General features: G+C 48.4%; 4 protein-coding genes and 2 non-coding genes across 6 annotated transcripts; 3 read left to right on the top strand and 3 right to left on the bottom strand.

Annotated features, from left to right (window-relative positions):
• Window positions 1–546: 546 nt before the first annotated feature.
• LOC135825081 (uncharacterized) lies at window positions 547–2,004 on the top strand. Its single transcript, XM_065337819.1, has one exon. The coding sequence runs from the start codon at window positions 547–549 to the stop codon at window positions 2,002–2,004; it is 1,458 nt and encodes a 485-aa protein (XP_065193891.1).
• Window positions 2,005–21,828: 19,824 nt separating this feature from the next.
• LOC135825403 (ataxin-8-like) lies at window positions 21,829–22,182 on the bottom strand (the record flags this gene model as incomplete). The annotated part of the gene is made up of 1 exon (XM_065338142.1): window positions 21,829–22,182. A coding segment is annotated over one exon (354 nt), but the record flags the coding sequence as incomplete, so codon positions are not given.
• Window positions 22,183–30,540: 8,358 nt separating this feature from the next.
• On the top strand, window positions 30,541–39,599 carry LOC135824434 (uncharacterized). The gene is made up of 2 exons (XM_065337172.1): window positions 30,541–32,688; window positions 35,581–39,599. The coding sequence occupies exons 1-2, from the start codon at window positions 32,226–32,228 to the stop codon at window positions 39,135–39,137; spliced, it is 4,020 nt and encodes a 1,339-aa protein (XP_065193244.1). The 5' UTR covers window positions 30,541–32,225; the 3' UTR covers window positions 39,138–39,599.
• A 504-nt stretch (window positions 39,600–40,103) lies between these two features.
• Window positions 40,104–61,917, bottom strand: LOC135824435 (protein kinase C alpha type-like). The gene is made up of 17 exons (XM_065337174.1): window positions 61,389–61,917; window positions 56,032–56,140; window positions 55,206–55,317; window positions 54,140–54,283; window positions 53,277–53,433; window positions 52,960–53,065; window positions 52,028–52,189; window positions 51,652–51,783; window positions 50,762–50,935; window positions 49,626–49,717; window positions 48,933–48,995; window positions 48,026–48,164; window positions 47,636–47,716; window positions 43,815–43,922; window positions 42,492–42,632; window positions 41,901–42,011; window positions 40,104–41,155 (listed from the first exon to the last, which is right to left on the bottom strand). The coding sequence occupies exons 1-17, from the start codon at window positions 61,571–61,573 to the stop codon at window positions 41,114–41,116; spliced, it is 2,058 nt and encodes a 685-aa protein (XP_065193246.1). The 5' UTR covers window positions 61,574–61,917; the 3' UTR covers window positions 40,104–41,113.
• Window positions 46,187–46,268, bottom strand: Trnas-uga (transfer RNA serine (anticodon UGA)). Its single transcript has one exon. It is a non-coding gene; the product is annotated as a tRNA-Ser (tRNA).
• On the top strand, window positions 46,856–46,928 carry Trnar-ucg (transfer RNA arginine (anticodon UCG)). Its single transcript has one exon. It is a non-coding gene; the product is annotated as a tRNA-Arg (tRNA).
• Window positions 61,918–72,089: the final 10,172 nt, after the last annotated feature.

Genomic DNA, 72,089 nt, shown 5'->3' with positions numbered 1-72,089 from the left:
CGTCGTTATGGTCTGGTGCGCATATACATGTACGTCCGTACTAGTACTGAGTACTCTTAGTCCCGCTGATGACAACATAGGACCTCACCGTATAGCCAGTGCTATTGCTGTTGCACTGAACAATACATTAGCAGCGTAACTGCTTCTCAGCTGGCATTGTCGTTCGCTATTGCATTATAACCCGCGCTGATGTTTACTTCATGTTTTTAGCTAAGCTTACAATAGGAGGTGTTCGTAGCCGCTAGGGTCACTTCTCGTTTCTCCCTCTTCTTGTCCGGGGCAATAAACGTCCTTTAGGTTACGGTGACCTTGTTGTGTGAGTGGTTGGGCAGTAGCCGTATAGAGGTTATGCGAATGACGTCACGAGGAGCGCCAAGGCGGCTGCGAGTGGCAGGGGTGGCAAAATGAAGTCGTTTCTGCTTGAACTATTTTTTACTAGTCTTTGAGAGGAAAAGTAAAATTTGTTGTTGGTTGTCGACATATCGTTCCTCACTTTTATTTTGATTTCCGCTGGTGTCTCGCTTGCTGAAGTTTTTAGCCTTCAACATGCCGAAGAGTTGTGCAGCCGTCGGATGTAGCAATCGTGCCGATCCTGGAACGGCTGTGAAGTTTTACAAGTTTCCTGTAGCGGACGAGCGGCGCAAACTATGGGTTGCGGCTATGAGACGAGAGAATTGGAAGCCAACTGACAGTAGCAGGATCTGTTCAGACCATTTCGTAGGCGCAGAGAAGAGCAACGATCCACTATCTCCCGCTTACGTTCCGAAACTTTTTGAACATGTCAGGACTCCTGTAAAGCGTAAAGCGGAGAGGGATTTGGTGGCATATGAACGCCGAGCGAAGCGGAAGCTGACGTTCGAGGAGAGCAAGACGCAGACACCAGTGAAAGTGGACGCCTCCGGGAATGACTTCACAGAGGCAATGGCAGATTTGCCTGGTGCCTATGGTGCAGAGGTAGAGTCTGATCCTGTAGCAGTCTCCAGTGTCTCATCGCAGACTGACATGGATATGGAGCACTTGACGCGGCTGGAGGAGACAAACAACTGTTTGGTCCTGGAAAGCAAACGGATGCCACACGCTCCAGGACAAGGTGACACCTTGTCAATCGAGTCGTTTGAGAAAGACAACGCGAAGGTGCTCTTCTACACTGGTTTGCAGTCTTTTGGGACCATGATGGGCATATTTGAACACGTGAGGAAGAGAGTTCCACAGCACCACCGCCACACGCTCTCTCTCTTCCAGCAGTTCTTGATTGTTCTCATGAAGCTTCGGCTGAATTGTCGGGACCAAGACTTGGCGTACAGATTCGGCATTCACCAGTCGACCGTGTGCCGGATTTTCCAGCGCTGGATCCGGGTGATGCATGTGATGCTGGGACCACTTGTCAAATGGCCGGAAAGAGACGAACTACGCAAAACTCTGCCACTTGAATTTCGTAAGCATTTCCCGGGCTGTGCTGTCATTATTGACTGCTTTGAAGTTTTTTGTGAACGACCTTCTGATCTGATGGCAAGAGCTCAAACGTACTCTCACTATAAAAGCCATAACACTGCAAAGTTTTTGATTGGCGTAGCGCCACAAGGTGTCATTACATTTATTTCGCATGCATGGGGCGGGAGAGCCTCAGACAAGTTCATCACAGAGCACTGCGGTCTGCTTAGTCACCTAAATCCGGGTGACCAGGTGCTGGCTGACCGTGGTTTCACTGTTGAAGACAGCGTTGGCATGTTCTGCGCAGAGTTGGTGATGCCCCCATTTACGAAGGGGAAGAAGCAACTCTCCAGGCTGAAATTGGACAGTGCTCGACAAGTGTCACGCGTCCGTATCCATGTGGAGCGAGTGATTGGAATGCTTCGCCAGAAATACACGATCCTCTCTGGCACTTTGCCCATTGCTTTCCTCATGCATGACGATAAAGCTACATCATGTGCATTCATTGACAAGGTTGTCACCGTCTGCTGTGCTCTGTGCAACTGTTGTGAGTCCGTCGTACCTTTCGAGTAAATTACATCATGCCGCTTTGTCAGCTGTAATGATTGCTATATTATTAACCCCTTGTGCTTTTTGGACTGTCTGGATATACCGGCAATTATATTTCTGTTTTACCTATTCTGCAGTTGCATGCGCATGTGTTCACCTCATTGACCTCGCTTGTTTCTAGTTTCTTTTGTCTGGCTAGCCAAGCTTGCTTGGTCATGGCAACACCAACAGACTTACAATAATAGTAATAATAATGGCTTCTATCATCACTCACGACATGCCTGCGTTTCTTGTTGCATCAATATAATGACTCGTGGTCCAAATAGGGACAACACAATATAATATGAATAGCCCTGAAACCCAACTTAGGGTGCTGGGTAGTGTGCGATGTACCATCAGATGTAGTATGCCCAGCACCAAAGAACAACTCAACTTATGCCAACATCACCCGGAAGAGACGTAAAGAGCGAAGTGTTTGATGTGTAATGATGGAGTTCCTCTGCTCACATGCATAAGCAGTGAGTGGTCTTCACGCATGTCCTGGGACCCACAAATACGAATCAGCATTATGGTCCTTCAGAGATACATGCAAGCAAAGAAATACAAGAAAGGTAACGGAAATCGTTGTGAAAGCCCAGCCACCGATTGTATGCACACACGTGGCAAGTGCAACAGCAAGTACCGTGGAAGGCACAGCAGAACAAGTTGAAAATGCAACTCTAGAAATACCAGAATAGCAGGCTCCATGAATATAATCACTTCTCAAATGCTTGAGACTTGGATTTACAAATGCTACGACAAAAATGACTATGTACATGGAAAGTTGGTTGCACCCCATACTAGAGGTCGAGCTTTCCTGCCGCCTTGACTGGACATTTGACTGACTCACGACTGCCATTTAGAAACTTGACAAACTCACGACTTCCATCCAGACACTTGACTGACTCACAACTGCCATCTAGAGCAGAGAAGAAGTCCCTCGAGCCCTCCTTCCGGCAAACCTGCAAGAAAGCACCACTCCCTGCTCAATACACAGTGTTTCGGGGAATTCACCCCTCATGCAGTTGAGCTTGAGTAGGCTGACGAACATTGTGCTTAGCGACCAACATTCCTATAAACTTGTCGCCGAAGTCGCTACCACTGTAATTGTACATGCATATCATTATTTAGTGGCAGATTTAATCTTGCGACACTCCGGGCAGGTCCAGTTCTTGCGCTTTGGCTTACTCTTCAGCTGCAAACAAGCCATGTGGAACAAACGAATACTGCAATCGTTGTTGGAACATCGCAGTACCTCGCCAGCCTTCACAGACTTGCAGTAGCAAAACTCCGGAGGGCGTTCTTGATCCGCAGTAGATGTTGTACTGGCAGCACCAAGTGGTTCCGAGGCTGATGTAGCCGCTGAAGACGCATCGGCAGGAAGAGTGGAGAACGTCTTAGTGAACCATTTCCCAACAAGCTCTGGGAGAACAGCACACTGGAAGAATTTCTTGGCACCTGCTACCGCTTCACGGATGAAATCTGTGTCTGCACAGATACGCTCCACAAACAGCTGACCTTCATTCCACACAACAAAGTCACAGTACTGCACCTTACACACCAGCATCTGTAGCTGTACTTGGTAGTAGTACATGTGGTCTTGCTTAAGATGGAGTGCTCCGCCGGACTTTACTAGACAGAACTTCCCTGAATCGGCAGCATCATGCAGGCTACTGTCTCGGCACCCGTACGGGCACTTCACTTCCACCACGCCGTTGCCACAGCAGGAGCACTGCACAAGGGAGTCGGGAGTAGCGCCAAGATATGGATAGTCCGGATGAATTACAAAGCCACTGGGCAGTACTTCAACCTTCTGATGTGTTGCACTGGCATGTTCACTATAGTTGTCAATTGCCTTCTGCTCGTGATCACATCCCCATTGTGTGGCTTTGCTACGAAACTTGTGTGCCTCAGGGTAACACACAGAGCGGACTAAGGACGCAGAGGGCTGGCTAATATCCGTGCGAACAGCAGACTTCAACTTTGAAGCTGTGATCCGGCCGGCGCGAAATTCAAACCAGGCCTTGGAATCTGCCTGGTTCCGCGTAGCCTGTTCCACAGCGCGTGCTTCCTCCTCTGAAACACAGACCGCTGGAAATACTGCCTCGCAACGAACGAGCAGGTCCCCAAAACTAGCATCCAGCATGTCTGGTTCGTACAATAAATCCAAAATGGGTGGATATCCCTCGGGCTTGGAAGGTACGTACCTATCGCAGAACCCGGGAACAAGGGAGAGTAATGACGGTTTACCGGCTTGACATAAATTTCCATATAGTTCACCCAGCTCAGCACTGGAGGGTTGCTTAATATCAGCAGGGACCTTCTCCTCCGACCTACGGCGCTTGCTCCCATGCTGTTTAGTGTCGGGTGCAGTGAAGTTTATGTCACGAATCCTGGCATACTCCACCTCCTTCATTGAAGGAGTTGACCATTGGCACGGCAATGAAGTGCTTCCTGTGTTCTGAATCAGCTGCGTTCTAGAATACAGGCTGAACAACAGTGCAGCAACGTGAGAACAAGACTCACCAAGACCAGCCATGCAGGTGCAGTGTGCACAAATCACGCTACCGTCGTTTTGCGCAGCAATCCAGGGTTGCAGATGGGTGCCGGAAACTGACTGGGAATGGCGGACTTTGGCGATGACAAACTTGCTGTCACATGTGTCAGATTCAGACGCTGGAAACGCACGAACATCGCCGACCCAGCCACTGACAAGGTATTTGTAGCCTTCCAAGCTCTTGTAGGCCTTGAGCTGCTCCTTGGTGTAGGGGCTGGGCGCGTTGACCAAGAAATTGTAAATATCGGGATAGTCCACAAGTGGAAATTTATCTTCCCCTAAAAAAATACTTCTGGGCAGGTAAGGATCACTCGAGTCTGGTGCAACGCGCTCGAGCTTTTCACGGTACCGGCATTTGCTGGAGTCATCTAACTCGTCATACACTTTTGAAAACTTGGGAGAAGTCATGGCCACTGATTCAGCGTTCGTACAATAGTCCTTTGTAAAGAACAGAAGAGGAACGTAACAGCGATACAGGAAATTTCCTTCGTGAAATTATTCCAGGCACATGTACTTCTTTTGAACTTTTCATCTCTTTTGCCACCCCTGCGGAGCGCGGCCGCTTTGGCCGCCTACACGCCGCCTGCACGTGATCCTTTCGCATAACCTCTATATTGCGGCTGAACGCTACTACTAGCGGGATACCCGGTTACGACATTTGGCGCTGCGAGCAGGGTCTGCCCACCACTCTACAAAGGATGGCGGAAACTAGCAATTGCCAGGCAGAAGAGGTCCGGAGGGCGCTCCGCGACGGAGCGGCGGCCTTGGAGGCAACCGGGCGCGAACGGCCTGCCACGCTGCTGCGGAGGCTGCGTGGCGAGCTGGTTCGGTTGCAGCGGTCATCGGAGGGCTTCTTCTCCTCCTTCGTCGGTGCGGATGCCGGCAGGAGTGAGGATTCCCCTCCGGTACCAAGGCGGAACGGTTCCCTACCCCAGAAGCGGCGACGAGAAAGCGAGGAGTCTGCCAACGTCGCACCAGGAAAGAGGTCCTGTTCTGACCGACGGCGGGTGAAGCGGGAGGAGCGGTGGCAGGCGCATTTGGCCAAGCGAGGTTGGCCTGCGGAGAAGCCTCGCGGTGAGGCGGCGGCAACAGTTGCCGCGACTACTGCTGCAGCTGCCGTGGTGGCAGCGGGAAGTGTGGCGGGAGTTGTCAATGCTGCACCTCCCAAGAAGCCCTCCTATGCTGACGCGGTCCGCGGCGGGCCAGAAGGTCAAGGTGACCAGGTCGCGATGGACCTGGACACCGATCTCGATTACGGAGGCACGGAAGACGAGGAAGAGGTCAGCGCAACCTACACCGGTCGGCTACGGTCGGTGGTCGTTAAACCAGTCCGGCCACCACCGCCACCACCGCCGGCACCGTCAGCGGAACCCCATTGAGCGCCTGCTCACGCGGACATCATATACTGACTTGTATGTATTGCTAACGCATGATCTACATGTGTATGTATGTCTACCTGTCCTTCAATGAACCAATGCTTGCATATGAACTACATGTAGTCTGCACCCATGCAGTGACATCCACCATCTGTTGCACTTGGTCTGGTGTGGTCTGCGGCATGCTGTTGTGCTGTGTGCGTCACCTGCTTGCGGTTAGCAGTCACGTGCTCGCATGGGTTCAGTTACGGGTCGTGACCGAAACCCTGGCTAGGCTTTAGACTAGGTGTGGAACTGCGGTTAGTTCCAAATCATGTATCAGCATTGACTGTGGTTCTGATCAGTCTGAGTGGGTGTCATGGTTGGTTGCGTTGTCTGTACGTCTAGAAGCTTGTTGTTACCCTGAGGGCATTGGTGGTTTGTTCGGAACAGCGCTCTGAAAAGGGTCTAGTGGTTGTGATTCGGTGTGATCCAAAGGAGTTGATGTATCCTGGGAGCCTGTGGTTAGGTCAGGTTACAGTGGACGAGGATAATTTAAGAGTCTGGTGGCGCCACCAGGGATAACGATGTACTAGGGTACTGTGTGTGTGTGTGTGTGCGTGTGGACCGAATGCACAGAGGTCAGGGTGTCGGGACGGCTAAGGGAACAATGGGCAGCTCTTGATGAGCTGGTCGTGGGCGATCGGGAGTATCGCGCGAAGACCTGGGTCTTCGGTGGGCCGCTAGGAAGCGCTAGCGGGCCCAGTGATAGTATAAAGCAACGTGTTCGTCCCTGGGGAGTCAGTTGGTGGTTGTTGTACCTTGTTTCCTGACGGATTGTGCCTGGGTCCTGTCGTCCCGCGTTTTCTTTTTTTTGTGTTCTTAATTTGTTGTGTGCGTGAGAGGTGCGATGGCTCAACGAGGGCAAAACCAGGGTGCTGCCGGTGCAGCGCCCGTAGGTGGTGGTGCCGCTGCTGCTGTGGGGGCAGCTGCGCTTGGAGGTGTTCCTGCTGCAGGAGCCGCTCCAGCGAGAGCAGGCGGCGCGGTTGCTCGGCCTGCTGTTATGCCAGAGACCTTTGATGGAGAAGGAGATTGGCAGGAATACTTGGCCTATTTCATACAGTGTGCGGAAGTCAACGGATGGCAGGATCCGCAGAGGGCCCAGTTCCTTGGGGTGAGGCTGCGCGATGCGGCTCGCCGGTTCTTCACTACCTTGCCTGCTGCTCGACGAGTGAATTGGCAACATCTCTGCGCTGATATGGGCAATCGGTTTGCCCCTGCTGCGGTTGCAAACCAGTACAAGGCCCAATTCCGTACGCGGCGACGGAAGGCGGGTGAGGACCTACTGCGGGTCGCTGATGACCTTCGTCGCTTAGTCGTCCGGGCTTACCCTATGATGCCAGATGCGGTTCGCGATGATTTGGTGCGAGACCAATTTATCGAATCTCTTACACCAGTGGCTCTGAGGGTGCGTTTACAGGAGAACCCACCGGCAACCGTCCAAGCGGCGGTCGAAACGGCATTGCACCTGGAAAAGGTATGGTCGGAGGTAGAGCTTCCACCAGATGCATCGACCAAGTTAGTGGGCCCTTATGTTGGGGCGGGTTTGGGCGCGGTCGCCCAGCCATTGCTTCAGACTGTGATGGCCACATCTGGCGTGTGCGAGTCACCCCGTTACGGGCCAGCGTCCATGGTCGCCCCAGTTAGCCAAGACGAGCGACTCGCCACTCTCGCGACATCCCTGTCGCAGCTGACTGAGAAACTGGACCAGGTTCTTCATCAAGAGTCCACTTGCCATGCGCCTGGTATCTTCCAGTCCCCACGGCGGGGATGGCGTCCGCCAAACTCACGTGGCGGTGGGTCACCCCTCCTCTGCTGGCACTGTAATAGACCAGGGCATACCCGGGCTCAGTGCCCCGAATTGGCTTCCCGTGACAGCGGTCGAAACGGCTGGAATGGATCTGAGGGGCGTGGGCGGCCTCAACACCAGTCGGGAAACGAGTACTGACCGGAGCGGCGGATCACGTCTCCGGTCTAGCGTCGGTAGGTTCTACAACGACTTCCCTGATCCCCGCTCCCCATTCTACTAAGAATGTCCGCGGGTTCGAGGTCCAAGGCTGTGTAAACGGGGTGAGTGCTGTTGTACTGATTGACACAGGGTCCGCAGTAACCTTGATTTCCGAGACACTGGCTGGCAGGGTGGGTGTTGGGCCTGATGACATTGAAGGTTACGAGGGAGGTGGCCTATGTAGCGCTAATGGCAGCCCGCTGTGGGTGGTTGGTGAAACTGTTGTGCAACTTACGTTGGACCAGGGTGAATGCTTGCATACAGTGTGTGTGGTGCGCGGTCTGCACCATTCGTGCATCGTTGGATGTGACGTCCTAGCTTTGCTACCCTGTTCCATTACTTCTGATCCCCGCGCCCAAGACTTGCACTTTAGATCGGCCCCTGTACGCCTATCTACCATTGATCCTGCCGCGTCTAGTGTTGTGAAATTACGGCGGCGTGTATGTATTCCAGCTCGCCATGAGCTGTGTGTCTCTGGTGCAGTGCGGGCGAGGCCGCAACCCGACGTACAGTGCGATGCTGTTTTCACACCTGATGCAGGGCCGATGTTTAGGTATGGTTATGTTGCAGCGCACGCGGTGGTGCGGTGTGGCGTACAGGGCGATGTGCCAGTGCGTCTGCTGAATACCTCGGACAGGGATGTGGTTGTTCCTCGAGGTACGCGCCTTGGGTCGCTGAGTCCCACGGCGCTTGACTGCGATGCTGCGGAAGTATGCGCAGTGGGGTCTACGGAGGAGCCCCGGGGAGAAAATAGTTGGGACGAGCTCGGTAGCGAGTCTGACCTGTATGATGTGCTGCACATTGACGAGTCGCGATTGACTGCAGACCAACGGCAACAGGTACGGGGCCTGTTACACCGTCACCGTCACGTCTTTGCGATGTCCAGCGCTGAGCTGGGTCGCACATCGCTCATGGAACATCAAATTGACACTGGCGATGCCACTCCAATCTTCCAGCCACCACGTCGTCTTCCGTGGCATCAACGACAGGAAGCCCGTACGATTGTGGACAAGATGTTACAACAAGGCGTCGTGTCCGAGTCCACGAGCCCATGGTCGGCACCGATTGTGCTCGTGGGCAAGAAAGATGGCTCTACTCGTTTCTGTGTTGATTATCGTCGGCTCAACCATGTCACTGTCAAAGATCCGTATCCCCTCCCGCGAATTGACGACACTCTGGATGCCCTCGGCGAGGCGTCCTTCTTCTCCACTCTCGACCTTTGCTCTGGATACCACCAATTACCAGTTGCCGATGAAGCTCGACCGAAGACGGCATTCTCAACCCCAGATGGTCATTATGAGTTCAATGTTTTGCCGTTTGGGGTGTGCAACGGACCCAGTGCTTTCCAACGCCTGATGACCGTCGTGCTCAGCGGGCTCCAGTGGCACACTTGCCTTGTGTATATTGACGACATCATCGTCTTTGGCCGTACGTTCGCTGAGCAGCTTACCCGGCTGGAAGAGGTGTTCGCCAGGCTGGCGACAGCTGGACTCCGTCTCAAACCTAGTAAGTGTCACCTCTTTAAAGATGAGGTTGAATTCCTAGGCCATGTTGTAACGCGGGAGGGAGTTAAGACTGACCCCGCCAAGGTACACCAACTCGTCCACTGGGCCCGTCCTGCTACAGTTTCAGATGTCCGTGCTTTCCTAGGCTTCGCTGGGTATTATCGTCGTTTTGTTCGTGATTTTGCAACTCTTTGTCGGCCCCTCCATGCACTAACTCAGCAGGGACGCTCGTTTGAGTGGACAGACGAATGCGAGCACGTATTTTGTACATTGAAGGACAAGTTGTCCCGTGCCCCAGTGTTGATGTACCCTCGTTATGGGTGCGATGCCCCACGTTTTGTTCTAGATGTGGATGCTAGTGGGGTGGGGTTGGGCGCGGTGCTCTCCCAAGCTGATTCTGAGGGCTGCGAACGGCCCGTGGCTTTTGCCAGTAGATCTCTTACCGACACGGAGCAGCGGTATGCGTCCACGAAGAGCGAGTTGCTCGGCATTGTTTGGGCCTTCCGGCACTTCAGGTGCTATTTGCTGGGTAGGCCATTTCTGGTGCGCACGGACCATCGCGCGTTGGAGCACTTGTCTCGGTTTAAGGATCCCCCTGCGATTATCGCGCGTTGGTTAGAGTTCCTCAGTGAGTTTGATTATGTTGTGCAGTACCGTGCGGGGCGGTCCCATGCCAACGCCGATGGCCTATCCCGACTTCCTGGGAAGGCGTCTGCGGTGGCTTCTGTCTCTGCTAATACGGTGGCAGAGCATGTAGTACCCTCACCTTTGGTGCAGCGTCGCGGTTGGACGTTGCAGGACTGGCGCGACTGCCAGAGCAGAGACACGGATTTGTCTCAGTTAGCTACGTTGCTCAGCGGTGATGAATCTGCTGAGGTCGCGGACTTGACAGGTGTCAGTCCTGCTTTCCGGTCTTACTGGCGAGGACGCCAGCGCATGTTCGTTCGGGAGGGGGTGGTGTGCAGAAAGTGGGAAGATCCATGCGTCTCTGTGCCACCCAGGACCCAGGTACTGGTTCCGGTGAACCAGAGGACTGCGGTTTTGTCTGAGTACCATGACCACGGGGGTCATTGGGGAGTACAACGCACGTACGCGCAGTTGTCGCTAAGGTTTCACTGGTATGGAATGAAACGGGACGTCGAAGACTGGGTCGCAAGCTGTGAATCGTGTAGCCAGAGACGTAAGCCAGCGCAGAGAGGGCGAGGCGCCCCTCTGCAAGTAACATGGTGTGGCTACCCTTTCGAAAGGATTGCTATGGATCTTATTCCTAACCTGCCTGAAACTGTGAGAGGCAACAAACACATCTTAGTTATCGCAGATTATTTTACTAAATGGGTAGAGGCCTACCCACTACAGAGGATGGACGCCGAAACCATTGCCTCAGCATTTGCTAGCGAGTTTGTTGCACGCTATGGTGCGCCGGAAAGTATACATACAGATCAAGGCCGGAATTTTGACTCTGCTCTGTTCAAACACGTGTGTAGCCTGTTGGGTATTAGAAAAACACGCACCACAGCGTATCATCCAGCCAGCGATGGTCTCGTGGAGCGTTTCAATCAGACGCTCGAGAAGGTCTTGTCACACTATGTGGCGGATCACCAGCGGGATTGGGACACACACTTGCCCGCCATGTTGTTGGCGTACAGGGCCACGCCACAAACCAGTACAGGGTATACCCCGGCTTACCTGTTGTTTGGTAGAGAACTCTGTCTGCCACAGGATGTCGCATACGGTTTACCCCCGGCCACGACGGCTCGGGCCGAGACAACTGCAGGATACGTCAAGGAGTTGCGACTTTCCCTGCAAGAAACACATGCGTTTGTGCGGGACAAACTGCGGGCGGTACATCGCCATCAAGCACATCTCCATGACGCGGGCGCAGTGCTCGTGTCGTTCGAAGTCGGCGATTTGGTGTGGATGCTGGTGCCCGCCATCCCAGTTGGAACTTCAGCCAAATTTGCCAAACTTTGGCGCGGTCCGTTCGAAGTTATGACCAAGCTGTCGTCGGTCCTGTACAGGGTGCGGGACCCTGTCGGGAAACGTGGAGTCATGATAGTCCATGTAAACCGGCTGAAGAAGTGTCTAGTGCGTCCGCAACACCTGCAACCAGTACCGGAGGAGGTCGAGCCCGTGGGTGATTCCGGATGCAACCCCGCTAAAGTTCGACAACCTGAAGCGTACCAACCCGATGCCACAGACCTTCTGTACCGGGACGAGTGCGATAATGGCGAAACTTATGGTGGTGAGCCTGCCGTTATGGCACAAGCGCATGCTCCCATTCCTCAGCTGCCACCAGTAGTTCAGCTGCCACAAACGCCTTATGCCATGGCGCGGCCGCAAAGGAATCGTAGACCGCCGGCACGGTTCTGATATTTCATGTTCTTAGAGAAGGTGCTGTGAACTATTATAATAATCATGTGGCATTAGCAATACCATAATTACCGTTCCTAAAACGAAAGTGTTAGTGAAATACGTTGGGTAGGTTTAAATTCCCTTCTTTCCCCTCCATTCATTGCTTGCGCTACGCGGACTCTCTGTACAGTCTTTTCCATTTGTTAGTTATTCCACCTTTGCAAAACACGAGGACGTGTCTTTTGCGAAGCCGGGGGAGATGTCATATCCGGCAATGCTACAACTGTGACTTTTCCTACTCATGACTAGATGTATGTTATTATTATTGTTGGCCGCGAGCATCATGCATGCAGAGCTGTCCTACCGTATCCCCTTACCTCTACATCTGTGTACTTGTTGTAATGTACTAGTAGTAGTATTGATCCACGCCGCCATCATCTTGCCTCTAGCTCTCCCCTGACAAATCAGTTGGTGACAGTGCGACATATTCATACCTGTCACCGTCGTTATGGTCTGGTGCGCATATACATGTACGTCCGTACTAGTACTGAGTACTCTTAGTCCCGCTGATGACAACATAGGACCTCACCGTATAGCCAGTGCTATTGCTGTTGCACTGAACAATACATTAGCAGCGTAACTGCTTCTCAGCTGGCATTGTCGTTCGCTATTGCATTATAACCCGCGCTGATGTTTACTTCATGTTTTTAGCTAAGCTTACAATAGGAGGTGTTCGTAGCCGCTAGGGTCACTTCTCGTTTCTCCCTCTTCTTGTCCGGGGCAATAAACGTCCTTTAGGTTACGGTGACCTTGTTGTGTGAGTGGTTGGGCAGTAGCCGTATATTGCGGCTGAACGCTACTACTAGCGGGATACCCGGTTACGACAATAATAATAAGTTGGTACAGGCAGCGTCAGTGTCACTGACCGCCATGCTGGCACGGTATCTAGGGTAACCATGGGTCAAACAGTCGAGTGCAGCCGTATCAGTCATATCCGTATTATAATATGAGTCACATGACGAAGATGAGTGGAATTCAATCATTGGGAATGGGTTTTTATTAATCGTTTGGAACAGTGCAATCCTACTGCGATCACAACTCCTACTGCCCCATGCCCATTCTAGAATAGTGTAGAAGAGAATTCTTTAGACTCCTACGAGTACACCTGACATGCATTGACAGACACAGTAGACTAATATTATAATGTATGTGTGTGTGTGTGTGTGTGTGTGTGTGTGTGTGTGTGTGTGTGTGTGTGTGTGTTTGTGTGTGTGTGTGTGTGTGTGTGTGCGTGTGCATGCGTGTGTGTGTGTGTGTGTGTGTGTATGTGTGTGGTTGAAGAGGTCCACAGGTGTGTGTGTGGGGGGGGGGGGGTCGTCCGGAGATTGAGCAACATGGCAAAAGGATGCCTGCATGGTCATACCCTCGGGGAACACCGGGCTGTGTACCACCTAGAGACCCTGACTTGCTAGCAAGCACAGGCAGGGACTGAGGGCGTGATAAATGCACTCAGCGAGAAACCTGGAGGCATCGCCAGAGAAGAGGTTGTGTGGTCTGAGGCATTGACGGTTGAGTAATGAGTGTTACACTGTTCAGCACAAGGAATCACGCAACGTTACGTACATGTATACATGTACATGTACGTACATGTGATTGGAAGCCTGGGAAGGGAAAGGAGATGGAACGAGAAGCAGAGAGCCTATACAATAGAGCACAGTGTGTATGAATCATACGGTTGCCATAATTATTCTATTGTGCTTTACCGTGTGAAGATGAATTCCTGTGAAGTGCAATACTCACTGTACCCATAAACGCCATACTTCGTACACTTTGTGTCACATTCCACTGAATCCACTGCACGTTTGTTATCACCTGGCAATGGTCCGTATTATCTTCTCCTCCAGCAATCACACCTTTTCGTAAGCCGCTGTGCTTCACGCATGCAGCCAACAAACTAACAAGTTGTTACGAACAAACAAACGGCAAACGGCTTCGCGATTTTTTGAAGTATTCATGTACATGTAGTTCTCAACGTGTCCCGTGACATGGTCAATTGGCTATTGTGATGTAACACATTCCAACACGACATTCGCTACACAACAGCAGACATGTACAATGTGTACGCCACAGTGAACACTTACAGAGCTTCCTCGCGCAGGACTTCTCCCTCATTCCTAGATCCTGTATGTACACGTACTTGTACATGACATGTACGTGTGACGGTGCTCATGGTAGGCATTATGCGGATAATGTCGGCAGAACAATTGGCAGAATTCGGTACTTTTTCTGGTAAGTTTCATGCATGTTTGGTATGTGGATGAAGAAATGGAGCAGAATTCGAGGAATTGTCCGCCATAAGGTTTGTATGGTTCTGCCAATCTTTTCGAGCAGAATCTGCCACCTTTTCGAGCATTATCCGCCAATGCCTAGCTCATAGCAACTATTCTAGCGCGTCACGTCTTTTACATCCGCTCAACATCCAAGTTCTAAGTTTTACAATAATTGGACTCTTTCTCCGAACGGCCAGGTCAGCTGTTTCGACTTTGTCGGCGGAGCTCAGGAGGATTGGCCTAACCGATCACAATGAAAATCTAACGAACACCAAAGCACTTTTAACGCCTTTTTTATAAGTCAGAGTGCGCTAAATGCAAAAAATCACAGCGAGCTTTGCGCAAGAGCAGATAACTTTGACCGTTGCAAGAAATAGTACTCGACCAAATCGATCCTAGGGAGCGTATGTTTAAAATACTCAATCTCCGGACAGCTACATGTACATGTACATTTACATTTACATGTACATTTACATGTACATTTACATGTACATGTACATAATCATTATAGCTGTTTCAAACTATGTGTAACCAACTTGTAAGGTCTGTTCAGCGGAACGCTGGTCTGGCCGAACCAATCGCAATGACGTGGGCATCAACGTCAGAGTGGACCGAGAGTCACGCAGTGACCTTTGCAATAGGGCAGATCGCTTCGATATACTAGTAATATTATGTGAATTATTCAGCTCTTGCGCTGTTATCGGACGGCACAATTTTATATACTGAAGTAGACATTGTATCCGTACATCCAAAGAATGTTATTTTAGCTACAGGGAAACAGAAGACCACCGATAAGACAAACGTTCACTTTAGAGGAGCTATATGTATAAAGTATTATACAATACCAGACTCCATAGGATACATCACTGGGTATTTACTGGGTATTTACTGGGTATTTACTGGGTATTTACTGGGTATTTACTGGGTATTTACTGGGTATTTACTGGGTATTTACTGGGTATTTACTGGGTATTTACTGGGTATTTACTGGGTATTTACTGGGTATTTACTGGGTATTTACTGGGTATTTACTGGGTATTTACTGGGTATTTACTGGGTATTTACTGGGTATTTACTGGGTATTTACTGGGTATTTACTGGGTATTTACTGGGTATTTACTGGGTATTTACTGGGTATTTACTGGGTATTTACTGGGTATTTACTGGGTATTTACTGGGTATTTACTGGGTATTTACTGGGTATTTACTGGGTATTTACTGGGTATTTACTGGGTATTTACTGGGTATTTACTGGGTATGATTGAAAACAATGTATGGATAAGAAGAAGTCCCGACAACATCGCGGCTTGGTGTTCGTCCTATTAAAAGAGGTTTAGCTGCTAGGACACGTGCCCACGAGTACAGTAGGTGTCGGATTACAAACTGAGGCTTCCGCAGCAGGCGACCAAGTGCTGAAGACGACTGAAATATGTCGTGCCTCTAGCTCAGACTCTTGTCTCCTCCTCGAACACCGTGACTTCTACACTTTGTCGCAAGCCTCACGCAGATGTGCCACTGGAGCTACCCTCAAGTTCCGTGTCAAACTCGTTGCAGTTCTCCACGGGGGGCTTCTAAAAAATGGTAATATCCATTACCCCCAGTTTAGTGGTGCCATGCAACGCGGAGAGGGAGTTTTACATGTATAGTTGTAAAGCTCGATTTTGCTATTTAAAGCAGCAATAACAAACACTTTGCCGACGGCTGTTGCAGTGCAAAGTCATCGGCCGATGGTAACCTTAAAGCCACGTCTGGGTAGCCCCTAATGCCAGCAGTAATGGCGGATTCACCGTCACAGAGTGGCAAGATCCTAGGGAAGCATCGCATGATCCAGGCGATCACTTTTGAACGGGTTCCAGGGTACTACACAGCCCTGGCCCCAAGGAGATTATTAGCACAGAGTTGCCAGAGGAGTATGGGTGAAGTCCGGATTACTTCAACCTGACAATCTGCCAATCACAAACCCCAGTCAGTTTAGCTCAGCCTGTGGCAAGTGGAACAGTGGGAATGATGATTGAGCTGAGGTGTGATTCGGTAGGGTGATGTTACATCGACCTACGTAATGTGAATATCAATGCACTGTAGAGTTAGAGACTAAGAGCCCTTAGCACGTGTTTGCACCCAGGGCCAGAGGGTAACACACAGCAGGTACGTGTACAATCATGTACCTCCTAGCTTTAGCACGAACAACGCACATGGGCATGATCGAGGTTGAGCTGATAATATAATTCGAGCAGTTGCATATCTATCTACATGTATCACATGACCAGACAGGGCAGCCATGTTGGTTCCAACTAACTCCACTCCGCTCAACTCGCCCCTCTGGAGATTATCCACACCTGTTGGCTGGTGTCATGAAGTTATGCAAGCACGAACACTAGTGCCGCAACAGGCACTAACATGACAGTCTAACCTCTCTAGGACGAACACCATGGGACCAATGGAATTTGTTCGTGATAAAGGGAGTTCTTCTTATCCATATACATGTACAGTGAAACCTCGTTAAGAAGAACACGGATAAGACAAACTTTCGTTTTCTAAGCACAAGTGTTCGTAACCGTAATGGATAGAACACCGTGTAGTCACTGGGTATGACATAATGGACAAGAAGAACTCCCGTTATTGCAAACAAATACCACCGATCCCTTGGTGTTCGTCCTAAAGAGGTTTGACTGTACATTGTACATGATTGTATTCTACGCAGTGAACACACTGTGATCTATCCAAAACAGTTATGAATACCACAACAATGTAGTTCTTCTAAAGCGAAAGTTTGTCTTATCAGGGATTGCAATAAACAGAACCAGCTGAAGCGTCATTTCACGAAGTTTTTATTGAGATAAAAAAAAATAAAAAATTTCACGGTTCGCGTGAGACTCGGCTGGAAGCCGAGTTTTCCGCATCCGCCGTGGGAACGCCACCACCCTCTAGGATCAAAGGCGCAGATGCAGCGCCTAAACGGTGGGAGGTGAGTAGATCAGACCCACCACCAAGTGGTCAAAGACCGAAGTCCCTTTAGCTGCATCCATGTTACCCTCGTGCCAGGCCACGAGTTCCCAATTAACTGTGGGTCGCAGCACGGCTGGAAAAATTCCTTCCGCTTCCAAGCAGGACTTGAACCTGGTACCCTCTGTTTCTCAATCATGGTCTTAGACCATCCCACTATGCCTGCCTGGCTGAGATGTCGCGAGCAAATTCTAGAGAAAGTGGTGATGGACAAAGAACAGTCTAAGATGGAAATGTAATGTGAAGAACAATAATACCAGGAACTATGAACAAAGTAATATAAAATGATGCATCGAACTAGCTTTCGCACAACGCTCATCAGTGTTTACCTGTGTCATGTACACCAGAAATGAGCACAGCAGAATATACAATCATGTAACTGATGTAATGATTTGTAGCACTTGCGGGCACGTAAGCAGGCACAGGTGCGATGGTAACACAACGCACAGGTGATGCCTGTGCTGACAAAGCAGCACCTGAGAGAGAGAGGGAGAGAGAGAGAGAGAATGAGAGATTGGAGAGAAAGAGAGAGAGAGAGAGAGAGAGAGAGAGAGAGAGAGAGAAAGAGAGAGAGAGAGAGAGAGAGAGAGAGAGAGAGAGAGAGAGAGAGAGAGAGAGAGAGAGAGAAAGAAAGAGAGAGAAGAGAGAGAGAGAGAGAGAGAGAGAGAGAGAGAGAGATAGAGAGAAAGAGAGAGAGAGAGAGAGAGAGAAAGAGAGAGAGAGAGAGAGAGAGAGAGAGAGAGAGAGAGAAAAGAGAGAGAGAGAGAGAGAGAGAGAGAAAAGAGAGAGAGAGAGAGAGAGAGAGAGAGAGAGAGAGAGAGAGAGAGAGAGAGAGAGAGAGAGATAGAGAGAAAGAGAGAGAGAGAGAGAGAGAGAGAGAGAGAGAGAGAGAGAGAGAGAGAGAGAGAGAGAGAGAGAAGAGAGAGAGGAGAGAGAGAGAGAGAGAGAGAGAGAAAGAGAGAGAGAGAGAGAGAGAGAGAGAGAGAGAGAGAGAGAGAGAGAGAGAGAGAGAGAGAGAGAGAGAGAGAGGAGAGAGAGAGAGAGAGAGAGAGAGAGAGAGAGAGAGAGAGAGAGAGAGAGAGAGAGAGAAAGAGAGAGAGAGAGAGGGAGAGAGAGAGAGAGAGAGAGAGAGAGAGAGAGAGAGAGAGAGAGAGAGAAAGAGAGAGAGAGAGAGAGAGAGAGAGAGAGAGAGAAGAAGAGAGAAAGAGAGAGAGAGAGAGAGAGAGAGAGAGAGAGAGAGAGAGAGAGGGAGAGAGAGAGAGGAAGAGAGAGAGAGAGAGAGAGAGAGAGAGGATGAACACAACAACGTTACAATGGTGTGCATGCACCTGCCCAGCCGTCAATCAACTCTGGACAATCCTGCGTAGAAGAAAATATTGCACTAGCTATATTAATTAGTCTCTGTCAACCTAGTGATTCCGTACGTACATTGTAGTTTGACTTGTTTTATTCAAAGACCAACATTAAGTGAATAATAGCAAGAAGGTACAAGAGAGGAGCTAGAGAGAAAAAGGAGACCAAGGAGGAGACCAGGTGGAAAAGGAAAGTAAGTTAGGAACATTGAAAGGATCGGTCACGCAACACGACTAACAAGTTAGTACATGTACTAGTAACAACAGTTACCGGTGCTGGGAGGTGTGAGGTGGCTAGATGAGATCAGCTTTGGTTGCATAGGCTGATGGTTGCCACTGGCCTACAGTACATTTTTGTCATAGTGAACAGCTGAGCAGTGAAAACAATCAGTGACTGTTACTTGACCTTGGACTACAATACTCTAAGTAGAGGGAGGATAATGGCCAAGTCTCACTGAACACAACATTTTTCAACTTGCAAGTCGCGGCCTGATGATTGCATTGTGCAAGAAGGGCGAAGAAACTACTCTGAGTGGCGACGAATTCTGTAAACCTTCTTCACTGTGCCATTTTGTGTGTAATGGTGCTCCACGTTATTGTGTTGAGCCCTCTCCGCTGGCATTTCCTCTCTGTAAGCAGAGGCTGATTATTAGTAGGGCTGTGGTTGCTATTAAAAAAAGAAACAAAAAGAAAAAAGGGAGAGACGTCTAAGCGTATCTGTGCATTATCTGCTACATACGGGCAGAGTGAAGTCTCGAAGAACACCGATCAGCAACCTTTCGCTTTAGAAGAACTCGCATTCATACATGTACTTCCTTTGGATACAATAACCATAACTGTGTATTTACTGGGTATGTTTCTCTGTGCTGCGCTGATGAGTCCACAAAGGACGAAACAGTTCTGTCCGCAGATTGAGCATTTCGCTCCTGCTCTTGTAAGTTGTAGCAGTTGAGTACTCTTTTGTGGGGTAAGAGGCTGATAAGAAAAACTCTTTTGTGGGGTAGTGCCTTTGCTGTTTGCGTTATGCAGAGCTCACTGATTTGTCAGTTTCAGCACTCTGGCAAGGTACATGTGCGTTCGGGCCTGGTTTAAAATTAATATGGCTTTGGAAAATTTATTTTTCATTGCTATTAGGTTCGACCTCATTGTCTCTGTGCTGCGCTGATGAGTCCACAAAGAACGAAACAGTTCTGTCCGGAGATTGAGTATTCACTGGGTATAAACTTCGGAGAACGCGCGTTATTGAATCGGTCCCTTGACGTTCGTCTTGGACAATGTTTACATGTACATGCACATTGTAGACTGCGAAATTGTGTAGTCGGTTGATCAACAATGACGTACACATGTATGGAACTATTGGAACAGGAAGGCTTTTGCTCGGTACGGTCCGAGCGACCAGATCAATTATGCTATCATCTGGAAATCAATCAGGGTCGAGACACCTGGTGTCATGGGTACAGATGGTGTTCTGCTGCTAGACAAGAATGTGTGTGATGTGATCGTCTGCATGAGGAATGTTGTGTGTCCCGGTGCCTAATATTAAAGAGCATGCTACTAACGTCACACGTGCATAATGATGCATGCTAGGCACTTGCTGAATTTGAGTCGAAAGTTCATATCTTGAAGTACATGTACATGTACATGTAGCAGCCATCTGATATTGTTCATTTCGAACGTTCCTACAATCGCTGTAAATTGAGTTAGATTATACATGTACATGAACTTGTAAAGGCATGTCAGAATGGACTCGGATGGAGAGCCAAGGATAAATTTATAGGAAATATAAGGACCATTTATGGACCAAGGAGCTCACTAAAGGATATGTTGGTCTCGTCGTCATTCAGCAAGCCACAATGCCCCAGGACGGTACAGCAGCAGAGGGAGAAGAGGGGGCGGTGTCGGCCGGCTGAATGTCGTGCATGCGATGGTGGTCTGAAGCGTGATGCTTGTATGTCCCAAGATGTGGTGTACTCTATGACATGTACCATCTGTCAAGAAGAATACGTCGGGGAAACAGAAAGGACAACACGCAAGAGGACTGAGGAGCACTACAAACAAGCCAAGAACGCGACATTGGTAAAGCCATGGGGAGACCATTATCGACAAAAGCAGCGCATCTTCCCATCGTCACCGCAGTTTTCACCATTCGCCCATCTGCAAGTTCTCGCCAGCAGGCAACGGTCATACGTTGACCACAGAATCATGGAGGCTATTCATGAGGAAGAGGAAGCCGGCAGTGAACAGTGACCATGGTTGGCGACTGTTGGGTGATGTGTAAATATATCTGTCAAATACCATAATTTGTGCAAGAATGTGTGCACTGTGTGTGTGTGTGTGTGTGTGTGTGTGTGTGTGTGTGTGTATGTGTGTGAGTGTTGCTAGAAGTGTGTATTTTTCTACTTTGTACATGTACTCACACTAGTAATCCTGCACTATCACTGCACTATTTTCACTTCATACATATCACACAGAATTATAATCTCGCTTCCTGTGGTATTGCAACATTTTACGCTATACCATCACACCTTTGGCCACTAGTACTTGTCACATATATATAAACCCCTGTTTTGTCTACAGTAGACTTATTCCTGATGATGGGCCTTGCCCGACAATTTCATCTAATGTATATCAATTGCAGTGTAGCCTAGAGACCGTTAGAGAGAGTGTGTACAAGGTGTGTGTACAGGATGTATGGAAGGAACTACAAGTTACGCTATAATGTCCACTAACACCACCAGTTACTCAACAATGAGCTCATGCGATAACATTGCACGACATTGTCTTGGTTCCTTTTTCTTTTCTCTACATGTAAAGTCATGTTACTGCAGTATTAGTTGAATGGAATATGAGCCAGGTGCAGGCTCAGTGGGGTCACCACCATCTTGCCGACTGAGCAGCGCAGATACACGTTCATTGTACATGTACAATGAAGACTAGCTTCATTCACCACCCTCAAGGCCTCAACGTCACGGTTGCCCTGAAAAACGACCCAAATCAGGTGTTTATTCCCAGATTGATGGGTCTCCTAGCCGATCGGGTCCTCCAGACTCCTCGTTCAGTTCTAGCCAGCCATCATCTCATGAGATCCATGGTGTCCTTTGTTCGCAGCGGGAATTGTTTAACTTCGGCCAGTATGCCTATAATTATCATTGTACCACTGTATTCACGTCGTCTTGGGGTGAGACATGGGAAAGTTGCCTTACCGGGGAGTGGGGTATGAGCCCAACGTGGTCGTCACTTCGCAGTGGCCTACTTCTTTGATAGGATCATTGCCAGCCACTGGCTATTCAGCTCTGTTGTTGCTGTTGTTGCTGTTGTTGTTGTTGTTGTTGTTGTTGTTGTTGTTGTTGTTGTTGTTGTTGTTGTTGTTGTTGTTGTTGTTGTTGTTGTTGTTGTTGTTGTTGTTGTTGTTGTTGTTGTTGTTGTTGTTGTTGTTGTTGTTGTTGTTGTTGTTGTTGTTGTTGTTGTTGTTGTTGTTGTTGTTGTTGTTGTTGTTGTTGTTGTTGTTGTTGTTGTTGTTGTTGTTGTTGTTGTTGTTGTTGTTGTTGTTGTTGTTGTTGTTGTTGTTGTTGTTGTTGTTGTTGTTGTTGTTGTTGTTGTTGTTGTTGTTGTTGTTGTTGTTGTTGTTGTTGTTGTTGTTGTTGTTGTTGTTGTTGTTGTTGTTGTTGTTGTTGTTGTTGTTGTTGTTGTTGTTGTTGTTGTTGTTGTTGTTGTTGTTGTTGTTGTTGTTGTTGTTGTTGTTGTTGTTGTTGTTGTTGTTGTTGTTGTTGTTGTTGTTGTTGTTGTTGTTGTTGTTGTTGTTGTTGTTGTTGTTGTTGTTGTTGTTGTTGTTGTTGTTGTTGTTGTTGTTGTTGTTGTTGTTGTTGTTGTTGTTGTTGTTGTTGTTGTTGTTGTTGTTGTTGTTGTTGTTGTTGTTGTTGTTGTTGTTGTTGTTGTTGTTGTTGTTGTTGTTGTTGTTGTTGTTGTTGTTGTTGTTGTTGTTGTTGTTGTTGTTGTTGTTGTTGTTGTTGTTGTTGTTGTTGTTGTTGTTGTTGCCGTGTTGTATACGGGCGGAGCACAACGACATGGGCCAGTTGCCATACCGGGGAGTGGGGTATGAGCCCGCCTCTGGGTACCGGACATACAGCTCGCTCGACTCGTCTCCCACCGAGTGAAGACGAGTCCTGGACCCACACATTGATCTGGTGATCATCGCAGGGCCCAAACAAAACAAAACGCTCTATTCCTTCCCTGTCTTTGATGACTATTGGATGCATGGCGTCTCCCCGCATTTCTGCGGCGTGAAGTACATGTACATGTACACAAGAGAGATACTCTCAGCTAGTAGGGCTGTGTCAATATTAAAAAATTAAAAAATTGGAAGCTGTGTCGCCACTCTGAGTTTCACGTATTGCTACGATCATCAGGCAACATGTACATGTACATGTACATGTTGCCTGATCATGTACAGTGCATGTGGGTACACTGAGGATGCGTGCTACCACTAGCCTCGACCCTGTGTGGCGTCACAGGAAGAGTGAACCTCGAAGTCTGAAGAAAATGTTGAACGGTCTCTGATTGAATGACAGCTGCATTATGGCTCAGTGGTTAGAGTTTATTGGCCTCAAGCAAATGTTCCTGGTTTGAGTCCTGCTTGGTGGTGACAGGCGGTGCTTTCATCAGACGTTTTCCCTTTTCAATCCCGCAAACCTATGACTATTCTGTCCACCGTACGCGGATGAGCCCCACGCACAGTAGAAGGAGCGCGTTGTAATTTGTAGTTTTTTATTGTTTTAAAGGATTCCCCAAAGGTTTTCGCCTATCGAGGGGGTTTCCAAACTTTCCATAATACCAAATCTGTAAAAGAAGTGATGCGCAATAGGTGAGCAAAGAAAGAGATAAAGGTATGTAGTCTAGGGCAGAGCTCTGCGCTGGAACATAATGATTGTAAGCGATAGTACTGTATTCTCACCGGTAAGACGTCTAGGTACAGAACCCTTCAGTCTTCTTCACACATGGAGAACTACATGTACATATACATGTACGTGTACACAATAGCGAGGATTCTCCTGCCTTTCCTTCTTTTCATCCCTCATGTAAATTGACACCATCCGTCACACTTTACTTGCCTGCTTGTGAGTTTGTAGCTACATTGTACATGTACATGTAGATGTTGTACAGATTATCAGGTGTTCCAGGATTACATGTACCTTCGCCTTGCTGCATGAAACGCAGCGTTACAAGAATGATCTAGCCGGTTGTCTCTGTTCTCTTCTGCTTTTGCAGAACTACTTGTATGTGTACATGATTGTAGTGCATGGTTGTCAAAACCGGTCAAGTTATTCCACCACTACGACATGGAAAGAAGGAAGATACAAGGGATGAAACTCGATGATGATATCAAAACGAAAATTTGAAATAGTCTTTGTAGTCCAAAGAAACTCAAGCCAAGGCAGATGTAACAAGGTTGTGCATGTACTGGTGGTACATTACAGTACTTGTTACTATGCCCTTCCAATCGAAGGTCCGTCCAAAAAGTGTCAACGACATGTTGAAATGTGTGACCTGCACTCTGCAGACACTGAGACAAGTCTGAAACGTACTATCCCAGAGCCGCAAACGTGTCGTGGTGTCTTACAGTGGGCGTGCAAAACTCTAAAAAGTACTTTGTATCTCTCAGCTAAGTGATAAGTAGCGAGCAGTTGCGAGGAGATGCTTGAAACCGGTATGTGCACAAGAGATGCAATGCTTCAACTTCAAGTACTGATGCGGCGTGTAGTACTGAAACGATCATGTCCACTTGCAAGAAGAAATTGCACTGGCCGGCAGGACCCCACACTCCACACGCATGCACATGCATAGTTCATAGTAAAATGATTGTGTCGCTCTGCATACGATGTGTTCCTGCATGTGTGCTGCATTGTCTTTGAGTATTGTGTCACTCAATGTCTTGATGCAGTCGTGTACCACTTTGGCCGCACTATTATAGTATTATGCTACATGTGTAGTGTACTGTATAGCAGCATGGTGCACAATCGAATTATGACCAGGTGGACCGCAACTTTACTTGATCGCAAAGCGGATCGAAATCAATGATGCCCGACCACACGAACCATGTACCAGGACGCAGTAGTGCAGTGGGATGCATGGACACGGACTGTATTCTGTACACGATTTTTTAGTACGTGCCCCAGACGCAGAATGATGGAATCACATTTTAGTAGGTACATGACTGTACATGATTGTACACTGTATTTAAAAAAACGCTGGTAACCTTGGTAACCTATGGTGAAACACTGATACCACTGTGAAATATCACGCGTACACGTCGAAACAGTACAGGACGATGTGAAGCGTTCCTTTTCAAACTCCTTTGTGGTTAAAAAAAAAAAGAGAGAGTAAAGTCTGCACGTCCGCGTTACCACCGGCTATACAATTGCGTTGAGAAACACAACCAGCTTAGGAAGTTTCGCATGTGGTTTAGGAGATTAAAAAGCATTCCCTTCAGCTTCACTGACGACGGTGTTGTGCAAATCGCATGTACACGTCGCACAAGTAGGAGACTGCAATCTTTTCACAACTGCCAGAATTGGCATAGTCACACAGTCTTGAATGACTGCGCGCGATCGTCTGGCTTGCCTCTACGGGCGATCAACGCTGAAGATGTGTGCGTTTTCCCTGCTGCTCCTCGCCGCCCGCTGCCCCGTGGCCATTGTGGTCTTACGTCCAGAGGCCATATGGACGTAGTGACATTGCCTGGCTGCAAGGCAGGATGAAATCTGGACCCAAGGTCTGCCTTCATGGCTCATCTACCAATCCAGCGATGACCGAAGTACCACGCACACACAGTCTTTGCAGTGCAGTGTACCAAATGTACTGCATTGCATTGTACGTGTCTGATTATTAATTTTCTAAAGGACTCCTCCAAGGCATCTCGCCTGTCGAGGGGTCTCCATAATCGGAAGTGTTAATATTGCAGATGGGAGATGCGCATAGTGCTAGTTTCGTCATACGTCGTCGAGGCTTGGCGAGATCCTAGCGCAATCATCATCATCACCATTCGCCTTCAGGATCTGGAAAGGAGCTTCCGCCATTGTCATCGCAATATTCTTTTAGGAGTGTGCGATAAGTCTTCTAAAAACATTCTTTCCATCTGATCATCACCTTGTGTGGCCTCGAACAAGACACGCAGTCCCCGAAAATCGCTGAACGTCATCGTCCTTATCTTTGCTGGAAGCATTTTCATAGCTGCCTCGCACGCGATGATCCATGGATACTGATTGAAGGCCGCCCAGAAGGAACTAGGCGCATTGATCACGAGTCGCAGGGGATATTTGGGGTGTCGGGAAATTCACTTTCGCTTTCGACTCTTATCACCTCGTCAGGTACCCTAAAGAGCACGTCAGCCGTCACTGCTGGCTCTTGGCCGTTCCACAAAAGCGAGTTCAGCCTCTTCTAGCCGCTGATCTGCCACAGCTGGCGTAACTAATTGAGTTTTGAGCCGCTTGATGACTGCTTATCCATCTCCTGAATCTCTCTCCATGTGCTCCGAGGCTGTAGTCACAAGTAATGCGCTTGGTGCTAGCATTATCATCTACATGTTTGTGATCCATGTGTGACCCAAACTACGTGCGTGGATCACACATCACCCAACAACACACGGACCCGAAATCAGACTCAGACGCAGGTCCAGCTGCGTGCAAAACAGCGCTAAGGGGAAGCAGCCTCCCCTTGCCAAAATCCCTTTTGGCTCACCGCCATCGTGGCGTCCTCATCTGCATGAGCATCAACTAAAACCTGCGTTGATGGCAGACTCAAGTCCTAGCCAGGCTTAATCGTAGTTTCAATAAGTAGTGTTCCCGCCGCCAACGGACGTGTTTTGTTGCTACCGTACACTCCCCACTGAGTTCTACCATCCGTGTGCGCGCATGCATGAAATGCATGCGTGTGTGTGTCACACACACACGCACAAACAGACAGCGACACCCTCAATACACAGTACACGCGAACACACAGTGACATACCTGTTCATACACGTACACATACGCACATACAGGATGATATACACAAACACACACGCACGCACACACAATGGGACGCACACACATACATGTACATACATACACACACACACAATGACACACACGCACAAACCCACAACACGGAAATGGATAACGTTAACTAAAGCAAATTCAGCTTCCGGTATCCTCCTCTCCGGTGATCCGTTACGGGCAGGATAGTGATTCGAGTTCAGCCTTGCCCCAGTGTTTGGGAATGGTCACCTCCGCGTTTGGACGGCTCCACTTTGCATGCCAAAGAGATGGTGTTATTATTGGAGCAAGAAACGCCTCAGGAAATGAGAGATCCTTCCACTGATTACCCAGTAATAGCCGTACTACCAGCAGTGCATAGCACTACCTTGTGCCAGACGTTTTACAGGTACAGTCAAATCTACATGTATGTACATGTATATTTTGTTTGAATTCGCAAGCACACACGGCTCTCTCTCTCTCTCTCTCTCTCTCTCTCTCTCTCTCTCTCTCTCTCTCTCTCTCTCTCTCTCTCTCTCTCTCTCTCTCTCTCTCTCTCTCTCTCTCTCTCTCTCTCTCTCTCTCTCTCTCTCTCCCCCCCCTCCTCCTCCTCCTCCTCCTCCTCCTCTTCCTCCTCCTGTATGTTCCTTTATTGCATGTGGAGGTCCCCAATGCACACATCAATATGCCTACTTAGTAGTAGTAGTAGTAGTAGATTTTATTATTTTACTAGGGGAGTCCCAAGAGGCGTTGCCTTTTTACTGGAACCCTAGGTGAATTTTTACCATTTTTACATACAGAGTAAGAGACGGGGCCTGACGGCAGTCAGTGGGAAGAGCATTCCATCTGTCTGCCGCCAGGAAAGAAATAGAACTTGAAACCATCTACGGTACAATCCTGAATTTTTTTAATGAAAGTGATACGATTGAAAGAACATTAATTTTGTACATGTGTATCCATCGTGGGGCTGATTACATTGTACGGTTGCTAGCTGACTTGCAGATGGACAATGTCATGGGTTAGTACTGCCCACAAATCAAGTAGGTGTCACATCATGCCCGTGCACATAAGACCAGTTGCCCTCTTGGGTATTTGGAACACGGTCTTATGCAGGTTGTCCAATCGGTGTCCGCAATTAATTAATTGGACCGCAAATAAACTCAAACCATCGATCGACCGAACAACGCCCGTTGATTGTGTACAATGCATTCAAACATATCACGTGCTTGTTGCCATCCGACGGCCAATCAGCATCGACTTGTACCAGGGCAGAAATTGTGTGTATTGCCTGGACTACGGCATGGCAATGCCCTGCTAGCATGCTACGGAGTACGGTGACATCCAATGCCCTGCATGCATGCTAATTGCTATGCAAATGCCAGGCTATGGACTATGGTGCCATCTATCAGCGTAGCTCGGCAAGGGTCTTCGTTGTCAGCTCAGTTCGCATGTACATTCGACTGTGAACTGACGTTACTTGCTCTGGTAAGCGAAATAAAAGAGCATGCACCTATCTATCTGCTCTGAACTAATTACTTAGCAAGCCAAAATAAGTAAAGTGGCAATCACCGGGGTCAGTTTTCCATGTTCGGATTCCAGCTGTTCCAGCTCCGTGCGCTCTCGGGCAAGCCCTCGAGCGCACGGCTGAAGTTTTGTTCTGAAGTTTCAGCTCACGAAGTATCAGCTCCGTATGCTCTCGGGCAAACTCACAGTCACAAGCTGAAGTTTCGTTCTGAGCTCCGTACGCTCAAGGGCTTGGGAGCTGCAACTCACAAGCTGAAGTTCCAGCTCCGTTTCAGCTGAAGCAAGGTGAAGTTTCGTTCTGAAGTGACCGTTAGTTCTTCTGAAGTAACCGTTAGTTCTTCTGAAGTAACCGTTAGTTCTTCTGAAGTAACCGTTAGTTCTTCTGAAGTAACCGTTAGTTCTTCTGAAGTAACCGTTAGTTCTTCTGAAGTAACCGTTAGTTCTTCTGAAGTAACCGTTAGTTTCATCTCGAGCAAGGTGAAGTTTCAGCTCCGTACGCTCTCGGGCAAGCCCTCGAGCGTACGGAGCTGAAACTAACAAGCTGAATCCTCCACGTCCCCGACCACCACCCCTAGAGGAGTCTCGCTTTTATACCTTCATGCCCCCGTGCTCATTTTCAGCTCCGGACGTTATCAGGACGTGCTGATCGGTGATTGGTGTTTGCTTGTTGATGTATGCGGTATGTTTGAAACACAATCAAGCATGGTAGGAAGGTCTTGATGGAAAATGCGTACCCTCGTGCGTAGCCCTCGGGCAAGCCCTCGGGCATACGCACTCGGGCACTCCATGCCCTTGTGTGTACGCTCTCGGGCAAGCCCTCGAGCGTACACACGCGGGCATGAATTTTCCACCAAGCCCTTCCTTCCATGCTTGATTCTATACGTGTGTATTTCGCCGCAGCTGCCCTGCGGTGGTGAATAATGAACGAGCACAGAAGCCAAACTGCCTCCAGTCCTTATTGTGTGTTAGAGCCATCACCTGCGTGTGGTAGTTCCACTGCTAGCACCTCATCAAGACGAAAAGGACGTTAGCGTGTGGTCGTTCTTCTGCTAGCACCTCATCATGAGGAAAAGGCCTTCTGGGGTACAAGGATATTGTACAGTCTGCGGGTGGAAATCACATACAACTGACGTAATATTTTTGGCAGGCGAGGTGACCATGTACACTCACTACTCCAGCTTGAAGTAGACACGTGACCATGTACTGTATCATTGTGTACTGTAGTCTCCTCCGCACACGGCGCCAATCCTGGACGATCTGATGATAATGATGACGGTTGTGTATTTATGTCGCAAATCCAAAAGGGGGGTTCTTCCCAATAGCAAGGCAGCGAAGAGCTAAGGTATAACTAACTGTCTTTATAGAGGCTGAGGGAAGATGTGTATGTGGAATGTGGGTGCGTGCACATGGCTGTGTGGAAGGGATAGTCACCTGGGGTCTAGTAACATGGCATTAGCTACTCTAGACTAAAGACGGGAAGAGATGTCATCAGCAGCTGGTATCGCTGGTTTTATGAGTGTTGATCAGTGTTCGCCATACTCATACTGCCTCAGATCAGACCCAGCTGTGCATGTTGTCATTTTCTTCTTCATGACGTACTGCACTGTATACTAGTAGTAGTCACTGTGTGCATCCTAAAACACCCGTCACGAGTGCTCATGCATTGTCCTGGATTAGGCATTGGCGGGTAATGCTCGAAAAGGTGGCAGATTCTGCTCGAAAAGCAGTGAAATTGGCAGAACCATACAAACCTTATGGCGAGCAATTCCTCGAATTCTGCTCCATTTCTTTATCCACATACCAAACATGCATGAAACTTACCAGAAAAAGTAACGAATTCTGCCAATTTTTCTGCCGACATTATACACACTAGGTCACCATGGTCACACTACAAGTACATGTCGATAAGAGAGAGTCGCTAGGCGAGAAGGTGAGATGATTCACAACGCGTTTCGGAAATAATTCCCACGTCTAAACGTTTGGCGCACACATCGGCATTCGATCAACACATCAAAGTCTGCGGGCTACATTTTGAATGCTACCACGGCACTTTGCTAGCTATAAGATCAAGTGGAGCTACATGCATTGTCGTGCATATGTAGAGCGGGAGTAATCTTTTGCCAAATGAAACGCAGGATCACGGTCGACATGATATCCGCGTTGCACTGGAAACATCCTGTCAACACCTTCGAGTCATCGCCTCAAACCACCACTTGCCAAGCGCCAAGTGGTCTTCAGGACTTGGATCATTTGAGCCCTCCCGACCATCGATCACCTGCGTACCGTGTGTACGAGCATAACTACCTTTGCTAGTAGTCGCTATCAAGGAGCATCTTGGCAGCTGAGTGTCTGATAAAGCCTGGTCAGCGCACCTGGTCGAGAGCGAGAAAATTCTTGGCATCGCATCTCTGCAGACCAGGACGCCGAGAAAATCTTTCCGACTCACTCAGCTCAGCGGCCCGACCCTGGCCTGGATAGCGAGGGTGTAAAGATAGCGCAGCCTATTGCCCAGGGGTGTACAGGCCAGCGATCTTCAACAACTCCCCAGCACCATGCACTTAGCACATTTTGAGCGCCATTCCAAAGGCAGAGCTAAAATGGTCCCAATAATGGCTCATCCCGCATGACTAGTACTAGTAGTGGTAGTAGTTGAAACCTCTGAAGATTCACATGCTCACTACAACGAGCATAGTGCGGGTAGCAACTGGAAAAGTGAGGCGAACATCGCCCGTCGTGTTCACGCCAGGAAGTGCGAAGTATGTAAGTACGAGCGGAGTAGCGCTCTGGCGAGGAAAACATTCGTTCACGACAAGGCCGCTCACTTCGTTCTGTGCCGACGAACCGGCAGGACTCGCTTGAAACGGAAGCAATTTGTCACTGCTCGGTGTACTGGATGCATGTTTCAGGGCTCAGTTTCACCCGCAGCTGACAACTAACCGTTACTTGCAGCGTTGGAGCGGATGAACCAGAGCCTGTTCAGCTGCGTTTATAGCAGCTCGTTGACAGAGAAACTACTCGCTAGCAGAGCGACGTCGCCACATCTCCACTCGCTGGGTCACACCGAGGTGTTACTGACAGCCCCCGGGACGTGTGGACTGAATATTAGCAGGCGAGAGAAGTTTTTTGCTCTCTCTTTTCGACGTTGAGTGAACCGAGGGCGACTGCAGGAGATCTTCCTCCGTCAGTTTTGCTTGTTGACCGGTCGATATCAGCTGTAACGCGTATTGAGCTGTCGGCAGTTCGTCAAGCTCTTTCCACGCACCTTTTGAAAGGTAGTGACTGAACAGCTGACAATCCCGTGGGTGGTCAAGAGAACTCTCTCTCGATCTCTCTCTGTCCTGCAACCCGACAGAGGGTTATCAATTATTGGGGCTGAGTTAGTTTCGCTGTTGACGCAGCTAATAGTAATACATGTAACCCAGCCACACGGCACTAGGCACTAGGGTAGTGATATTGATAGGCCGCAGATTTAGTTGAGGCAACGCCTCCAGCAACACGGTGCGGCCATTTTGCAGTTTCAACTCGGCCGCATTTGTCAACCTGCAGCCGCAACAACAGGCAGGGCACTCGTTTTGAGGCCTTCCGCTGGAACGGCGTTGCGGAAGGCGTCGCAGAAGCTGACATCGTGGGCAACGCTGAGCCGTTGCGTAGGTTCGCAGCTTTGGGCCCAGCAGTTCTGAAAGGTGTGCGGTGTGGCCACAGCACCCTCGATCTGACTCAGCTTTGCTTGCAACCCCATACCGCCGACCCTACACTAGGCTACAGCACAGTGTGATACACGTGGAGTGAGCCCGCAGCAGCAGTTCTGCTAGGTGAGAGTACCAAGTCCAAGGTTGCTGTACTGAACGCGTGGCTAGGCCTTGTGTTAGGATCCTAGTGTCGACTGAGATCACATCAGCAGAGTACGGCTCGCGGGACAAAGACTCGTGACCCAGTTCTGTGCACTCGTTCAGCTCGATCCGATTGTCCTGCCGCTTGCGACGCAAATCAGGCAAAAATCGCTGAACTAGTTTGAGAAACATCATCCCGGCCCCTTCGCTGGAATTATACTTTATAATTTAGTTTTGTCCTGTCCACGGGCACCAGTACGTTTAGGGTGCTGGCGTAGGGTACGGGTTGTTTGTGCAACCCCTGCCATCGCAGGAAAGGACATGGGAACCAGAAGAACGCGGATACGACCGACAGCCAGGGTCAGTGCTGCTGCTGCTGCTGGCGATGGTGGAGTAGCGGCGATGGAAATATGTGCGCACAGAGTACTGGTCTGGTGTCTCTTGGCAGCGGTAATCTTTGAAGCGGTGGACGCTAGGAAAGCTGAGACTGTGTTTTATCAACTGGGTGACGAGTTTCGCACGGTCCTGGAATGCCCGCTAGTCGAGACGAGAGAGGAAAACAGTAACAGTACGATCGTATGGAAATTGGGTTCGTCCGTCATCGCTGATGAACCAGCGGGAGGCTCAGGCGTTACGAAACTGCTCGAAAATGGTTCCTTGCAAGTCCACCACGCGAGCGGAATGGATGCCACAGAGCAGCAGGTTTGGCACTATCGATGCGATCTCTTGTCAGCGGATGGCAGCGTTCTCGCCAAAAGCCACAAGTTTGACGTGGTGGCTCTAGGTGAGTGTTTCTTGTTGCTGCTGCTGGTGCTGCCTTGTCAAAAGGGATTTTGTTATCAGATCATCTTGTCCAAAGGCTTTTGCGTAACACTGTACACGCCTGTGTGTGTGTGTGTGTTTGTGTGTTTGTGTATCGTTCAGTAATGCGTATGTTCGTCAGTGTACATAGCGGATATTCCCTATATTTTTATTTCACACTCAGCCAGAGTTTCGCAGCGGACCTATGGCTGTGGTAGTTCGTGCGCTTTTGTTGTGACACTAGAACCGTGTAGAAATGCACAGGTGTAGGGCTCGTCTGGCGTGGTTGAATAGAAGGGGTGCACGCGCGTGCTTTCTGGAAAAGAACGTTGAGACGGAAGGCCAAGGCCACATGCCAGTAAATACTAGTTGTGGGATGATCGCTTCTCCGTCCGTGTGTTCGTTGGTTGTCCGTGTTCACACCTGATCAGCTGAGAGAACGAATGTCTACCCTTTTTGGTTGATAGTGATAGTGAACCACGATAAGACTGACCTGTCACTACCGCGCTAGTAGTAGTAGACCCAGGTACTCGAAGTCCGTACACTTTTACAGTGTGTGTTTGTCGAGCTGAAACTCACACTAGCAATGATCACTTGCCAGAATCCTGCTCGTGGATGGAAGGTATCTTGTCCAAGTTTGTTCTGAGGCCAGGCTCGATTGAACCAGGCCATCTTTCGATCCGATCTGTTTCTCTGGAGTTCGCTGATTTTTCATATCAAATTTTTGTGTCGCGGAGGGTACTCTAAGTCCGTACTGATCAGAGGTGACTCGAAATACACACATATTTCTGCTAATTGCTAACTTGCAATCCCTCGGTTACGACGAAAGCACCGAAGGGATATGTTTGGCATGTGCCTCCACCAGTATTTCTTGCAAAAGCGTAGTTTGTTGCCGAACTGCAAGCTGTTTTAGTCGGCTCAGAGAAGAAGCAGCTGCGCTGTGAAAACCGCGGGAAAACAGTGGTGGAGATGCCAGGAGTGTCAACCTTTCTGCAAGAATTGGTGGTTCTCTGTAAATTCTTCTCCTCTGGCCATTGTCAGCTCTAAGCTGGCTCTTGATGATTGAGTGAAGGTCTGTTTGACGCTGTGTCCGTTCGAAATCGGTCTTGGCAAAGTTGATTTTTGCATGAAATGTAACCCAATTTGTATTTCGTATGGGCACTCGAAAACCCACTCGCGTGGTATGGGACTTCTGCTTATCGTAGATCCCTGAAAATTGCTACGCGAGGAGAACATACCACACTGTCCCCTCGATAAAATATTTGAGTCGAATACAATAACAGAACATGAAATTATGGGCGTACGAACTTAGGATACCATGTACGGACTTCGAGCACCTGGGTCTACTAGCTGTCTCCGATGAAGGCCTCACGCAAGAAAGCTACACTTTTTTTTGCCAACGTGTTATCGAATTATTGCAGGACAGCGTGGCTGAGTGCTGCCTTTCGCCTTCGGGCTTCGGAGTCGTTATACATGACACTGTACTCATACAGTGCTGGTGAAAGTATATTTTTGCTGGGATAGCGGAGTCCCTTCTCCCCCTCAGCTCAGACGTGAACCATACCTACATGTACCTTTGTGCTACACTGGATGAAAATCCCACAGGAGACGGAGTTACTAATCAGCTCCTTGGCTTGAGGGTGACGTCGTAGAATGACTATGGTGGAATTAATTATTTACAAAGCATCTGAAATAATTGTTTACAAGTAACAAGTAGTACAAGTCGTGTACAATCATGTTCTTGTCCTACTGGATCATGTTCAGCAGAAGCCCAGAGTCGTCGTGGCTCTGGGGAGGAGAGGGAATGGCAGCGCCAATTTAGAAACGATTACATTCACGGCCTAGTATGGTGTAAAATAATGTAACCCGGACAGTCATATTAGTATTCAATGTCAACAGTCAGGGAAGTGAACAGCCAGAATATATCCGGGGAAAAATACGAACCCCACCAGGACTTGAATCTAGCACGTAGATCACTGAATCAATACTCTTCTGCTCGTTACTAGAACACTGCTGTGTTGGCACTGTCTGTTGGCACATGTAACATTTTGCTAGTGTATGTGCTAGTAGTGTGTGTGTGTGTGTGTGTGTGTGTGTGTGTGTGTGTGTGTGTGCGTGTGCGTGTGTGTGTGTGTGTGTGTGTGCGCGCGCGCTAGTGTATACTGTAATTTCCCAAATTTTCAGTGTACTTTTATTTTCGGTACTTTCGGTGCATCTGTTTCATACCTAAAAATTTCAATACACCAAACAAACACCAACACGCATAATCCAATAGGGAACTGCTTCTCTGTACCTAAAATTTCCGTTCACCTAACCTGGCCCTTTGCCCTCATACCGAAAATATTGAGTGCCTAAAATTTCTGAAATAATAATTCGAGTATGACTTGGTGTAGATCATGACGTCCTGTTCCATGACCATGGTGACACCCTGTTTCAGTGTTTGGGCAGGCTGCTGCTGCTGGTGGGAATCAGGCAGCTTGAACAAGCCAGCCTGCAGTGTCAGAAACACACTTTCTATAACTATAAAGGTGTCAGGATTGGTGCTAGGGATTGGTGCCGCTACTGTAGCGGCTAAAAATAACCTAACATGGTCCACTAGTCAAGATGTGAATTATGTCACAGCGGCCCTGCAGCATTGTTCAAGCTGTCTTGCTTCTGAGTGCATGTGTGTATGGTGCCTTGTGTTCTGTGCTGATTACAGCTTGTTGTTATAGGTGTTTGACGTAGATTGGTTGTGTGTGTGTGTGTGTGTGTGTGTGTGTTCGTGCATGTGTGTGTGTATGTGCATGCATGCTCGTGTGTTTGCTTGTGTGTGTGTGTGTGTGTGTGTGTGTGTGTGTGTGTGTGTGTGTGTGTGTGTGTGTACGCTCTGCAGCACTACCGCCTCGACCGGGGTCCATCGACATAGACGAGCTCAAGTCGACCAGCGCGGTGGTGCAGTGGTACCTGGAGCAGTCTTGTACCGAGCTCAAGTACGCACGCTGCACAGGGGTCACTATCAGCGTGTACCGCGAGACCAGCAGCAACCTTGTCCACAGGTTCAACGCGTCCATGGAGAGCCACGGGCGGGTGGGCAGCATCGTCATATCCAACCTCACCAAGGACACCAACTACATTGTCAGCATCCGCTCGTACTCCACCCTCGTGCCGGCGCTGGTCGGGCGCGAGACCGTGGCGAAGTTCCGCACTCTCAAGCACGACCTGATTCTGCTCTACCCGAAGCGGCTGAGCACGCACATCACTAGTCTGACGGAGATGCTAGTGAGCTGGCAGCCGGTGACGTCGCCGGCCGTAGAGCTAACCGGCTACATTGTCAAGTACAGCATCGAGGGCGCCAGTACCAAAATATCGTTGCTCGTGCCGGCCAGTCGCAGCTCCGTTCTTCTGAAGAGCCTTGAGGCGGGCAACACGTATAGCATTGACGTGCATAGCTACGTGGACCTGCCCGGCTTCGGCATCCTGGACAGCCTCAACGCCAATGTCCAGCGCCGCCTGCCGCTGTTCATCGGCCAGGTGCGGGCGCTCAACTCTACGGCGATCATGGCCAACTGGACGCTGCTGCCGCACGCGCTGCGATCGATGCGCATCGTGATCTCGCACGGCGTGGGAACCGAGCGCGAGTACCACAACAGGAATCCCACCGAGCAACGCTCCAAGCTGCTGGCCGACCTCATACCCGGTACGCGGTACACCGTGCGGCTGATCGGCAAGACAAGCGGAGTTCTCAAGGACAAGGAGAAGGTCACCATCAAACTGCCGCCGCGGCCCAAGCAGCTCCGGGACGAGCATTTTATCGTGAAGACGAGTGCGGCCGAGCGCAGCATTACGGTGGACTTTCGCCTGCCGGCCGGTGACAGCGGCACTGGAGCGCTGGAGGAGATTCGGCTGAGGTTCAGTCGCGACCAGTTTGACGTGGACGGCGAGCCACCGTTCAAGGGCGACTGGCACTCGTACAACCCTCGTAGCGGTGGCACGGCCATTCTGGACGACGCCGTGGTGGGCGACATCTACCAGATGCACTGCAAGGGTAGGTACGCAATGAGCGGCTGGAGCAACGTGTTCGAGCAGAACATCCAGATACATTACCCGGTGCCGCCAATCACCGGCAACGTACGCGTGATACCCGTGTCCAGTTCCTCCGTCAACGTCACCTGGAAGAGATTGCCGATGCGAACGAATGTGGAGGGCTACAACGTGTCATTCCGCTTGGCCGACGAGACCGCCTGGGAGTACATCTACGAGGAGATCCCGCCCTCGCAGAACCTCACGACGATCTCGAACCTGCTCGACGGCGCCGAGTATCAGTTCCGCGTGCAGGCGTTTGCGCAGAACGCACCAAGCGCTCCCAAGATGGCACGAGGCCGCGGCGTGCTGCTCCGCAAGTCGCTCGTGCCACGGCCGCTCCGCGTGCAAGCCACGTCGACGAACGACGGAGTGCTCGTCTCGTGGAGAACGTCGCCGGGCAAGCAGGGCCTGACGCGCACCTCGTTCAACATCGATTACCGCCCGGCGCTGTACAACACCACGTGGAAAACGCTGTCTCTACCGCACAACAGCACCCGATTCCTGATCCAGCCACAGCGCTTCGAGAGTTTCCACGCCGGCACGCCGTATCGCATGCGCATGCGCGCCGAGTACGCTAACAAGCACCGGTACCGCTCCAGCTCCAACGCCACGGACGAGCAGATCGTAATGGCGGCCGGTAAGGACTGTTGCACGGTGGCACTGCCGGACCAGGAACACGCCGACATCGGGACGGTGCGACAGCTGCGGGTGGACTTCAACTCGCTGAAGGAGGGCAAGCGCGACATCATCGTCAGGTGGTACCCGCCGGTGCGTCGCAACTCTGCGCGGGACATCATGGGCTACAAGGTGTATCACAAGTACACTAGGCTGGGCAAGCCGGTGTCATCAGAACAGTTTACCTACCTGACGGCCAACTATCCGCTCCGAGAGCTGCACATTCCGCGTCCGACCGGCAACCTGGAGGCGATGATCCTGACGGTGCGCGTCAACGCCTACAATCAGGACGGCGACGGGACGCTGAGCGACGCCGTGTTTGCCGCTCTGCCCAGCGTCCAGGGCAGCAAACGCTCTACGACGGTGTTCACACGGCGCGGCGTGACGTCGCCTCCCGCGGCCGCCACTGCCGAGGAGGTCAGCGACGGAGAGCGCAACTCACTGACCGTGCCGCTCCTGATCAGCGCCGGTCTGTCGATAGTGCTGATCTGCGTGACCGTGGCCGGGGTGGTCGTGATGGTTCGTAAGTCCAACGGTGCTGCCAAGCCAGGCAGAACTGCTCACAAACAGCCACCGCCACCAGCAGCACAGGGCAAGCAGCCGCCGGTAGGGGTAGTGGTGGTTGCGGGGGCGGCAACGAATGGTCGAGCCAACGGTTCCATTGCGTCGCGTATCAGGGACGAATTGGCTCTTCCCACGCCGCTCGCAACTACCATCAACGGTTCTGTGGATATGATTAGTAGTACGCTGACGCCAGCAGCTGTTCGTGATCCGTCCGATCGCAATGGACACCGCTTGTATGATTCCGCGGAGACAACAGCGCCAGAGCACCCAGCTGTCTTCGACTCGACACACCAACACCAAACTCTACCATACAGCGGTCGTGCAATGTCGCAGCATCACAGTGCCGTACAGGCTTCGACCGATACGACGCTGGATCGTAACCTCGGTCCCAGCTGTTCGTCCCGATCCGCCACACCAGATACACGGCTGTCAACGCATGCTCCAGGTTCCGCTGACTTTAATCAAACGGGCAACGGCGTGCCGCCACAAGTTGCGGATAGCACGGGCGATCCGCACAACAACCAAGTAGCTTCAGGTCTGCGTGTTGTCAGCATGTACGATGATAGAACGCCCACATCGGAGCAGTCCCTGAGCGACTTGGAGTCGGCCATTGTCAAGCGAGCCGACTCGCACTCATTCCCGATGGTCAACGGTGGTGGTCTGGAACATCCGCATCATCATCATGCTTCACACGGCGAGCTACACCAGCGTAGCGACATTCACATCACGGACGCTCACCTGCAACATCTCGTTGCCTTCCCGTCGGCCAGTATCAGCGACTTCAGTGGCCTCACCGGCGGCGATCTCTCCCAGGAGCCTACACCGCTGAAGCATACGGCGCGGCCTGAGCAAGCTGCCGACCCCGATGCACAGCAGCATGCGGACACGACGTCCGTGGAGGGTGCCGCTGGCCAAACATCCTCGCCAGATGATTATGGTGCTGCTGAAAGTCACGATCCCAACGTACCCACGGCGGGCTGTGCCAGCCTCCCAGATGAGGGCATTGGCCTCACGCTGGATCGTGCTGGCATTGCAAACCGACCCACCAGCATCAGGTACACACCACGACCTCAATCCGTCGCCAGCATACGCGATATTCCCGTTGAAACGGGAGAAGTCTGTTGTTAAACCTTCACATCAGTTCGATTACTGCATTAGCCGGGAATTTAGAAAGTGAACCAGTTTTTAGCTGGTGTAGGATTCCTTTCCCTACGTTTGTTAGCTTTTCATCCGTAGAGGATGTAGAAATTTAGGTCTGTTCTTTAGCTTTTCATCCGTAGCGGATGTGGAACTTCAGGGTTTAGCCTTTGCTGACTAGCGCTTGTGCGGTTAAAATCATTGAACTGATCGTCACTGCTTCTCGGAGCCTTGAGTTCCTCTCTTTCACTCTCTGTTGGCTTGATAATTCGCACCATCAGACATCTACGTACGTATGCATCTTATCTATTTTCGTTCCCTACGGCCTTCTTTTGCTCTCAGGCCATTGATACTAATGATATTTTTGATATAATTCAAAGCTAACCACTAAAAGTTTCTTGATCGAAATAATTGCTAACATGATCCTAAAATAATGCCATGTTTCAAACTGAAGCAATGCCCCGTGCGTTTGTGTACTTGCATGCATGCATTTTGCACACCTGTACGCGTAGTAGTATTCCGTGAGCATGGTTATAGTGCTTTCAGTCTATTCCTATGGCAGTTGGGACAACCCCCCCCCCCCCATATACACGCTTGGGGACGGACACGCTGCCATATTCTGGCTATGCAGACCTCATGGGGGGTTGAACAGGTTTGGAACAATGACGGGACAGATCCTGTGGTCTACTGAAACGCCGACCGCAATTGCAAACAATGCAGGAGCACACACACACACACACACACACACACACACACACACACACACACAACACACACACACACACACACGCACGCACACACACACACATACACGCATACACAAACAACGCACACACTCACACACACACAAACACGCTCTCACACACACGCACATACACACGCACACACGCTCACACACACATACTCAAATAGACACACACACGCGCAACCTTTTCAGACGAAATTATACTAGATGTGTTCAGTGGCTGGAAGTCGCACGAGAACAAACAACAAAACAAAACAAGCAAATGAACTAGTTATTAAACTCATCACACCAACTAACGTTACAAGAAACAATAAAAATACGGAAAAAATATAATTACACTCAGCACAAACCAAGAAGGCAATAAAAAAATCTCTGATTCTGATCGTCTCCAGTAGTACTAGTAGGTGATCTTTTTCTGCACAACATTGGAAGAGGATTTACAGGGGGAAAAACAAAAGAAAGTGAGGATATAATACTTTCAATCAACAGGTACTGTCATAGTAGTAGTGGTAGTAGTGGGATGGGGATTTTCACAAGCAAGATGGTAAAGGAAGCAAAAACACTGCTCCACTAAGCAGTAAACGGTAAGTTGCGCAAATGATGTATAAATCCTAAAAAATACAAGGAATTCGTGCTGTTGTTTTGTGTACGCGAATGTACCCAAAGCGAGCATCGAGTAACGTTTCATATAGGGCCTACCCGATCAAAACGCAATGGACGAAGGTCCATTGCATTCGATGTCATTCATGGCTGATCTGTGCCTGTGTGTGGTGTGTGTGTGTGTTTGTGTGTGTATGTGTGTGTGTGCGTGTATGTGTGTGTGCGTGTGTGTGGGTGTGCGTGCATGCGTGTGTGCGCACACGAGGAGCTGGGGGATACACGGAAGGTGCACAGCACGGTGATAACTGTCAAATCGCCAGACCAGGTGCGCGGCGGCTCACATGGACGGTACTAATTCCGGACTGCAGCGTACTCCATAGGCAGTCAGTGGTAAAGGAATATTGACAAGGGAACAGGGGAGATAGGGACGGGGGATAGACAATCCTGTGGTCTCTTTTTACCACTTTACAACATAGCCCAGACCATCCATGCAATATGGCTGATACAAGAAATAAGGATGAATGATGACATCGTGAGCACAGGTTCAATGACGTCATGGACACATGTTAGATGACATCATGGACATGTGTTAGATGACATCATGGACACATGTTGGATGACATCATGGACTAATAGAAGAGTCAGCATTCACGTAGGAGAAGCCCTGCACAATGGAACATCAAGCGAACACGGAATTTCAAACTGTAAGACAACAACATTTAATATTCGGCGCATATTTATTTTCGGCTATTTTCATGTTCGGCCGAAAATTTGGTGCGGCGTGAATTTTTGTTTCACAAGGTTCAGTGTGACAGTATATACAGGTGGCAGCAGTGCAGGCCGAAAATTCGATGCGGCCGAAATGGATTTCAGCCCCGGGAGGCCGAAATTTGAATGGGCCGAACATTTGTAGACCGTTACAGTACATGGCACACACACCATAAACACCTGGCCTTTAGAGTGATGCCGCTCTAGGAAGTCCAGACTCTCCTCATCACCTCAAGCCTACCCACCTCTCTGGCATTTCACAGTTGGGGCCCAAGTGAATCCGACCCACAAGCCGAAAGCAGCACCAAGGCTCACACGGCTGCTGCGGCCCTCGAATGCGTTTTCAAATCAAGCAAGATGTAATTGAACTGGAAGTGCGGCACCGCTTTTGACTTGTGGGTCGGATTGCTTTTGCCACGACTGTACAACCGGAGATCTTCCAGCATCATAGCACAGTGCACAGGATGGGAGGCTATCTCTTCCTCATGGTGCTAGTCGCTGTACAATAGAAGTCGACAATGTTAGAGTTGAACGAGTTGAACTAAACAATTGAGAGACCTGTTGTCGGATGAGCTTCGCCCATCACATGGGCACATCTACACATTTGCTAGTAAATGAGAAAGAAATTGTTGTTCTCTGACCTGGAACACGTCGTCCTTGATGGCAGCGATGACAGTTCGGTCGCACGGTGTCAGCTTGGGATGCTCTTCCGTGAACTCCTTATCAAAGTTATTGGCAGCGTTTTTTGATTTCTGCACACACGCACGCACGCGCGCGCACGCACGCACACACACACAGACATGAGAAAGAAGAGTCAACGCGGTTGGATCAAAGTTAGTGGCAGAGTTTTTTGTTGTTGTTTGCATACGCACACACTGGAGAAAGAAGAGTCATCGCAATCGGATGGCCATGTTTGTACAGGCTTCAGACAGGGAGCAAGAGTGGCTTCGCTTCCACACTTCCACACTGTCCACAGCCCAATACGTGAGTCGCATACATTTCAATAGAGTATTGCAGCTGCACACTTAAACGCACTGTTAAAGTTTGGAGATTGCACTTGTAAATAATTGCGTTACACTGTTCTCGCAATATAGCTATCTTCCAGAGCGATATTGATAACGGGAAGGCAGGGCTGAATACTATTGATCACAGAATCCTAGAAATTGATGTTGGTGGTGGCCAGCTAGTAATGGGAGATACTGGTTAAGATTGACGAAAAGACATTCACTCACCACTTTGGGTTTGAACGGAGGCGGGAGTTGTCGCGATTCCAGCCGTCCCCAGTCTAGCGTTTTGTAGAACGGATGGTTCTTGATGTCCTGTTCGCCTTCTGGACCACATCCCAGACGACGTGCCGGGTGCTTGGCAAGGAACTACAGCAATCAGTAGCCAACACAAGAGGTACACAAACGAAATTCCAGGATTTGTTGCTGTGACTCACAGTTCCATGGCTTTAAACAACAAACATCAGGCAACAATGGAGGATACTCTAATTTAAGAAATTTTAGGTGCTCAATATTTTCGGTATGAGGGCAAAGGGCCAGGTTAGGTGAACGGAAATTTTCGGTACAGAGAAGCAGTTCCCTATTGGATTATGTGTGTTAGTGTTTGTTCGGTATATTGAAATTTTAGGTAAGAAACAGATGCACTGAAAGTACCGAAAATAAAAGTACACCGAAAATTTGTGAAATTACAGTATTGGGAGCAGCGCAGGTATGCATAGCCAGGCAAAGGAGATAGGAACGATCAATCCGCTGCAAAGTATGTGCCTAGTGCTATTGTGCACCTCTTTTGTTAAGGTGCACTGCGTCTGTGCAATCAGTAGTCTGGCCCAAACAACAAGAAAGAGTAAGAAATCAGATAGTTTTGAAGGTGTTCACCAAGCATGTGCGGCGGAATGGTGTGTGTGAGAAACAGAGACAGAGACACAGAGAGAGACAGAGGCAGAGGCAGAGAGAGAGAGAGAGAGAGAGAGAGAGGCAGAGAGAGAGAGGCAGAGAGAGAGAGAGAGAGAGAGAGAGAGAGAGAGAGAGAGAGAGAGAGAGAGAGAGAGAGAGAGAGAGAGAGAGAGAGAGAGAGAGAGAGAGAGAGAGAGAGAGAGAGAGAGAGAGAGAGAGAGAGAGAGAGAGAGAGAGAGAGAGAGAGAGAGAGGCAGAGAGAGACAGACAGATAGAGCAGGAGAGGGAGAGACCAAACAGGAGAGAGAAATAGTGTACCGATTTTTTAGGGGGCCGCAGTCTCTCGGAGGCAAGGATACACAAGGGTCTCAGTGAACACACTGTTATTTATTAGACACTGAAGTTGACTGAACTGAACTGAAATATAACTAACTGGCAATAAAAAGAATCGTGAGCAGCAGCTTTTATACACAGGCAGACTCCGTACACTAATGTACGGGGATACGCTAACGTACGGGGATAAGCTAACGTACGGGGATACGCTAACGTACGGGGATACGCTAAAAATATAAGCTATACGCTGTGAAAGTCACCAGCGTGCCAACGCTACAATAGAACGAGAGAAAGTTTTTTCGACCAGACAACATGAATACTTACACCCATGCACAGGGAACAAACTTCCTTCGACAGTGATTTTCCAAAATGAACCTCGTCTCCAAGAATCGAGCTGAAGAGTTCGTCCTCATCTTCACCATCGAAGGGAGGCTGATCGTGCACGTTGAAAGGGCAAACATACACATGCACGCACGCACGCACGCACGCACACACGCGCACACACACACACACGCGCGCACAAACACACGCACACGCGCGCACAAACACACACACACACACAGAAACAGGAGAACTAGGTTCAACACCACACACATCTTTACGAGTTCGGAAAACAATTCAGCGAGACAAAACAATGATCTACACTCCCTGCATAAAAATGAGAACCACTTGACCACAGCCTTGATCCATGGAGGGTGGTGGCCATGGAGGGTGGTGGCCGTTCTACGGATGCGCAAACTCGGCCCCCAGCCGAGTCTCACGAGAATCGTTTTTTTCTTCTTTTTTACCGACCACAGCATATTCGCAACATGCTTATTGCTGCACTACTTTTCGAAAATTTGTACTGAAATCAAAAGTTCCCTGGGAAAATCGATGTTTCTCGTGCCAAATTGGCACGCGAAAAATCTTTCTGCACTCGATGACGAAAAATCTCCACACAAAACATGGTTCGTATGAAAGCCAGTTCACACGGATTCTCCGCGCCGAAAAATCGTATGAAGCACGCCTCCAAAAAACCGTAGCGCCCATACGGATTTTGGCAAGGAGAATGGTACCCCGAAATCTCTCTATTGACCAACTGTGGTGCAGTTTGACGCGAAAGTTACCTTTACGTATACTAGTCCATCAGCCAGTGGTGCCAAAGTGAGTCCCCTGTTGCACTTACAAATCGAACACCTGGAACTGACATCAATCGACAGCAAAAGCATCACTGAATCCGACCTGCCTACTTTCCCTGGCGAAACTCTTGCACTCCTTTTGCAGTGCGCCTTGGAAGTTCGACAAATTTCTTCTTCTTCATCAGCCATTACGAGGTTTTCCATCCGTTTTATCATGACATCCAATGCGTCTTCAGTGAAAAACGTGGAGTTTTGTCAACGTTTGGTGTGGTTTTCCGTGGCGATCGACCTAAAATCGCGAAATAAATCACCGTCGATTTGAGCAGAGGTGAGTTGGCTTGGAGCACGTACAGATTCAAAAAATATGTGTACATGCGCACCGGGAAGAAGATGAAGATGCTCACCATTTTCAAATAACTAATTCAAAAAACTACATGTACTATTGTACTGCAATTGTTGTAGTTACTTGTTTGCAACTACAATGGTATCAAGTAGATAATCAAACGAGGTACAGAGGGATTGATGGCTGATCAAAGCCCAAGGGACCAGCCCGAGGGCTTTGATCAGTCATCAAGCCCGACTGTACCTCGCTTGAATAATATATGCTTCAGACGATCCCCAACAATTTTTTGGATTTTGAATTCAATCGCTTTATTCTTTGGGTGATCTCGAGTGTGGTAGATAGTACTTCGAAGTAGTACAACTGTAACTGTACTACTACCTGGTTGCAACATGTTCAAAGCAGCCTTGCCTTTATTTCAACTGTTTGCTGTCAGCATCCAGAGCCATGGCGTTTGCTAGTTGGTCGTAATGGAGAAGAGAACTGCAGGGCATTCACTCGATGTACAACATCCATCGCCGCAGATTCCTTAGCTCTCCACGTTCCTTATTTTTCCAGGGATCAGGACCTTCCCGGGATGATTCTATTCAGGGTGGAAGCGTAGATCACTTTTGCCAAACAGTAAAAACTACGCTTCAAACCTGCTTGACATGACTCGGGGTGCGTTATTCGGAAACCCGAAGGTGGATGATGTTCAATACTAGCTCATTGTAATCTTCCTGAAGGTATGTATTCGGATGCTCAATAAAATAGAACAGTGAAAGAGATGTGTAATGGAACAACACTCTACAAGTAGGCGAACAACAATTTTATTGTAATTTGAATCCAGGCACACGTGTAATACGGAAACTGCAATGGTTTACACTGCAAATCTTCTCAATTTGCAAGAATTTTCCCGTAATTCACAAAAATCTGAAAGTTCATTCCTGAAACGCGCATGGCACTGATTGGAGATTGGGTTTAGGTCACAACAATGGCTGTCAATGAAATGCCAAAAATGGTCACTTTGTCCGCTTCCCCCTGCAGAGCGTGCAAGTCGTTTACTCTTTTTATTTGCGGATTCGGTGTACAGGGTGCCTAAACTCCCCATTGAGGCCAAAATCAAGTATTCGATTTCTAAGTGCAACAGGGTGCTTGAATTTGACGACTTCTGAGTTCTTGGCTGATGGACTATACCAGTAAGTCCGAGTCTTTGCAAGGTTGGAAAAAAAAGAGAAAATCGAAGAAAAAATAATTATCGCTGCGAGCAGGGTTCGAACCTGCGCGGGGAGACCCCATTGGATTTCAAGTCCAACGCCTTAACCACTCGGCCATCACAGCACACACATCTGCACAATCATAATATTATACACCTGACATCATTTCACCAAGCCCCACAAATCACGGTTGCCTGCCGAGGCACGTGCCAGTAACATGTACTGTGCCAAGTTTTTCAAGTGGACGGCTGCTGCTGCGGGGCGAGGAATTGAGTGCCAGCCCACACTATAAAAATGTGTTTTTTTGTGTTTTCAATCAAACTAATCAGTGGAACTTTTCTAATTGTCCATAAAGTGGGTCATCTTTCCGTTTATTTCTTCTCACACCAAGATGCGTTTTCTGCATTTGGAGAGTCACATACAGAGGTGGCGACAATCCGACCCCTGGTTTTCGTGCTGGAGTGCGGCACCGATTCTAGCGGTCTCTATTTCGCAGTGCTACAATCCCGTGCCGGATCGTTGCAATGCGTGCGCACCGCTCCAGGGGTTGGAGTTCAGTTGCCTGCACTTTATATGTGGATGAGCAACACCTCTCTCTCTCTCTCTCTCTCTCTCTCTCTCTCTTCTGCGGGTCATGAATAATTCAAGTCTGCAGGGAAAGCATGCAATGACAGAAGGAAGAGAAGACAAAGTAGTATTTCTTGTGTGCATGACCGCGTGGCCCAATGGATACGGCGTCTGACTTCGAATCAGAAGATTGTGGGTTCGAGTCCCATCGTGGTCGATATCTTTTTTTTAAAGTTTCACTTCATAATGGCAGAGGTACACAAATATAGAGGTTTCGGAGCACGATTTTCTGTGCCTAAATCCGAAGAGGTGTTACCATTTTTTTCAGTTTTTTCAAGCAGTCAACTTCCGGAGTACGGAAAATATTAGTGTTTGCCGTCATTGCCTAGGTTACAATTGCAAACACATCATATTCCCCTCGCTACGTATTTATAATTTGAAAACGTGTACCAAATTTGTACCCGAAAAGTCTTTCTGCACACGATGATGCAAATCTCAATACGAAACATGGTTCGTATGAAAGCCAGTTCACACGGTTTCTCCGTGCCGAAAAATCCTCGAAAAACCCGCAGTGCCTCTATGGATTTTGGCACGGAAAATCAAACTCCAGAACCTCTGTACTATCAAGACTTTTGCAAATTTAGGATGCCCTATGTGTTCTTGCCGACTTTCGCCATCAAAAGGCGTGTGATTCAGAGTTAGAAAATAGAAAGTCCCCAAACGTACGGGCATTGTTCGCTCCCATACTGCCTAGATAACAAAGTTTGAGTGCGCGAGTCAAGAAGCCAACGCTTGTTATCATCTTCAAATTCGTTCAAATAATTTAGAATTAGAAAAAAACGGCGACAGAAAGGGAGCGCAAAACTGAGTGTGTGCTTCATCGACTACATATACAGCAGTGATTGGAAAGGAGTATGTACATACCTGCCCTGACACCATTTCAAAAACAAGAACACCAAGCGCCCACCAGTCAACAGAGCCGTTGTACGGCTGATACGCTACGATCTGCAATGCAAGGACAAGCATACACACATACATGTACATAAACAAGCACATACACACGCGCGCACACGCACACAGGCACGCACGCACACGCACCCATACACGCACACACCCATTCATACATACACAAATTTAATTTATTACACACAAAAACACTCACACACTTTCCTTTTTCTCATATCAGTATCTTCATCATTTTGCGAGAACTGTGGCAATACGCCCAGTGAGAAGGCAGATTTTGCCTGTGCTTCTGGTAAAGAGAAATAAAGCTAAACAAAACACACAATCCGAGATGACTTTGACGAAGCTCACCTCCGGTGCGATATAGTCAGGAGTTCCGCAGAACGTACGGGTCTGCACGTTAGCGTAGATGCCCTCCTTGCACATACCAAAGTCTGCAATCTTGATGTGACCTTCTGCATCCAGCATCACATTGTCTAACTTCAGATCTCTGTAACCAACATCACAATGAACAGAGAAGACAAATTGTTTGAGAACTTTGAAACCCCGCTGACGTTTTGACACCTTCACCAACGTCCAACCGTAAAACACAAACAGTCCTTGGTAACAGCATGCAAAACCGGTTGAGTGATGTAGCAAAGGCCTGTTTGTGTGTTCGGGTTGGGCATTAATAGAGAGTGGGGGTAATGGTGGTTGAATTTATCCTGTAGATTTCGTCTGTCTGCCCAAGATAGTACAACAGTACACGGACTCCTGAGCGTTGAAAATGTCATGGAGCATCACATTCGGTACCAAAACGTCTAGGCCAAGAGTTGAGTTCAACGCTGTTCGATTCAGGAAACGTGTACCGGCGACCCTTACGCAACAAGAGTTTTGGTAATTTCAGTGTGGGTTCCACAAACCTGAAACCGGGTGAGCAACAAGCATCTGACCAAAGTAGAGCCACACAGCAAGACCGGAAGTACAGGCAAAGAGCTCCCAAGGGCAGAGGTGTTGGAACCGGTGCGGCAGGTGTGCGGCTTTGGACATCAATAATCACAAGATAAAATTATTGAAGCAATGAAATATGGACTATTTGGAACCAAGTCTCCAAATTTTTTTAGGGATGGCCCCCGCACCCCACCTCTTCATGGTTGCACTATTGTGGAATACCGGGACCTTCTCAAGTTCTCAAGCCCCTGAAAGGCAACACTCAGCTACAGGGAGAGAGAATGCCATGGATGGCACTAGGAGACATGGAGAGCTAAGTGTAACTCACCGATAGATGACACCTCGCTTGTGTAAAAACAACAGACCTAGTACAATCTCTGCTGAGTAGAACCTGTGTAGGAGTGAAGATAGCATGCAGAACACACACACATGCACGCACACGCATGCACACACACACACGCACACGCACACGCACACACACACACACGCACACGCATGCACACACACGCACACGCACACGCATGCACACACACGCACACGCACACGCACACGCATGCACACACACGCACACGCATGCACACACACGCACGCGCGCGCGCACGCACGCACGCACGCACGCACGCACGCACGCACGCACGCACGCACGCACGCACGCACACACACACACACACACACAGACACACACACACAGACACACACACACACACAAGCAAGCACACACAAGCATACACATACACACACACACACACACACACACACACACACACACACACAAGAAAGCACACACATACACACACACACACACGCACACACACACACACACACGCACACACACACACACACACACGCACACACACGTACACACGCACCCACGCACACACACACACATAAACAACATGGCTATAATGCCTTCCGATATCAAACGAGTTAGACCCACCAATTTAGCACAGACAAGCAACCTACAATAATAAATGAAACTTCAGGAGAAACACCAGCTTTGAGGCATGCCACCCTGACTTACATTGCCGTCGGTTCCTTGAATCTGCCATGCTGTTGGATGTGGTACATCAAGTCACCACCATTGACAAATTCCATCACGAAGAACAGTCGATCCTGGACAGTGCAGCACAATGCATAATACAATACACAGATGTCTGAATCCACACAATCCCACATCTATGATTACAGACAAACCGAATCCCACACACACACACATACAATTATATGCAGTGGAGAGAGGCGCACCTCAGTAAGCCCATTGTGCAATGATATTGTTTGCAGAGCCATGAGCCTACACAGCCACCTGGGTATGGTTGTGTGTGTAGGGTACTGGACAGTACACACCAGGTGCAAGATTTTTCACAGCCATTACTCTTACATTGCATTCTGGACATGTGCAATGGGCTTACAGGAGACAAAACAACCACACAAAAGTCTGAGACAGTAGCAACAGAGGCAGCAACAGCAGCAGCAGCAGCAGCAGCCGCCACAGCCAGCAGCCGCCACAGCCAGCAGCAGCAGGAGAAACACCATCATCAGCACAGCAGCAGCAGCAGCAGCAGCAGCAGCAGCAGCAGCAGCAGCAGCAGCAGCAGCAGCAGCAGCAGCAGCAGCAACAGCAGCAGCAGCAACAGCAGCAGCAGCAGCAACAGCAGCAGCAGCAACAGCAGCAGCAGCAACAGCAGCAGCAGCAACAGCAGCAGCAGCAACAGCAGCAGCAGCAGCAGCAGCACAGCAGCAGCAGCAGCAGCAGCAACAGCAGCAGCAGCAGCAGCAGCAGCAACAGCAGCAGCAGCAACAGCAGCAGCAGCAACAGCAGCAGCAGCAACAGCAGCAGCAGCAACAGCAGCAGCAGCAACAGCAGCAGCAGCAACAGCAGCAGCAGCAACAGCAGCAGCAGCAACAGCAACAGCAGCAGCAGCAGCAGCAGCAGCAGCCGCAGCACAGGCAACAAGAGCATTGTTGGCGGAAGCAACAAGACCATCTGGTGGGAGCCGATAACCAGGTGACACGAAAAAAAAGAACAACGAGCTCTTACAACAGAAATACGCAAATCTCCACTCTCCTGTGTGAACCTTCGACTGATACAAAACAACTGACAAGGATGTTCCAAAAAAAAACTCAACGCTCACATCTCACTGAGGCCCGCTTCCTTACCTGGGTCTGGAAAGTCGAGTGGAGTGCCGTGAGGAAAGGGGGTTTCCCCTGCAGCGCCAGCACTCTCTTCTCAATCATGGTACACTCGACGTCGTCGTCCTGGACAATGACATCTTTCTTGAGCACCTTGATGGCAAAGCATTGGTCGGTGCCCTTCAGCTGTGCTAGCATCACCTGTTGCCCAAACAGATAGATAGTGAGACAGACACACACAGATAGGCACTGTTGATGGCAAAGCATTGACCTGTACCTTTCAGCCATGCTAACATCACCTGTACAGTGGGTCCAATGTTATTAGGCATTTTGCCTGTTTTGATTTCCACTATAAATAAAGTATACAGCCTGTTGCCAGGACAGAGAGATAGTGAGACCGACAAATGGACAGCCAGAGACGCATGTCTGCATGAGAATCATTGATCTTTATCTATGATGATAATATCGCGTATACCTACATTTTTGAAAGGATTGGGAGAACTTCGAATTCAAAGGATAAGTCGGGGAAGTGAACTGCCTGAAAAGAGAAAAACATCGCCAGATCCACCAGGACTCGAACCCGGGACCTTGCTTGTCATGAGCAATGCTCTAACCACTGAGCTATGGGACCAGGATGAACCTAGAGGGCGCTGACAAGTTTTTCACTCCAAAGGCAGCTCACAACACGTGCCACACATACTGATGGCACTTGGGTCTTTTTCCCTCCCCCATTTTCCCTCCCCTATTTATACCTACATTGCATATTGAAAAAATTGCTCAGACCTGAAAATGGGGATAAAAACTTTAATCGAGTGTGACTGATAACCGGGGAAATACGGTTTATTCCAAAGGCTCTGCCTACTACCTAGAAGACCCAGCATTTCTCAGCTTCCGCATGCAGAACAAAAGATTCTTACCTTTCCAAAGCTACCCTTGCCGAGCACCTTCAACCACTGGAAGTCGGAGAGCTTCGGTTTTCGTCCCTTGATGTCTCCCTGGTCGTTTATGGTCAGCGAGCTCACCTCTGCAAGCGATCGTTCAGGGTCGCTCTAGAAAAATGAAGCAGCAAGTGTCAATAAAAGCAAACATGTCACTTCCTGAGGTGTTGTATACCAATAATAATAGTAAGCACAGTTCGCATGTGGCCCAAATGAAACATATGGGGTTAATGCATCTGTCAGGAGTAACGGAGCTCCTCCCTGAGCGCCTTACCGAAGCAAAACACTGCAGCACCAGGGCCTATCAGGATAAACGGATATCAGGATAAACGGAACTTCTCCCTGAGCGCCTTACCGAAGGTGAAACCGCGGCTGAACTCCGTCGTGAGCCCATCCGAACGTCCAGAGGTCCTTCCACGATAGGCATGTTGTAGGCGCTGCCCTCGCTCTCGTTTAGCAGCTTGTACCAGCACTCGTGAAAACCGTCCGGCTGCGTCGGCTTCAGAGCTGCAATGTCCTGGACATGAACAGCAAGTTTCAAAACGGCAACAATCATGAAGATGACGGCGACGACGACAACAACATAGGTTCATTCTCCTTAGGTCTCAGTGCTATATCTATTATAGAATCATCAGCTATCCATTGCAGGTTATCCTGTGACTCATTTTTGATCACTCAGTCCCCATAACCAGGCAGTGTGCAAATCAAACCGAACAGTAACGGGAAATCCCCAAACACACACACACAAGCATACGATACTCCACCTACTACAGTCGCCACCAAACAAAAATCCAGCCAGTTCTATGCCAGCTATACAGTACATGGGATGCATGTACTACCACTAGTACCACAGTACTGGCCAATGAAATCCAACCTCATGAATAAAATAGCGTTGCCGGCGCTGCACATCCCTACCACTACACACACCGTATTTTACCGGTTATAAAAAAATAATAATAATTTCACGGTTCTCGCGAGACTCGGCTGGAAGCCGGGTTTTCCGCATCCGTAGGAACGCCACCACCCTTCAAGGATCAAGGCGCAGATGTAGCTCCTAAAGCGGTGGGAGGTGAGTAGATCAGCTCACCAGCAAGTGGTCAAAGACCGAAAATCCCATTCACTCCATCCATGTTTTCGTTATTAGTCGACCTCTTAATGACCGAAAATTGGCCTAAAAAGGGCAGTCAACTCACAACCGGGCCATTGGCCGGATTATTTTCGCGACAGTAAGTCTGGGGAATCCTTTCTGCAGCTGCAAAAACAGGTCATGAGCTCATCAAACCTCACCTCTATTGCGAATGTCATTTTGCCTACGAAGTCATTGCGGGTTGTGCGATCCCAATCCCAGACTTCAATGACCAAGCTTCGCTTCAAGTCGTTCGGTGATAACGGACTGGAGAAATACAAACACACACACACACACACAATCACACATCTATGATTACAGATGAACCAAATCCCAGACACACACACACACATTAATGCATTGCCCCTGCCCCCCCCCCCCCCACACACACAACACACGCACGTGCCTGCCCACTCACACGCGCACGCACGCACCCACGCGCGCACGCACGCACCCCGCACCAACCCACCCAACTTACTAAATGAACGTCTCATTCCAGGTTGGATTCAAGGTCTTCATCACCGTCCCTGTCTTCTGTTTGGTTGACTTGTTTGGATCATTAGACAACGTCAGCTTCACGTACGGGTCAGCCAAGCCATTAGCATCCATCGGCGGTAAGTTCTTTGCTTCACGAACTGTCATGTCAACACCAGAAACAAAGGGAAATGGGGGTCATTGTAAGCAAGAGCAAAACACGTCTCAGGGAACATTTTGAAACTTTTTGATTTTCATTGGAAGTCACTCGTTGTGGGCATATCTCAGTTGTGAGCAGCAGTTTGCAAACAAATTTCAAGGTCTTTACGCTCCACCCGTTGAGCACAGCACAGAACAAGATTTGTATAGCCAGTGGCTGGCAATGGTGAAGTTTTTGTTGTTGTTGTTGTTGCCAAATCTTGATTTTCATTGGAAATCATTGGCGGCTTAGCTCAGTTTCCCGCAGCCCCCTACCAACAAGTTTCACCTACTAGTCGATATTCAGATTGATCAACCTTCCATGAGGCGGAGAAGTCCCAGTCATCATGTTGATAGTCCTAATACATTTTCTTGAAAACTTGCAGAGGTTCTTATCCGCTAGACCTGCACACACTTGTACAATTGATAGGAGGTAGGAGTACTTTTAGTTCTATGGAAATGTGCAAAGAAGAGGATACAGGAGAAATTGATTAGTACACTCTTGTAGCCGGATCTTGACGTTTCGAGCACATAGGTCTGCCAGGCACACTGTTGGCGAGTTGTAGTAAAAAACATTGCCACTCGGTTCTGGAGTCTGTTTGGGGAAAAGAAGCAAGGTGTGAAGAAGATTAAGACCGGCTCACGACAGCCAGCAGCATTGCAACCTACCCACAACGGTGAGGCTCTTGAGTATGGGCGTAGTGTCCACCACCTTCAACCACAAGCAAAGGCGACCACGTTTCTCGGTATGATCACAGCCACACAACTGCGGTACTAGCTTCTGACAGCGCTTGTGAACATTCATTTCACACGCTGTACAAGCAAGCACACACATACACGCGCACACACACACACACACACACACACACACACACACACACACACACACACACACACACACACACACACACACACACACACACAAACAGAAACACAACCAGGTGAATACACACAAACAAACAAACAAACACACACACACACACACACATCTCCTCAGCCTCAGACCTCAGACCTGCCCATTGAGGAAGCGATGATAGCGAACAGCTATGTTAGACAAAGCAACTTGTGCTGGGATTACACCATTCAACAGCTCGCAAGGCACACACACACACACACACACACACACACACACACACACACACACACACACACACACACACACACACACACACACTCACACACACACACACACACACACACACACACGTGCGCATGCAAAAGCATGCACACGCGAACGCCACATTTCGAAGGCGCCAACTGGTGTACAGATGCACCCACACACGAACACACAAACAAGCGGAGATCACCTTCCAACTCAAAACATGAAGATCTACAATGGTCACCTACACACACGGGTTCTAGCCAGGAGAATAGTTGGTGGCGGTGGTGGGGGGGGGGGGGGGGGGGGGCAGCGAGCACTAGAACCTACCAATTTGGGATGCACAATTCCCGGTATTTTGCATTTGTATTCTGTATCACTGGATTCTCCACATGCCTTGGCTTGAGTCTAGTAGGTAGTTGGCTCACTTAGAGATTTGGATCTCCATAGAGGCAAACGTTTAAAAGTTTCAATAGCGAGAAAACATCAATCATTAATTTAAGGGAACACACAATTCCATCTCTCCTCTCTGTTAGAAAATTGAAAGACGGCTGGTGGGTTATGGCACAGTTGCTAAACTTTGCGCCTGAAAAGGGGGTGGGGAGAGGGAGCGTTAAACCTTAACTGCAACAGTACCTGAGCACTTGAGACCTTGCTTGACAAGTCCATAGAGCATGGAGCCGCAGTGATCGCAGAACGTTGGTTGGCTGTACGTGGCCACCTTAAACTTGTGGGGAGATGATGCACCCTGGTACATCACAACACAGAGCCACAGAGCAGCACACACACACACATAAACGCATGCACGAACGCACGCACACACACACACACACACACACACACACACACACATATACACATACACACACACACACATACACACACACAACGCACACTCATACACACGTACATAAAGCCACAGAACAACACAGAAGAAGCTAGTACCACACCAACACAAAGATAGCCACAGAACACAGAATAATTGCCAAACCAACACATGTGGCCACAGTCGGGCGAAAGAAACATCATCGGTGGCAGAGGGAGTGAGAGAGAGAGAGTGTGTGTGTGTGTGTGAGAGAGAGAGAGAGAGAGAGAGAGAGAGTGTGTGTGTGTGCGTGTGTGTGTGTGTGTGTGTGTGTGTGTGTGTGTGTGTGTGTGTGTGTGTGAAATTGAAATCGTGGACGGCGTCGTGGCGGAGCGGCTTCCTAGTGGCAGTGCTGACTTCTCTCGAACTCTCTCTTCTACTCTCCCCTGTCTCGGGGGCGGCGTGGCCAAGCATTTGGCAGCTGTACACCAGGCCAGGCCAGGTGTGTGTGTGTGTGTGTGTGTGTGTCTGTGTGCATGTGTATGTACGTGTGTATGTGTGTGTGTGTATGTGAGCACGTGCGTGTGTGTACATGCATGCATGTGTGTGTGTGTGTATGTCTGTGTATGTGCCCTGTAGAGATGTAAGTACACATACCTCATCCTCTTTCTCTGCACCAGGGCAGATGAAACTGACGTACTCATGGCAGCGGCGATGTACTGCAAACTGACAAATTCTGCAACTGAATCCCTGCCGGCCAAAACCCCTGCATAACACACACCCACACACGCACACACAAAAGAAGACAAACAGGCGTACCATCAGACAGAGGTAAGGTGGTGATGGCAACGACGGCAGACAGGCCGCAGTAGAGCCTACCCAAGAGATATATGTTCATGCGGACCAGTGGAAGTGGAGGGACTCTCCTTACAAGCAGACAGACAGCAGAAACCTACCCAACATCATTTTGTTCCCAGGGCGACATACCCCTCCCCCCCCCCCCCCCCCCCAACACACACCCTCCACCATCACCCCCCCCCCCCCCACCCCTCTCCCCACCTTTCACTTCACATCCACACACACAACCAAGTAACGGACTGATCGTAGCTACATGAAAGGCATCGACAGGACCTTCATAGGCACACCGAGGCTAATCAACATACACACGTTGCTCATGCATGCCAAACAACAGCCTGTCTTAGCTGGCACAGATGCTAATGTATGCTAAACGAAGTACACACATACACTGACACACACACACACACACACACACACACACACACACGTATATACACATCACTATGCAAACACCGCATAACATACACAGAGTTGTGCACTGATCCCAACATTCAATGTACATTGAAGTAGGACTGGCATGAGGAAAGTAGTCATGGAACCAACAGATGAGTATTATCATATTCGGCAAAGAGGGCACGGCACAACGGAGCTACCACATGCTTGCAACAGTCGTAACTGCCCACCATTGACTTTTACGGGCTAGGCCACTCGGAGTGAATCTCGTCTCATGGACAATCCATTTACACTGTCCTGACCATGAGTTGTTTGATGTCCCGACGTGGATATCGAGATTGCTTTCAAAGGCGTAACAATAGCCACAACTGTATCATGTTCATACAAGTTATGACGCTACAGTATCACCAAGGTACTGACTACACAGTCGACTGACTGGACAGGCGTAAGCAGCTATCGATTAGTCCGGCTATACCATAGTCCTTTATGATGCGACTTCATTATTATATTTATTCATATTTCTCTAGGACAGTCCCCACAGACCTATAGTCTCCCTACGGGGTACCCTTTCCAATCTGTTTGCGATACGAAATTGACTTCATTGTAATGGATATAGCGGGTACACAGTTATGATCTCCTCGGCAGTAAACTTGGCTTGGTGGCCAACCAGTTGGCCGGGCCATGGCTTGACCACCGGGACTGGTTCCATCGCCCATACACTTCCATTACTAACACAGTGCTCAATACCCACACTTTCACTGCTCAAACAGCGCTCAATACCCGCACTTCCACTGCTCAACAAGTGCTCAATACCGACACTTCCACTGCTCAAAGAGTGCTCAGTACCCGCACTTCCACTGCTCAAACAGTGCTCAATACCCACACTTCCACTGCTCAAACAGTGCTCCGATATACCCACACTACCACTGCTCAAACAGTGCTCAATACCCACACTTCCACTGCTCAAACAGTGCTCCGATATACCCACACTACCACTGCTCAAACAGTGCTCAATACCCACACTTCCACTGCTCAAACAGTGCTCCATACACGAGGCAGAGATTCCTAATGCAGAAATCACACTCTAACCACTATGTCAGTATGGGATAGTTCGGTGACGTGTACTTCCATGTTAGATAGGTATTATCTCATTGAAGATCTGATGCTGGGAAATTGTGGGAAGACGTATTCACACAAATTGAAATCCATCAGTAAAAGGCGGCTTTGTGATTACTGTTTAGTCTCATGCCACCTTACTGCAATTACTATCACTCCACTGCCGTAAGTTCTGCCGTAAGTTTGGTGAAAATTGACAACGGTGGCCTAGTACCTGCTATCATCTCGGCCGAGATAAGATGCATGCTGGCTGGTGGCTGCCAAACGAGTGAAGGCTTCATAGCCGCACCCTTGGTACAACTTGACACTCTTGGATACGCTAGAAATCTCAGATGTCCCAGACTAATGCACCGGTGCACAGGTTCTACTCTGGTTGGTGACTGGTCTGCACTGGCAATCTTGATCTTATAGACTATATAAGTGGAACCAAGAGTGCATAAACAAGAGTATGCAACTGTGGTTATGGCCCAGTGCGTGGCGCGCTGCCTTCATTACGTAACTTGCCTTCATCGCGCTCTGAAAGCATGCATTCAAACTCATAATTTCTCGTACGAGCCCATCCGTTTTTTGCTCGATTCGTTCCAGTACCTACACGATCTCTGAATTCTGGCGCGTGAACTCCAGTTCCGTACGAAAGTTCATTTCAAACCGGAGGGAAAGTGCGGTGTTTGATTTTCCGCAGTGCGCGGACTGCAGCTGAATGATGTAATGAAGGCAGCGCGCCGCGCATCTGGCCCATAGAAAAGAGATCACACTTGCATACTCTTGTTTATGGACTCTTGGTGGAACTCTTGGTGGAACTCTGATAAGACGCACCCCCATCAGCGGGCAGCAGACTAGTGTACTTACTATTGCAAGGCACTTTTTACCATGAAATACAGTAAAACCTGTCAAGACGACCACTTGGATAAGGCAACCACCTGTCTCAGAAGATCACTGCAACCAGAACCAAGGGATGCTATTTCCAAATGACACTGGATAAGGAGACCACCTGGCTGCAGAGACCACACTTTGAAAGTCCCTTGAGCAGTCGTCTTAGACAGGTTTCACTGTACATCAGTATGGGGATCACTACATGCCAGCTCCTGCGTACTGAAGAAGAGATTATCTTATCAGAGTTCGTACTAAGCAAGATTATGTCAAAAAGAAAGTACGTAATAAGCGAGATTATGTATTATCAGAGTTTGTACTAAGCAAGATTACGCCTTATCAGAGTAACGTTACGTACTAAGTGAGCTGCATTGAACATGGGCAGATAATCTACTTCATTGATGCCAGTAGCCAGCATAGAACACAAGTGAGCAGGGTGTGGAACGCTGGTTGCAGAGCTTACGGCATTAACTCCCAACATCAAACATTCAAAATAACAAAAAAGGACTGGTCACAACTTGATTAATCCTTCATGGATTTTCACACTGGCCCTTGCCCAATGAGGAAAATGTAACCCATCCGTAAGTAAGTCCCTCACTCTATACGACCTAAACTGCCACTAACTATTTATGACATTCCCCAATGGCACAGAGTACAGAGTAAGCAATTCATGCCCAAGAAAGGCAGTCTCCTGTATTGTCCTGCGCTACAACAACTTTGGAGTACAACAGAACAGCGGTCAATTGTCAAACTACAAACAACACCACCCGCATACATGTATGTTCGGCTAGGGACATTATTGACACTCCCGGGGAAATTTTAATAATAGTCAGAAGCAAGTGCAATTCATGGCCAAAGAGGCAGTGTCTTGTATTCTCTAGTGCGACAGTTGACTACAACAGTACAGTGATTGACAGCTACACCACCCACCTATGGCTATATTGTGCGTTCAGTTGATAATGCCATTCCCTGGACAATTCTAATGATATGTTGTATACGGAGAGCAAGCCCCCACCCCCCCCCCCAACACACACACACACACACACACACACACACACACACACACATTTCTAATACTTAGTAATAGTATAGCCCCAGTGTCCTGATGATTGATTTTCAGCATGAAACTCGTGAGTAGACATTTTAAAATCACTTTTTGTTCCACCGGATTTACCTTTTAAAATACTATAACTATGGAGCAAGCAAGTGCAGCAAAGGTTTCACTAAACAACATCTCCCATGAGAGGATCCAAAGTAGCCCAGACTGCCAGAGACCTGGGAAAGCAGGAAATGCCTGAATGCTATCTCTATGCCAGTGCATCCCCACATAGTAGTGTGTGATGGCAGCGTGGCTTCATGATTGATGCCTTGACGCTCTGCCATTCATAAAGTTATAGAGGGCAGGACTAGTGTTTAGTGCATTTTCGGAAAAACAAAACTCTGTGCCTGACGGCGTGACGCATTCCCATCGCCCAGAGTGGGTACACGTGCCATATCAACAACACGATCAACAGCACGAAATCCTACTTCGAGTACTCGTGAAATTCGTCACATATTCCAAACAATTTCACACATTCAAAACAATTCTCTTGCGTTCCATTCATGCTCGGTGACGGGCGTGATACGAACAAACGATTCGAAACTGAAGATCGGAGAAGCTGCTTCTAGTACTACAATGTTTCCAGAGCTTAGGCGGCGTTCATCAGAAGCTGAGTCAAGGAATACGAATACGAAACTGTTATGCGTCTTTCCTACTTATGCGCCTGGCAATTAGAATTGCAATTAATATTTTCGGGCGCAGATGCAAGTCTCGTCTGTCGCAGCTAACAACTCAAGATGATTGTTTTCTGCTTCACGCGTGACAACTGCGACTGGAGGGCAGGCCCAACTGGTGCGAGGTAACACCACTCCATACAGCAGCAAACAATCCATGCCGACAAAATCCACTCCAGAAAATGCAAACGACGGACACACAGTCGCTCTCTGGCACGGTCGGTAGACGCAAGTCAAGCTGCGCAAGCACAGGCGGTGCATGTACATGTACACACTTTGTTCTACTTGTGGAACGAGGACGTGGACCTTCGCTGTACAGACCTCGACATCGGGCAGTTTGGAGTAGCACGCGTGCGTACAAACGCCACACGCGTCATGATCACGGCGATCCTGTTGCGCTTCCCTCGAAGTACGTGAAGTCATTTACAGGGCTCGAAGGAACCGTGCCAGTGTGGTGGGAGAACAGACAGTTTCACCGGTAGTCGTATCCGGACAGAACGCTAGCAGCGCGCACAGCCATGTTGCTACCAAATCACATTCGAGTTTCTACGGAATCACGCGCAGCTCAAACCCACAACGCGGGGGGCATTGGTGTTGGGAATTATTTCGCGGTAATAACTTCTCGTGGGATACCTTTCACGTTGGGGGAAGAAGGCTTTACAATTACAACAGTGAAGGGCAGCGACTAGTGCAAGAGCCTATATCCCTACCAGAGGCAGAACGGACAATTACAACACTGTTCTACAACAGGACGAAAAGGAAATTTAAAAATTGACCAAATTTTACTGGAGCTGATTTGGTCACAGAACAAGCAGGCATACTCGTACACACACAAGTACAAACTGATCACAACCTGCGAACTGCAGGATGCTGCCCTGTGAAATGGATATGAACCACGGCTAGCGGCTGTTCGGAGTCCGTATGTGCACAGTAGCCAATCATCGAGTGCCGCTAGTAACTGTTCCACAAGACAACACTACAATGTACGGAAAAATATTACTCACCAAATAAATTCTTTGCAGTGGGCGCAGAAAGTGGGCTGCTTGAAGAAACGAGGTTCGAACTCATGGTCGCGAACATTGACGACATTCTTCTTCTTGACTGCGCCCCGACGACCACGGGCGAACGCTGGAACGCCATCCCGAGACTTCCCGTCCTCGCTCACCGTACTATTCGTCCTGGACGCCATAGCGTGCTACAAAAGTGGAGAGCGCACGCTAGCTGCGGCCTCCCTCTTGGCCAGTCAACAGCCAAAATAATTCTAGAGGTGTTCACAAATCCGCTGCTGCAGCGCACAGCAGATATGCGCGCCAGCAATTATTTTAGTCCTAATATCTGGCACCGCTCCCAGCGTTTCAGAGCCTGACCGGGCCCGGCTCGAAAAGCAGAACCAGAGAGGTGCGTTATCTCTCACGCACAACGACTGCACGTCTGCAACAGCCGCACTTCCAGCGCATGCAGCAGCAGCAGCAGCACTGACCATGCAGCCTTGCAGGAAAGAAAAAAATTCCAGGTCGTCCCAGTACAGGCCCCCCACTACTAATACTGCCCTACACTACAGTCTACTAGTACTAGTACTAGTAGATCTACGCCCTTTATAAACTACTCTGCACTACAGACTGTACAGTCTCCGGTCTCGGCGCACCAAGCCATGCACTGCACTGGCATTGATGCACACTGCACTACTCTGATGAGACTCGTCGTCGTCTGATCGCCAGTGATCGGAGACTGATGTATGCATGCCCACGATTGCATGCATGCGCTTGTCATGTACATACCGGTAATCATTGTTATGTGCAATGTCATGGCATTGACATCTTGTCATTACGGAGCATCAGCAAATCGAATATTCGAATGAAATTCGAGAATCGTCACGAAAAGCACTCAATCAGTCGAAACTAGCTTAAAGGGGAAGTATACCCTAAAATCAAATTTTCACCAGTTGTAGTCTTCTGGGTGCTGAGTCGAATGGTCTTGGTCCGAGGAAGCTGCGACGCTCCCTTCCTACTTGAATCCCAATCGAACTCGCGCACTTCCACCGAAACTGGGTGACTGCGCCCTACTAGATGGGGATTTGTATGCAAAATGTCACTAAAAGCGCCATTTCGTTCTTATAAAAGCACGGATGACCGCGATTGGCCCATATGTTGTAGTCTTTTGGACGCTGAGTCGACTGGTTTTGGTCCGAAAAGGCTGCGATGCAGCGTTCCTCCTTTATTCCCAATCGAACATGGTTGAACAAGCGGTCACGTGCTCCTGGGTGCCCAAATCACCTGGTCACCGCGCCAGCAGGTGACAACTTTCACACCAAGGTTCAACTCGAGTTCAACTCGAGTGACAGGACTGCACCCAAAAAAGGTCAAACAGGCTAGTAAGTTGTACCCTGCAGGCACGGTGACCAGCTGACTGGTGTACGCAGGAGCACGTGACCGCTTGTTCAACCATGTTCGATTGGGAATAAAGGAGGAACGCTGCATCGCAGCCTTTTCGGACCAAAACCAGTCGACTCAGCGTCCAAAAGACTACAACATATGGGCCAATCGCGGTCATCCGTGCTTTTATAAGAACGAAATGGCGCTTTTAGTGACATTTTGCATACAAATCCCCATCTAGTAGGGCGCAGTCACCCAGTTTCGGTGGAAGTGCGCGAGTTCGATTGGGATTCAAGTAGGAAGGGAGCGTCGCAGCTTCCTCGGACCAAGACCATTCGACTCAGCACCCAGAAGACTACAACTGGTGAAAATTTGATTTTAGGGTATACTTCCCCTTTAAGGTGGCTCCTACCCCTCGGGTCCAATTTTTTTTTGTTTGAAACGTGGCTACAAATGATTGCACTTTGTTCCGTTGGATATCTAGTGTACGGAGACGAATTTTTATCAAGTTCTACCGGCCGGTTTCACTCGGGGGAGGGGCCAAACATAGCGTACTCACAATTGCCAATTTAGGCCAAAAAATACCGGAAAACCAGTTTTTTGGCCGTAGCACTGGTAGTTACCCCCTTTTTCTTGATGACCAACATCAGAACAGTAGTATACTTGCTAAATATCAGCATTAGCTGTAGAAGTGGGCAGAATTCTGCTAGAAGGTGACTTTTTTCTCTTTTCGGAATCATCCCATTTCAGCGCACACGTCCCACATATTAGCCCCGCCCACAAGTATTTGACACTGGACTTGCCCTGTATTCGATGGTTATGCTATCATAACCTAATAATGGTACTGTGTAGCAAGTTTGAGCAGGTTCTACCGAAGGTAACTCGTGAAATAAAACTTTGAAGTTTCAAGTGATGCCATATTTCAAGATTCAGCACATTGCACTGGGACATTGTCCAACGCCTTAGAACCCCTGACTCCACCATATGACAGATACGTGTCTTACAATAATTGATTGCAACATCTTCCGAACATAGTAGTAGAGCTTTGGATCAAGTTTTAGCAGTTTCCACCGAAGCTAACTACCAAAACAGAACTTTGAAGTCGCCCACATACTAAATGCCATAGCTGAGCATGTGCATTGAGTGTATGGTCTAAAGGTTTTCACAACTAGCTCCAATGCGGCAGATACGTGTCTTACATTACTTGATTGCAACATCTTCAGAACATAGTAGTAGAGCCTTGGATCAAGTTTAGACAGTTTCCACCGAAGCTAACTACCAAAACAGAACTTTGAAGTCGCCCACATACTAAATGCCATAGCTGAGCATGTGCATTGAGTGTATGGTCTAAAGGTTTTCACAACTAGCTCCAATGCGGCAGATCCTTGGCTTACATTACTTGATTGCAACATCTTCAGAACATAGTAGTAGAGCTTTGGATCAAGTTTAGACAGTTTCTACCGAAGCAAACTACCAAAATAGAACTTTGAAGTCGCCCACATACTAAATGCCATACATGTAGATGAGCATGTGTATTGAGTGTACATGTATGTTCTAGTGTTTTTCACAACTTTCTCCAACATGAAGCCGATAGTGATGTGGAATTTGTTGACTGCTTTGTCCAAAACATAGTGCTGAAGCAATGCACATTAGGCACTTTCTACTGGTAATGTAATTATTATATTATACAGTGTTTGCTGCCAACATAGCAAGAAATTCTTCTATACTAAATGCGTATTCCACGGGGTACGGTCCAATGGCTTTTCACTTCACATCTAGCCAATGTTCTTCGTGCATTACTTGAATGCTTAGTCTCCGTGGTAATGAAGCTAAGAGCCACACTGGAGAAGTTTCTACTGAAGCTAACTATCAAAAATCTAAAATTTCCAAGATGCTACTATTTACATCAAGTAGCTGTGTGCAATGCCACTCTGTTGAACACAGTAAGCAAAATCGAGTCACTAAAACCCTATTTGCCAGATACAAGCTGTTGAGACTGATAGCAGCTGTATGATCTGATATGGATGGTGGTTCCACACTGACCAGCACATGTACACGCGCACAGGCAGAAGAACACACAAGTAATACACCTAACGTTACTTCGAAGTACACTGTGTACATCATGTAAATACAAGCGTATATACAAGCATCACTCCTGTTCTCCACAACCGGCAGTCCTGGGCCACTCCAGCTGGTCAGAGTGCAATAATTTCTGCAGCAGGCTTGACTTGGAAAGCTACTCACAACTGCCATGGCTGCAACATGAGTATTACCAGCGCTTTTACAGCGCTACTTGTATTATATTATTGTCAATCCATAGTGGTGCATGGCACTCGTTTTCAACAACCGAGTTTATGTCATTAGTTGCATATCCAACGCCAGCAGAAAAAAGAGGGGGTGGGGGCAAATTACCACGGTTCAACACTAGTCATACTGAACGGCGTTATGCCATGCCAGGCACGCACACAAAACGCCCGCGCGAGCGCGCATGCATGTACACACCCGGGTGACACACATTGATGCGACTTTACATAGCCTGCACTGTCGTTCTATGTCATAGGAGTGAGTGCACACACATATAATGTACATGTAGATTGCCTAATTTTGCATACGTAATAAAATTGTATATGTATACACACGTGTGCGTGCACATATAGATAAACTCAACGGCATACGCATGAGTGTGTGCCAGTAGGGCCACATGCCAATTATCGGATTAGTCTGTGAAAGTTGCACGGCACGACAAACTTTCGGACAGTCTAAATATATGACACAATGAATGTGGAACACCCTCCAGTGTGTAAGACCATTTCATATCTATTTCGCAGCGTTTGTGATTTTCGGAGCGTCCCTGTTGATATTTGATGTCCTCACTTGGTTGATGACACAGTCACAAATTATCAAATTCACCTCCAATGCCATCCAATCTGCGTTCCGCGATACATGTACAGTGAACGGTGTTGAGGAAAGCCATGCAGCAATAAAACAGTCGAGACTCCCAACCAGAGGCTACAATTCAACAGCGTATTGAAGTACGAATTGTTGTAAACAATTTTCAAGACACAATTACAAAATTTGAAGTGCGTCTTGAAACGTGTTTGAAGTGCTTCGATGTATTTACCTTCGATCTCCCTGAATCGATCCATCCACAGCTACCTGACGAATTTGCTAGTCAGTGCGGGAGATGATCGAGCAAGTTATACTATTTGAAGGTCGCGAGATGTCAGTGGCACTGACAGGAAATCTACACAAGCGTGTTCTGAAATAATTTTCTAATACTCAGGCATGATTCAAGAGCGGACTTTGATTTCTCCCTTCTTATGGTACGAGCACCAGTCGACATTGCATTCTTGGAAAATCTTCTGCGAGTGCTGCCTTCCCCTTTCATAGAAAGAACGAGTGAAGAGGGACACTAGCAGCAGGTTCTAGCTAGGTCGCCAGAATTGCAGAAAAGCGAGAAGACGTTCACCAACGATTGATCGCACAAAAATCATCGCTACCGAAAAATTTACTGAAAATCTACACTTTTCAAACGATGCGCGCGCAGAGGGTGTGAGCCACCTTAACTAGGGGCCAGTAGTAGGGCTTTGTTCGACTGAAAAATGCCCGCAAACAGAAAATACTTTTCGAATACTTTTCGAATGCTCCGCGCGTGCTCTAGTACACGGCGCACTACGAGTACTCATTCTTGCGCATGTAGCTACTAGTTCTTACTAAAGTACTAGTCCGGACTTCTTGTCAATCTTGACGCTTTCCTCTCTCTCGAACTGTGAAAAGTTTTATCAAGTGTGCATTTTGTTTCATTTCAAGTATCCTGGAATCATGGCTTTGTCACCAACTACCAGCCCCGGTATGCCTCCTGCTCCCAGTACTGCAGTAGCCCTGCTGGCGTTGTCTCGGCATCTGCGTCTATGGTGAGTTCCCCGCAGGGAGAGGGCAACTCAAAGTGTGCCAAATATTTGAGGGTCGACCTTACCATGGATCTCATTCTGCTGAGGCAGTGTAGGGCCCACCCTCACCTATTCGTCCGCGGGTCTCCTGATATGCAAGGGATAGCGGAGGAGCTCGGCCGAGATCCGCCTTTTCAAGGGGTCTCCAAGAGAGATCCTATCGCCAATAGCCTGAATCGGATGAAGCATCCGCCGCTTCGCGTCATCCCCAAAGGCAATGAGAAACAACAGCAACTCCGTTCATTGCACATCTCAAAATCCCAGTCCTCAACTGCTCAAGCTAAAAAAAACTCGATTCGAAAATACTGGACTGCGCTACATGCTGAACCTCTTTTTCATTCGAATTTTCTCTCTGATTTTCTTTTTGCCATTCGAATAATCAAATCGAAAATTCGATTTGCTGATGCTCCGTATTGTTGAATGTTGTTGTAGGTCTGCACTCCGCGAAATACCATGAAATACGTCCATGGCATACCGGTGTGTCACGGCGAACACTACTACTACTAGTACTAGAATAAATAATACTAATAATACTACACTCGACTACAGCCTTCAGTACAGGCATGTACTAGCCCAGGCCTTGGCCTAGCGGCGTAGCTAGGCAGTGGTAGATCCACATGATCTGACTCTACATGTATCTCAGTATCTGCACCGACAGACTTGCTTCTACTCCGACGATGCACAACATCCAACAGCTGCTATTCTATGAAAGGAAGTAAATAAAGACAAGTCGTACAGTCATGTACATGTTAGATGGACACTTTACATCTAACTGTTACTTTCTTTGACACTTTAAAAATAGTTTTAGGAAAAGGAGTCGTTTTTAAAAGGACCAAGGAACTACAAGATACCCTATAATGTCCACGAACACCACCAGTTACTGACCAATCAGCTCATGCGATAACATAATTGCACGACACTGACCGACGGTACTGACGTTCTACAACTACCAGGCTAACAGCTCTAGCACATTTTGGATGCGCACTCCAACAGCCTTCCAACGTGGAAGTTTCTAAGTAAACGTTAGTTATACAATGTACAAGTACATGTATGTTTTTTTTAAACAGTACATGACATGTACTGCTCTTTTCTCTCCGAAACTCAACACTTGCAAGCCAGATATGAAAGAAAGAAAACTTTGAAATTCTCCGTGAAGTCCAAATTTGAAAGTACACGACATTGTATTACTATTCTACAGATATCCCTGATGATGCCCTCCTGGGTGAACATTTTGATAATTTCAACTGTACGTGGTGTAGCCAAGGACTGTTAGTGTGTTGCGAGTTGGGTATACTGAAAATATGACAAGGCTACAGTGGAGTTTCAAAGTTCTTATTCTACAGGACTGCTATTTTAAAATGACTTTATGGTTTGTATGGATTGGTGCATGCTGTAGCTGGTCATCTGATGACTGATGGTGGATGTAAATAATTAATAATTATTATTATTGTTTACTGGTATGTTTTGTATTTATTTTTGTTACTTTTTTGTACAACATACATGTACATGTACATGTATGTCAGATGCTGATGTCGTGGACAACATGTAGTGCTAATCCACTGACTGACTGTGCATGCAGCAGCTGGCAGATCTGCAGAGCCAACCAGAGTCAAAGTCTGTGCATCATGTACATGACTGTATGATTGTACTTCGAAGTAACCACTGGTAACAGTGTGGCGCGCACGCGGTGCCACGCGTGTGGGAGTTGGTCAGTTGGTGGTCGAGCGACGAGGGTGGTTATAACACTGCAACTATTTTAAACACAAGTCACGCGTGCACGACAACCGAATTTTGGACATGTCGCGTCGGTCAACCTGGCAGCTGGAATCCATTGTCATCTTCACTCGTCTTGTACTTGTAGACTCTCTCTCTGTCTAATCCGTACTCGTCTCGATCGGGCTGCGCCGGATCCGAAGATACAGGTGACTATACTGTAATATTTTTCTTCGACAGGTCAGTAACCGTCAGCTCGTTACTTCCGGGATCTCAACATATACTAATAATCCAAACTCGATCTACATCAGTACATCTACATAATCATTGTAAACGGTGACTTCCCGAATCCACTAGCAACACAAACCACGCACAGTGCCAGTGGGCAGTGGCTAGACAGATGACATCCCGTCATCGCAAGTGCCCCCGTCATTTCTGGGTTTGGATCTGGAGCTGGTGTGGCTTCGGGCAGTATGACTGTATAGGCATGACTGTATTCACTTCTATTCGTCTTGGGTGCCGAAACGGCTGGCTCACACTCACAGTCACACCCCAGTATGGCTCAAAGGTTGAAAGCAGGGGCATTTTCCCAGCTTTCTGGAACGTGGAAGTAATAGTTTGCAAGACAGCCAGGCATTTGACGTAAACAAAAATAAAACCTCTGATTTTGAATGTCGAAGATAATTATGCCTTTTGTGAAAAATGATCAGTTACTGAAGTTAGACTCACTGGCGTCAGTGTCGTGCGATGTTACGGAATGAGCAGATTGTCAAGTACAGTACATGAACTAGGCAAACTGGTACCGTAGTGTTAGTGGACATTATTGCGTACTGGTAACTTACTTGTAGTTTATAGAAAATAAAAAGGACCAAGGAGCTACAAGTAAGTTACGCTATACTGTCCACTAACACCACCAGTTACTAAACAATCAGCTCATGCGATAACATTGCACGACACATACAATGTACATGTAACTGTCTTGTAGTTCATTGGCATTGGTCCTGTGTTTGCTATAACATAATCGGTGTTTCCATGAGTAGCCCACCTGAACCCTCAGGACACACACACACGGACACACACACACACTCACGCGCATGCACGCACACACTCACACACACACAAACCAATGCAATCACAAGTCATGGTAACACGCACAAGTCATGAACACAAAAATGTGAACACACGAACGCACACTACACACATTAGCCTAACACACATGCGTGCACACTCAACGATTATGGCTCCGAGAGCCTTACATAAGGTTCTCATAATGATCACGTCATATCTTGCCAATAGCAGAATCCGTCTGCTCCTCTTTCTTACAGTGCTGGCAACTGAAATCCGACCCCCTGAGCGGTGGGTTCAGTGTCTGTTTCGCAGTTTTGCCATCCCGTGTTGGTTCTTTGCGATGTGAGCGCACCGCTCAGGGGGTCGGATTTCAGTTGCCAGTACTGTACATTGTACATAGTACAATAGCTCTAGGCGGATAATGCTCGGAAAATAATATTTGACAGATTCTGCTCCAAAGGCATTGCGATTGGCAGAACCATACACACCTTATGGCAGGCACTCCACTTCTTTATCTACAACTACATATACTTGTACATGAAGTTGATTGTTCCAACTTCTAAGTTCGTACTTGTACATGTAAATACCAAACATGCATGAAACATACCCGAAAAGGTACCCAATTCTTCCGGCATAGTCCACCATGAGCCAACGTAGATCTACAGTGTGCGAAACATGCATGGCACTTACTTACCCCAACCGGTACCAAAGTCTGCCGATGTCTCTGCCTGCATTTCCACACCAAGGCAGGGGGTTTAGTGAGGGTAGAAGCCATCCAATACACTAGCCACTAGGTGCAGCATGTACATGTGCGCTCATCTTGTCCCATGTTGTGGCAATGATCGTTTGCAGGTCTGCCGGAAATCCTGCCTTGCAATCATCAAAGACCAACAATGTGGCAACACGCTAACCATGTTCGCGCATGGTGTTCCTTGAACGGATGTACACGCGCGCAAGTCACAAGTGATCACATCAACAACAATGCGTAGCAGTGCAGTATCCTCAGTCAGGGCTCACCACGACTGCACAAAGGCGTGCCCAACGGTCGTTTGCGCCAATCAGCGCAGGGCAAAACTGCCTCTAGCTTTGTCGTTGTACCGAGCGGTTATAATTGCAGTTACTAAAATAATGGAAAGGAAGGTTTCAACTAATTACTTCAAGTCCGTTCATCACGTAGAGTGGGTTTCCAGTGGGCGCGTAGGTGTGCGTGAAGTAGTTGTGACTGGTGCTGATCCGACGGAGCTGCGTTGCACATCAGTCATGATATGCAGCATCAATACTCGGTGAACAAATAGACTGTATCAATGTCGACCTCAAAAATAAAATAGGTCCTAGGGGTGAATGGCCATGGAGAAAGCGGAACAACTGTATATTCTGAACTTCCTCAAGCCGATCCTCTTAGACAGATAACTTTCCCAGCCCATTAGAGAGAACGGAAGCTGTATCGCAGCTCAGAGTTTCACGTCAAGCCACCACCATCATGCAGTTGCCTGATGCATCAGGCAACTGACGGTCCAGCACAGGTATAGTCTGAACAAAGGAGGGGTGAGGCGAGAAGGAAGAAGATTATAATGTCAGGTCTATGATGCGAGCCGTGATAAATTCCACGGCCTATGGCCTATGGGGGACTGAGCAGTTTCAGCACAAAGGTGGTCTCAAATACAAGACGAACCCATCACTGTACTGACAGGCGTAACGCTAGGAGCTACGGAGCTCACAAACAAAAGAGGCTGGCAGCAAGAGAAGAAAGAAGGAAAGACAAGAATCTAGCAATGAGATCCTATCGCACTACATTATGCGATCGGAGTGCATTTTTAAAGCTGGAAAGACATTTTGATGTCTTAACATGCTGGGGAAGTTGCAGCCAAAGGCTGTAGTTCAAAAACAGAGGAGAGTTGGTAAATGCGGCTGAATTAGCACGGGGAAGTGAGAGACTATTACGAGTGGACCGGGACAGAGAAAACCAATTGAATACGGAGAGATGAATGGGAATTTTACCTAGGCGAATTCTGTGGATCAAAATGCAAAGCTGCTGTTTGCGATTATCTTGCAGTGGCTGAGTATTGCTGATACAATAGAGCTCAAGACTAGGAAATAAACGCTGCTTGTAAACAATATTTTAAGAAAAGATTTATGTTGGATTTCAAGTTTGTTCACAAGATGTTGACTTAGACTACACCAAGACTGACATGCATACTGGAAAATAGGTAATAACATTGCACGCCACTGACCGCCGGTACTGATGGCGTTCTAAAACTAACTGGCTAGCAGCTCATGTTATCGCATGAGCTGATTGTTTAGTAACTGGTGCCCTGGTGGTGTAAGTGTTTTTTTTTTTTTGTTTTTTGTTTTTTTTTACTGTTGAACACTCACTGCATGATGAACTAAAATGAGGAGAAGAGTGTACTTATTATTGTAGCGTAACTGTTACTTGTAGTGTGGTGTTGTAGTTCCTTGGTCCTTTTTCTTTTCTATACACTAAGTTCTACCTTTTTTGTCTTCTTCTCTTGTCTTTGTAAATAACTCTTCCTCTCCTCTCCTCCATGCGCTCTCACAGCCGACTCACTGCTACCCTCGGTAGCCATTACACACACCAACAGCC

Source organism: Sycon ciliatum, chromosome 9 (assembly GCF_964019385.1).
Source record: "Sycon ciliatum chromosome 9, ocSycCili1.1, whole genome shotgun sequence".
NCBI lineage: Eukaryota > Metazoa > Porifera > Calcarea > Leucosolenida > Sycettidae > Sycon > Sycon ciliatum.
Note: the sequence above shows the minus strand (reverse complement) of the source record. Positions and strands in the feature narration are given on the sequence as shown.

Excerpts from the sequence above, each read along its gene's own strand:
- LOC135825081 (XM_065337819.1), top strand. The coding sequence starts at position 547 with ATGCCGAAGAGTTGTGCAGCCGTCGGATGTAGCAATCGTGCCGATCCT.
- LOC135824434 (XM_065337172.1), top strand. The coding sequence starts at position 32,226 with ATGGGAACCAGAAGAACGCGGATACGACCGACAGCCAGGGTCAGTGCT. Across the intron at positions 32,689-35,580 it reads GTTTGACGTGGTGGCTCTAG|CACTACCGCCTCGACCGGGG; the intron begins GTGAGTGTTTCT and ends TACGCTCTGCAG.
- LOC135824435 (XM_065337174.1), bottom strand. The coding sequence starts at position 61,573 with ATGGCGTCCAGGACGAATAGTACGGTGAGCGAGGACGGGAAGTCTCGG. Across the intron at positions 56,141-61,388 it reads CACTGCAAAGAATTTATTTG|GGGTTTTGGCCGGCAGGGAT; the intron begins GTGAGTAATATT and ends TGTGTTATGCAG. Across the intron at positions 49,718-50,761 it reads ACTCGACTTTCCAGACCCAG|GATCGACTGTTCTTCGTGAT; the intron begins GTAAGGAAGCGG and ends TGCACTGTCCAG.